This window comes from Aegilops tauschii, chromosome 5 (assembly GCF_002575655.3).
Source record: "Aegilops tauschii subsp. strangulata cultivar AL8/78 chromosome 5, Aet v6.0, whole genome shotgun sequence".
In the NCBI taxonomy this organism is placed as follows: domain Eukaryota; kingdom Viridiplantae; phylum Streptophyta; class Magnoliopsida; order Poales; family Poaceae; genus Aegilops; species Aegilops tauschii.
Genome location: NC_053039.3, coordinates 545,221,393 through 545,293,481, shown reverse-complemented (window position 1 = coordinate 545,293,481; position 72,089 = coordinate 545,221,393). Strand labels below are relative to the sequence as shown.

The following is a 72,089-nucleotide window of genomic DNA, read 5'->3' as shown; positions in this document are numbered from 1 at the left end:
GAGTCAACAGGAACTCAAATCCCAACTTTCAAGACTGTACATAGGTAAGGGTATAGTCAATCATTCAAACCTTATGCCTGATCATTATACTGTCCTCTTTATACTTCTTATTTTCAGGGGCCAGGCTAAACCCAGCAAGAAGGCAAAACTGAGTAAGCCGGTCGACGACTCCAACCCGTCTGAACCAGAAAAACAACAACCAGAACCTTCTAACACAATTGCTGAGGCCACCCTTGATGATCCGCCACCACAAGACCATGAAGTCTCCATAGACCATATGGATGTTGAGCCGGTGATTCCTAAGCCGCCAAGCCCAGCTAAGCCCGCTGAAGAGAAGGTTGACGATGTTGTCATTACTGGGCTCGGTTACACAACATCGGGTAATCCCACTGTTCTAGCCAAGCACAACGCTAAGTCAGAAATTTCCGTTGATGATAAAGGCAAGTGGAAGGTAGATTTAGAAAGCTACGCCCAGTTCAGTGCCCAAGACATCCACTCTAGCTACTTGAACCGTCTATACACCAGCCGTGATTTCGAAGCCGGTTTAATAAACTTGATGAAGGAGCGTTATGAGGTAAATACTACAACTCCTTTCCATATGAATATACTTCCATTAGCCGCCAAGTTTATTGGACATGATAGAATAGAATGTGTTGTAAACTTCAATAGTTGCATAGATCAAATCCAGTAGCCCCCAAGGGCCGGTTCATGCTTTCAACATGAACCAGGACTTATAATAATAGTACTTCAACTCTGCATGTGTAGCCCCCAAGGGCCGGCTTAATAGGTATGCTAAGCCGGGACTTTAAGTAGCAAGAATCAACGTTGCATCCGTAGCTCCCAAGGGCCGGCTTAATCAGTCATGAATAAGCCGGGACTAAGTATTCTGCTAAAAAGCAATATTCCAGCTTGTAGTCTTTTTAACCGGATCATGCCATTTGTCCGGGTCAGCAGATAAATCTGGCTTAAGGAAGAGCAATATGCATTAGCCCCCAAGTGCCAAGTATAATACTTGTATTGTGCTTGGGACTTTTACGAAGTTTTAAGAAGCAATAGACATTAGCCCCCAAGTGCCAAGGAAAATACTTGTATTGTGCTTGGGACTTCAACAATAATTATACTTATAATATCTGTCCATGCTTATACCACAGGCTGAACTTTCTGAGGACTCACAGCTGAATGATCTGAAGGTCAATATAAAAACTCAACAATCTGAAACATCCAAGGCCAAATCAGAATTGAATACTGCCTTAGAGAACATTGAGCAGCTCAAGCAAAACTTCAATACTGACAGAGATGGCTGGGAAACTGAAAAAGCAGCTCTATTGAAGAGAGCGGAAGATGCTGAAGTCGCACTTAAACCGGTGACTGGTGAGTTATCCGGCTTAAAACAGCAGGTCCATATCATGCCATCAGCTATCTTTGGTAAGAACGTGTCTCCCTTGCACCTCAATAATCATACTATAAACGGTTGCAGGCTTACCCATAACTTTACTGATATAGGTTCTCGGAGCGCTAAGTTGGGCTCAGATATGCATGTCCGGCTTAAAGCTGTCTATACTCTGGTAGAACAGTTATATACTGACGCCCAACGAACCATTGCTGTTGCGCTGCACAAGAAGTCTCCTTCACCACTCATCAAAGACACACTGGAGAAGCTATCTGTGCTACCCCAAAGGATTGATGATTTGAAGCGGGGAGCCGCCAGAGCCGAGCCAGTGCTTTGACTGCTTTAAGCCGGGCGAAGGCATGGCAGGCAGATCTTGACCCGGAAGATTTAGCCAATGGCTGTCCCAGCGTTAAAGAAGATGGTTCCACCTTCAGCGTTGATGATTTTTCAGAGATAGCAAGAGCAATGCGTCCCTTAGCAAGTAAGATGGCTGATGAAACCAATCTTTCCACATACCAGGCGGCTTATGATGCTGAAATAAGAAAATGAAGGCGCCGGTTCATCCGCCAACGGATCTCATCCCACCGATTCGTAAGCACACCTTCGCTCCTGACATTGACCCATCAAACCTCATTGATGATGAAGCTGTATTTAGAGCGTTGACCGGTATCAGCTGGGCTACGCCTGACTTCCAGCTGGTGGATAACCAAGGAGCTGAAGATGAAGAAGAAGCGTAGGACGACCCGGAGGCTTCAACCCGCCCACAGTCATGAGTCGGTTTATTGAGCGTAATACTTTACTGTACTGATATCGTCAAAACACTTATGCTTGTTGGGCCATCAGATGCCTTGTAATGGGCTAGTTAAACTTTGATTTGTCGTGCTATCAAGCATGTTTTGTTTTGCATAACACTGCTGATCCGCCAATTTAAGATCTGCCACTTATGCTTATAATAACATCAATTTGAGTCTGTTCCTGCATACAAACAGATCACAAGTGCCCTAGCGGTTTACCGAGGGACGGGCCATAATACCCCATATAAAACCACTGGTGACTAAAACAGTCCACAACTAGGGCCGGTTTAATCATAACCATATATAATCATAACAAAAATATCATACCTGTGATATTTGCTCACGTTGTCGGCTTATCACACCAGTGCAGTAAGGGGTACAACCCAAAAGATGGAGCGCACAATGCCATGTTAAATTGACATATACCGCCGGCTCACAACGCCATATGCAGCAAGGGGTAATATCCCAAAACTTAGAGCACAGCGCTTCCAAGTATATAAGATCATCATACATTGGTGACTTATAGTCCAAAGCCAGGTCGGGTTAATAAACACCGGGTAATTTCATATATGAACCATAAGGCATCATAGCCCTCATCGGTTTTCAACCAGGTATTAACATGTCACAAAAGATGAACCTCAAAAAATGTTCAAATCAAATATAAATCAAAAGATAAAAACAAGGCTTTCATAGGCTGCCAAACCTTCAAATCAAGTGCTTTCAAAGGGCCGCACAGCCGCTGAGTTAAACCTTCATGCAACCTTATAAGCCGGGCCTCACATGACCAATCGTCGTTTTAACTTTGACAAGTTCAGGGTCTGTATAAGATTGACTTGTCAAAAGTACGGCGAGTCATTTCAGTCAATCTGGGCGGAGTGGCAGACTTAAAAAGGCAGGATAACCCAGGTTTTTAGGTGAATACACCTAGCTTCCAAGCCTATTACAAGGGTCATAAAAACTCTTGTCCGTTGAACAAAGAGCCCCCAAGAAACATTTCATTCCAGGCATACAAGCCGGATCAACAAGGGTAATCATAGCTATGCTCAATGAGTAGGAAGCCCCCAAGTGTTTCGTAATCATGGCGTACAAGCCGGAACAAAAGGGTAGTCATAGCTATGCTCGATGAGCAGGAAGCCCCCAAGTGACCATATGTAGTGATAATAAAGACTCATTATTCTCAAAAATGCAACGACAGAGGCCCTGAATTATCAGGGATGCAGGCTTTATTATATTTATCATAATATATACATTGTCAAAATATGTACATCGCAAGAGCCGGTGGCTCAGGTATAGTAAGGCCGAAGATGAGCAATATTCCACGGTCGGCGGGTCTCCTCCTCCGACGTGCGTGAGTCCTTGTGGTCTCAAACATCGATAAGGTAGTATGACCCATTGTTCAGATTTTTGCTGACCACAAAGGGCCCTTCACAAGGTGGCGACAGCTTGTGCATATCAGATTGATCCTGGATAAGCCGGAGCACCAAATCACCTTCCTGAAAGGTTCTGGTTTTAACCCGGCGGCTGTGATAACGGCGCAAATCTTGCTGGTAAATCGTTGAACGAGCCGTCGCAAGGTCACGCTCTTCATCCAACAAGTCAAGTGCATCCTGACGTGCTTTTTCATTATCAGCTTCAACATAAGCCGCCACACGAGGCGAATCGTGATGGATGTCACTAGGGAGAACCGCCTCTGCTCCATAAACCATGAAGAAGGGCGTGTAACCCATAGATCTATTAGGAGTGGTATTGATGCTCCATAACACTGAGGGTAATTCCTCCACCCAACAACCCGACGTCCTCTACAAAGGGACCATAAGCCGGGGCTTGATGCCTCTCAAAATTTGTTGATTGGCTCTTTTGGCTTGACCATTAGACTGAGGGTGAGCCACTGATGACACATCAAGTCGAATATGCTCATGTTGACAAAATTCTTTCATAGCACCCTTAGACAGATTAGTGCCATTATCAGTTATAATGCTGTGGGGAAAGCCAAAATGGAAAATCACCTTTTTAATAAATTGAACCGCCGTCGCCGCATCACACTTACTGACCGGCTCTGCCTCCACCCACTTTGTAAATTTGTCAACTGCCATCAAAAGGTGGGTCTTTTTATCCTTGGACCTTTTGAAAGGTCCAACCATATCAAGCCCCCAGACTGCAAATGGCCAAGCAATTGGAATCATCCTCAACTCTTGAGCCGGCACATGAGCTCGCCGTGAGAATTTCTGACAACCATCACATTTACTGACCAAATCCTCTGCATCAGCATGAGCCGTTAGCCAATAAAATCCATGACGAAAGGCCTTGGCCACAAGAGATTTAGAGCCTGCATGATGACCACAATCTCCTTCATGAATTTCACGTAGAATCTCACGTCCCTCCTCTGGAGAAACACAACGTTGAAACGCCCCGGTAACACTGCAATGGTGTAACTCTCCGTTGACAATTTTCATCGACTTAGACCGCCGGGTTATCTGTCTGGCCAAAGTTTCATCTTCAGGTAACTCGCCCGGGTCATATAAGCCAAATATGGAACTGTCCAATCAGGAATCACATGAAGAGCCGCCACCAATTGTGCCTCCGAGTCAGGAATAGCAAGATCTTCCTCTGTAGGCAACTTAACTGAAGGGTTGTGCAGGATATCCAGAAAAACATTAGGTGGCACCGGCTTACACTGGGATCCTAACCAGCTCAAAGCATCAGCCGCCTCATTTTTTCTACGATCAACATGTTCCACTTGATAACCCTTGAAGTGCCCTGCAATAGCATCAACCTCTCGGCGATAATCCGCCATGAGTGGGTCCTTAGAATCCCAAGTGCCAGAAACTTGCTGAGCTACCAAATCTGAGTCGCCAAAACACCTCACCCGGCTTAAGTTCATCTCCTTAGCCATGTGAAGACCATGGAGCAAGGCTTTATACTCAGCTGCATTATTAGTACAAGGGAACATCAACCTTAAAACATAACAAAATTTATCACCTTGTGGGGAAGTCAAGACAACTCCAGCCCCTGAGCCCTCCAATTGCCTGGACCCATCAAAGTGAATAGTCCAATATGTGTTATCCGGCTTCTCCTCGGGCATCTGCAGCTCTGTCCAATCATTTATGAAGTCCACAAGTGCTTGAGACTTGATAGCTGTGTGAGGCATATACTTCAAACCATGGGGTCCAAGCTCAACGGCCCACTTGGCTACCCGACTTGTGGCTTCTCGGTTTTGAATAATATCTAAAGGGGCAGAACTGACCATAATGATGGGATGACCCAGAAAATACTGCTTGAGCTTTCGACTAGCCATGAACACCCCATATACAAGCTTCTGCCAATGCAGATATCGCTGCTTGGACTCAATGAGCACTTCACTGATGTAGTAAACTGGTCGCTGAACCGGATGCTCCTTGCATGATTCCTTCCTTTCCACCACAATCGCCACGCTGACTGCTCGGCTGTTGGTAGCCACATATAACAACAAGGGTTCTTTATCAATGGGAGCAGCGAGAACCGGCGGCTCAGCTAACTGTTTCTTCAAGGCCTCAAATGCCTGATCAACAGCATCACTCCAGACAAAGTGGTTTGTCTTCTTCATCATCTCATAAAGAGGGATAGCCTTTTCACCCAACCGGCTTATGAACCGGCTTAAGGCCGCAATTCGACCCGCCAGACGCTGAACATCATTAATACACGCTGGCTTAGCCAGGGAAGTAATAGCCTTAATTTTTTCTGGGTTAGCTTCAATACCCCGTTCAGAAACCAGAAAGCCCAAGAGCATGCCTGCTGGCACACCAAAAACACACTTGGCCGGGTTAAGCATAATCTTGTAGACCCAGAGATTGTCAAAGGTCTCCTTCAAATCATCTATCAGGGTCTCCTTCTCCTGGACTTCACCACAATATCATCCACGTAAGCATGAACATTGCGTCCAGTCTGATCATGAAGGCAATTTTGCACACATCGCTGGTAAGTCGCCTGGGCACTCTTGAGCCCAAAAGGCATTGACACATAACAAAAGGCTCCAAAGGGAGTGATGAAAGTTGTCTTCTCCTGGTCCTTAACCGCCATCTTGATCTGATGATAACCAGAATAAGCATCCAAAAAGCTCAAACGCTCACAACCCGCTGTAGCATCAATAATTTGATCAATACGGGGGAGAGCAAAAGGATCAGCCGGACAAGCCTTGTTTAAGTCTGTGTAATCCACACACATATGCCAAGTTCCATTCTTCTTAAGTACAAGCACCGGGTTAGCCAACCACTCAGGATGAAAGACTTCAACAATGAACCCAGCCGCCAAGAGCCGGGCCACTTCTTCACCAATGGCCTTACACCTCTCTTCATTAAAGCGATGAAGGAATTGCTTGACCGGCTTAAACTTCGGATCAATATTAAGAGTGTGCTCAGCGAGTTCCCTCGGTACACCTGGCATATCAGAAGGTTTCCATGCAAAGATGTCCCGGTTCTCATGGATGAACTCGATGAGTGCGCTTTCCTATTTTGGATCCAGATTAGCACTGATGCTGAACTGCTTGGATGAATCGCCAGGAACGAAGTCAACTAGCTTAGTGCCATCTGCCGACTTGAACTTCAACAAGGGGTCATGCTCTGTGGTTGGCTTCTTCAGAGACGTCATATCCGCCGAGTCAACAGTATCCTTGTAAAATTTCAATTCCTCTGTTACACAAACAGACTCAGTGTAAGCAGCATCGCCTTCTTCACACTCCAAGGCTATCTTGCGACTTCCATGCACTATGATAGTGCCCTTGTGACCCAGCATCTTAAGCTGCAAATAAACATAACATGGCCTCGCCATAAATTTAGCATAAGCCGGCCATCCAAACAGAGCATGATACGGGCTCTGGATCTTAACAACTTCAAATGTTAAAGTCTCCGCTCTGGAATCGTGTTCATCCCCAAAGGCTACTTCCAAAGCAATCTTGCCTACCGGGTACGCCGACTTACCAGGCACCACTCCATGGAAAACAGTATTGGACGGTTTAAGATTTTTGTCAGTTAATCCCATGCGACGGAAAGTATCATAGTAAAGGATATTGATGCAGCTGCCTCCATCCATGAGTACCTTAGTGAACTTGTACCCTCCGACCTGAGGCGCCACCACCAGCGCCAAGTGACCCGGATTATCAACCCGGGGCGGGTGATCCTCACGACTCCACACAATGGGCTGCTCAGACCATCGCAAGTAACGGGGAATCGCCGGCTCAACGGCGTTCAGTGCCCTTTTATGGAGCTTCTGATCCCGCTTGCATAAAATCGTGGTGAAGACGTGGTACTGCCCACTATTCAATTGCTTCGGGTTGCTCTGATAACCAGACTGCTGCTGCTGATTCCCCTGACCAGACTGTTGATTAAAACCACCTTGATTGCCTTGGCCCTGGAAACCGGAATTAGAACTGCCACCACCGTAACCCGGACCGTGAGAGCCGGAACCTGAGCCGCCATCCGGCCCACGGTTGTTCTGGAAAAAATGGGAATTTCTGTACTCCTTCATGATGAAGCAATCCTTCCAGAGGTGAGTGGTCGGCTTTTCCCATGTACCATGCTTCGGGCAGGGCTGATTCATCAGCTCTTCAAGATTGAAATTTGGCCCTCCAAACCGAGGAGGTGGCTTTCCCTTACGACGCTGACCATTATTCTGCGTATTGGTGTTAGCCACAAAATCCAAACTATTATCAGCCTTGCGCTTACCATTGCCCCCTGACTCGCCGGGTTATGCTGCTGCCCTTTGGTGTTGCTACTTTTCTTTCGCTTTCCCGGCTTTTCATCATCAGACTCGGGGTCCTTGGTACTATCAGAGTCAGCATACTTAACCAGAGCCACCATTAGCTCCCCCATGTCACTGCAGCGGCGCTTGAGCCGCCCTAGCTTCTGCTTAAGGGGCATAAAACAACAATTCTTCTCTAAAATCAAGACTGCTGAGCCGGCATTGATGTGATCCGATGAGTGCAGGATAGCTGAGACCCGGCACACCCAATGGGTTGTTGACTCGCCCTCTTCTTGGACACAAGAGTCTAAATCCACAATTGACATAGGCTGCTTGCATGTATCTTTCAAATTCTGGATAAATCGGGCTTTTAACTCGGCCCACGATCCAATGGAGTTGGCAGGCAGCCCTTTCAACCAAGTGCGGGTCGTCCCATCCAACATCATAGTGAAATACTTAGCACACACAGCATCGCTAACATCCAGCAGCTCCATGGCCATCTCATAACTCTCGACCCATGCTTCAGGGGGTAGATCAGCTGTATAGTTAGGCACCTTGCAAGGACCCTTGAAATCCTTGGGCAAACGCTCGTTACGTAGAGCAGGCACTAAACATGGCACACCCAAGGTTCTAGAGGTCACGCCTGCCTCTACCGAAGTCGTCGGATAAGCTGGAGAATGTTGATGAGCCGCGTACTAAGCCACCAGCTCAGCCTCTCGACGCGCTCTACCCTGATCCACCAGAGCCTGACCATTAGCACCACCGCGCGCCGGGTCGTGTCCATGAGGCGAGTTACGGCACTGTTCACTACTTGAGACCGCCGGGGAGTCAATGTGTCTGCTGTAACTCCGGCTTGGACGAGGGATTGAATGAACCCGCTCGCCACTGTAAGAATAAGTCGCTTGCTGCTCCAACGCTGTCTGAAGAAGTTCTCTGGCCCTCCGCGTCTCTATTGCCGTCGGGGACTCGCCTTCAACTGGTAGAGCCGCCAGTCGTGTTGTCGCAACAATCATATTATCCAACGGGTTAGAATAATGACCCGGAGGCGTCGGAACATACTGAGGCGGAGTATTATTCAAACATGGTAGGTCCATCGCCCGTGGCTGAACCGGCGATCTAGTCCCAGGCGCCTCGGCCGCCCGGCTCACCACCGGCGGGTTACTAGTCCCTGTTCCAGGCGTATTAAAGAGGTTTCTCGCCTCATAGACCAAAGGTAAACGAGTCTGATGTCTCCTCCTCATGATTTCATTTGAAGCGTTCTGATCCAATGTGAGCCGGAAGGAATCCGCTGTGCCTGGGCGTCTAAAGCAGCCCATTCTACAGCCATCCTAGCGTTCTCAGCAGCCAGCTCTTGCTTGGCTTGAGCGATTGCTACCTCTTGAGCACTGCGTTGGTTTTCCCTTGAAGAGGAAAGGGTGATGCAGCAAAGTAGCGTAAGTATTTCCCTCAGTTTTTGAGAACCAAGGTATCAATCCGGTAGGAGGCCACACACGAGTCCCTCGCACCTAGACAAATAAATAAATCCTCGCAACCAACGCGATAAGGGGTTGTCAATCCCTACACGGTCACTTACGAGAGTGAGATCTGATAGATATGATAAGATAATATTTTTGGTATTTTTATAATAAAGATGCAAAGTAAAGAAAACAAAATAAAAACGGCGCCAGAAATAGCTTGTTGTTGCGAGATTAATATGATGGAAAATAGACCCGGGGGCCATAGGTTTCACTAGTGGCTTCTCTCAAGAAGATAAGTATTTACGGTGGGTGAACAAATTACTGTTGAGCAATTGACAGAATTGAGCATAGTTATGAGAATATCTAGGTATGATCATGTATATAGGCATCACGTCTGAGACAAGTAGACCGACTCCTGCCTGCATCTACTACTATTACTCCACACATTGACCGCTATCCAGCATGCATCTAGAGTATTATGTTCATAAGAACAGAGTAACGCTTTAAGCAAGATGACATGATGTAGAGGGATAAACTCATGCAATATGATATAAACCCCATCTTGTTATCCTCGATGGCAACAATACAATACGTGCCTTGCTGCCCCTACTGTCACTGGGAAAGGACACCGCAAGATTGAACCCAAAGCTAAGCACTTCTCCCATTGCAAGAAAGATCAATCTAGTAGGCCAAACCAAACAGATAATTCGAAGAGACTTGCAAAGATAATCAATCATACATAAAAGAATTCAGAGAAGATTCAAATATTGTTCATAGATAAACTTGATCATAAACCCACAATTCATCGGTCTCAACAAACACACCGCAAAAGAAGATTACATCGAATAGATCTCCACAAGAGAGGGGGAGAACATTGTATTGAGATCCAAAAAGAGAGAAGAAGCCATCTAGCTAATAACTATGGACCCGAAGGTCTGAGGTAATCTACTCACACATCATCGGAGAGGCTATGGTGTTGATGTAGAAGCCCTCCGTGATCGATGCCCCCTCCGGCGGAGCTCCAGAACAGGCCCCAAGATGGGATCTCACGGGTACAGAAGGTTGCGGCGGTGGAATTAGGTTTTTGGCTCCGTATCTGGTAGTTTGGGGGTGCGTAGGTATATATAGGAGGAAGGAGTACGTCGGTGGAGCAACAGGGGGCCCACGAGGGTGGAGGGCGCGCCCTGGGGGTAGGCGCACCCCCCTACCTCGTGCCCTCCTGGTTGATGTCTTGACGTAGGGTCCAAGTCCTCTGGATCACGTTCGTTCCGAAAATCACGTTCCCGAAGGTTTCATTCCGTTTGGAGTCCGTTTGATATTCTTTTTCTGCGAAACTCTGAAATAGGGGAAAAACAGCAATTCTGGGCTGGGCCTCCGGTTAATAGGTTAGTCCCAAAAATAATATAAAAGTGTATAATAAAGCCCAATAATGTCCAAAACAGAATATAATATAGCATGGAACAATCAAAAATTATAGATGCGTTGGAGACGTATCAAGCATCCCCAAGCTTAATTCCTGCTCGTCCTCGAGTAGGTAAATGATAAAAACAGAATTTTTGATGTGGAATGCTACTTGGCATAATTTCAATTTAATTCTTCTTAATTGTGGTATGAATATTCAGATCCGAAAGATTCAAGACAAAAGTTTAATATTGACATAAAAATAATAATACTTCAAGCATACTAACTAAGCAATTATGTCTTCTCAAAATAACATGGCCAAAGAAAGTTATCCCTGCAAAATCATATAGTCTGGCTATGCTCTATCTTCACCACACAAAATATTTAAATCATGCACAACCCCGATGACAAGCCAAGCAATTGTTTCATACTTTTGACATTCTCAAACTTTTTCAATCTTCACGCAATACATGAGCGTGAGCCATGGACATAGCACTATATGTGGAATAGAATGGTGGTTGTGGAGAAGACAAAAAGGAGAAGATAGTCTCACATCAACTAGGCGTATCAACGGGCTATGGAGATGCCCATTAATAGATATTAATGTGAGTGAGTAGGGATTGCCATGCAACGGATGCACTAGAGCTATAAGTATATGAAAGCTCAACAAAAGAAACTAAGTGGGTGTGCATCCAACTCGCTTGCTCACGAAGACCTAGGGCATTTTGAGGAAGCCCATCATTGGAATATACAAGCCAAGTTCTATAATGAAAAATTCCCACTAGTATATGAAAGTGATATCATAGGAGACTATTTATCATGAAGATCATGGTGCTACTTTGAAGCACAAGTGTGGTAAAAGGATAGTAACATTGTCCCTTCTCTCTTTTTCTCTCATTTTTTTATTTGGGCCTTTTCTTCTTCTTTTTTATGGCCTCTTTTTTTATTTTTTTATTTTTCGTCCAGAGTCTCATCTCGACTTGTGGGGGAATCATAGTCTCCATCATCCTTTCCTCACTTGGGACAATGCTCTAAAAATGATGATCATCACACTTTTATTTTCTTACAACTCAACAATTACAACTCAATACTTAGAACAAAATATGACTCTATGTGAATGCCTCCGGTGGTATACCGGGATATGCAATGAATCAAGAGTGACATGTATGAAAGAATTATGAATGGTGGCTTTGCCACAAATACGATGTCAACTACATGATCATGCGAAGCAATATGACAATGATGGAGCATGTCATAGTAAACGGAACGGTGGTAAGTTGCATGGCAATATATCTCGGAATGGCTATGGAAATGCCATGATAGGTAGGTATGGTGGCTGTTTTGAGGAAGGTATATGGTGGGTGTATGATACCGGCGAAAAGTGTGCGGTATTAGAGAGGCTAGCAATGGTGGAAGGAAGAAAAGTGTGTATAATCCATGGACTCAACATTAGTCATAAAGAACTCATATACTTATTGCAAAAATCTACAAGTTATCAAAGCAAAGTATTACACGCATGCTCCTAGGGGATAGATTGGTAGGAAAAGACCATCTCTTGTCCCCGACCGCCACTCATAAGGAAGACAATCAATAAATAAATCATGCTCCGACTTCATCACATAACGGTTCACCATACGTGCATGCTACGGGAATCACAAACTTTAACACAAGTATTTCTCAAATTCAAAACTACTCAACTAGCATGACTCTAATATCACCATCTCCATATCTCACAACAATTATCAAGCATCAAACTTCTCATAGTATTAACACACTCATAAGAATTTTTCTTTTTCTCTTTACTAATCTTGAATGCCTATTATTGTTAAAGCAAACTACCATGCTGTTTTGTAGGACTCTCAAAATAATCTAAGTGAAGCATGAGAGAACAATAGTTTCTATAAAACAAAACCACCGCCGTGCTCTAAAAGATATAAGTGAAGCACTAGAGCAAAAACTATATAACTCAAAAGATATAAGTGAAGCACATAGAGTATTCTAATAATTTCCGAATCATGTGTGTCTCTCTCAAAAGGTGTGTACAGCAAAGATGATTGTGGTAAACTAAAAATCAAATACTCAAATCATACAGGACGCTCCAAGCAAAACACATATCATGTGGTGAATAAAAATATAGCTCCAAGTAAAGTTACCGATAGAAGTAGACGAAAGAGGGGATGCCTTCCGGGGCATCCCCAAGCTTTGGCTTTTAGGTGTCCTTAGATTATCTTGGGGTGCCATGGGCATCCCCAAGCTTAGGCTCTTGCCACTCCTTGTTCCATAATCCATCAAATCTTTCACCCAAAACTTGAAAACTTCACAACACAAAACTCAGCAGAAAATCTCGTAAGCTCCGTTAGCGAAAGAAAACAAAAGACCACTTCAAGGTACTATAATGAACTCATTCTTTATTTATATTGGTGTTAAACCTACTGTATTCCAACTTCTCTATGGTTTATAAACTACTTTACTAGCCATAGATTCATCAAAATAAGCAAACAACACACGAAAAACAGAATCTGTCAAAAACAGAACAGTCTGTAGTAATCTGTAACTAACGCAAACTTCTGGAACTCCAAAAATTCAGCCAAAATAGGACGACCTATACAATTTGTTTATTGATCAGAAGCAATTGTAATCAATATTTTATCACGTTCTGGTGATTTTTAACAATTATTTTCGTGAATAGAAAGTTTCTGAAATTTTCAGCAAGATCAAATAACTATCATCCAAGAAGATCCTATAGGTTTAACTTGGCACAAACACTAATTAAAACATAAAAACACATCTAACCAGAGTCTAGATCAAAGATTTATTCCTAAACAGAAGCAAAAAGCAAAAAACTAAAAATAAAATTGGGTTGCCTCCCAACAAGCGCTATCGTTTAACGCCCCTAGCTAGGCATAATAGCAAGGATAGATCTAGGTATTGCCATCTTTGGTAGGCAATCCATAAGTGGCTCTCATAATAGATTCATAAGGTAATTTTATTTTCTTTCTAGGGAAGTGTTCCATGCCTTTCCTTAACGGAAATTGGAATCTAATATTCCCTTCCTTCATACCAATAATTGCACCAATCGTTCTAAGGAAAGGTCTACTAAGAATAATAGGACATGAAGGATTGCAATCTATATCAAGAACAATAAAATCTACGGGCACATATTTCCTATTTGCAAAAATAAGAACATCATTAATTCTTCCCATAGGTTTCTTAATAGTGGAATCCGCAAGGTGCAAGTTTAGAGAGCAATCATCAAAATCACGGAAACCTAGCAAATCGCATAAAGTCTTTGGAATCGTGGAAACACTAGCACCCAAATCACACAAAGCATAGCATTCATGATCTTTAATTTTAATTTTAATAGTAGGTTCCCACTCATCATAAAGTTTTCTAGGGATAGAAACTTCCAACTCAAGTTTTTCTTCATAAGATTGCATCAAAGCATCAACGATATGTTTGGTAAAGGCTTTATTTTGACTATAAGCATGAGGAGAATTTAGCACGGATTGCAACAAGGAAATACAATCTATCAAAGAGCAATTATCATAATTAAATTCTTTGAAATCCAAAATAGTGGGTTCATTAATATCTAATGTTTAGATCTCTTCAATCCCACTTTTATTAATTTTAGCATCAAGATCTAAAAACTCCGAATTTTTGGAACGCCTTCTAGGTAAAGGTGGATCATATTCAATCCCATCATTATCAAGATTCATATTGCAAAACAAAGATTTAATAGGGGACACATCAATAACTTTTAGATCTTCATCTTTATTTTCAAAGTTTTCCGGCTTAGCGGCCATCTTATTAACTAAGGTGGCCTGCTTATCCGATATTTCAGCTATCAACTTCTCAAGATGAGCAATTTGGGATCTCAAACCATCAAATTCTTTAGACATATCATCGAGCTCTTTATTCATATAACTTATAAAGCTCTTTTGTTCCTTAAGCTCATTTCTAATCGATCTCTTCCAACCTTTTAAGGTGAAGGTCACCAAATTTAGGCAGAGCCATCGTGACAAGCAAGCAATCCAACACACGAGAAAACAAGAAGCAAGCAAAAAAGAAGTGAACGAAAAAGAGAGGGTAAATAAAACGGCAAGGGTGAAGTGGGGGAGAGGAAAACGAGAGGCAAATGGCAAATAATGTAATGTGGGAGATAAGGGCTTGTGATGGGTACTTGGTATGTTGACTTTTGCGTAGACTCCCCGGCAACGGCGCCAAAAATCCTTCTTGCTACCTCTTGAGCACTACATTGGTTTTCCCTTGAAGAGGAAAGGGTGATGCAGCAAAGTAGCATAAGTATTTCCCTCAGTTTTTTAGAACCAAGGTATCAATCCAGTAGGAGGCCACGCACGAGTCCCGCACCTACACAAATAAATAAATCCTCGCAACCAACGCGATAAGGGGTTGTCAATCCCTACACGGTCACTTACGAGAGTGAGATCTGATAGATATGATAAGATAATATTTTTGGTATTTTTATAATGAAGATGCAAAGTAAAGAAAACAAAATAAAAACAGCTCCAGAAATAGCTTGTTGTTGCGAGATTAATATGATGGAAAATAGACCCGGGGGCCATAGGTTTCACTAGTGGCTTCTCTCGAGAACATAAGTATTTACGGTGGATGAACAAATTACTGTTGAGCAATTGACAGAATTGAGCATAGTTATGAGAATATCTAGGTATGATCATGTATATAGGCATCACGTCCGAGACAAGTAGACCGACTCCTGCCTGCATCTACTACTATTACTCCACACATCGACCGCTATCCAGCATGCATCTAGAGTATTAAGTTCATAAGAACAGAGTAACGCTTTAAGCAAGATGACATGATGTAGAGGGATAAACTCATGCAATATGATATAAACCCCATCTTGTTATCCTCGATGGCAACAATACAATACGTGCCTTGCTGCCCCTACTGTCACTGGGAAAGGACACCGCAAGATTGAACCCAAAGCTAAGCACTTCTCCCATTGCAAGAAAGATCAATCTAGTAGGCCAAACCAAACTGATAATTCGAAGAGACTTGCAAAGATAACCAATCATACATAAAAGAATTCAGAGAAGATTCAAATATTGTTCATAGATATACTTGATCATAAACCCACAATTCATCGGTCTCAAGAAACACACCACAAAAGAAGATTACATCGAATAGATCTCCACAAGAGAGGGGGAGAACATTGTATTGAGATCCAAAAAGAGAGAAGAAGCCATCTAGCTAATAACTATGGACCCGAAGGTCTGAGGTAAACTACTCACACATCATCGGAGAGGCTATGGTGTTGATGTAGAAGCCCTCCGTGATCGATGCCCCCTCCAGCGGAGCTCCAGAACAGGCCCCAAGATGGGATCTCACGGGTACAGAAGGTTGCGGCGGTGGAATTAGGTTTTTGGCTCCGTATCTGGTAGTTTGGGGGTACGTAGGTATATATAGGAGGAAGGAGTACGTCGGTGGAGCAACAGGGGGCCCACGAGGGTGGAGAGCGCACCCCCCTACCTCGTGCCCTCCTGGTTGATGTCTTGACGTAGGGTCCAAGTCCTCTGGATCACGTTCGTTCCGAAATTCACGTTCCCGAAGGTTTCATTCCGTTTGGAGTCCGTTTGATATTCTTTTTCTGCGAAACTCTGAAATAGGGAAAAAACAGCAATTCTGGGCTGGGCCTCCGGTTAATAGGTTAGTCCCAAAAATAATATAAAAGTGTATAATAAAGCCCAATAATGTCCAAATCAGAATATAATATAGCATGGAACAATCAAAAATTATAGATACGTTGGAGACGTATCAGCGATCTCATCTCGCAGCTTCGCCACATCAACCTTATGATGTTCCTGGTTGTCCGGGGTCACCTCTACCCCCATCAAAGTCGCCAGATCCTCCAACAACTCTGTGAGAACTTGATCCGGCGGGCGCGCAGAGCCGCTAGCACCAGCCGCCGCCGCAGCCATTGAACTGGAGGTCATAGCCGCGGTGGTTGATGAACCAAGCACCGGCTGTGTACTGGCCATGAAGATCGCAACCCGGTTCAGCGGCTCATAGGGGTCCGGAATACTATCGCCATCGGAACAGCCCCCAAGCCGGCTGTCTTGCAATTGATACAATGAAGTAGTCTCGCCTGTGGACGACTCACCATCAGAATAGATGGCCGTCTCACCGCCAGACACAGATCCTTCCTCAAATTCCGCTCAATGGATAAATCCAACAAAGGCGCGCTTCACGGGGGGTTGAACACGGGCGGGTCATGCACGCTGAGCCGTCTCGATGATGTCGGTGCAGGTGTCCGGCTCAGGGCCCGGTTCGCCGATCTTGCCAATGAAGACATGGATTCCACTGAAGGGGACCCAGTACCCGTACTCAATTGAGCCGGCCTCGGGGCCCCAGCTTGCATCGTCGATGTAGAGCTTGCCGCAATGACTCTTGGTCATCCGGCCCATAGCATATCCCTTGATCCCTTCAAAGCTGCCCTTCAAGAACTCAAAACCACCGTGCGCTGGCCCCATGGTGGGCGCCAACTGTCGTGGAATTGTCACAGCAGATGTCCTAGCAGAAGGACTTAGTCGTGGAGCCATCGCAACTAGGTTAGCTTAAAGGGGTTAAACGGGACAAAGGACACAGGGAGTTTATACTGGTTCGGCCCCTTGCGGTGAAGGTAAAGGCCTAATCTAGTTTGAGGTGGTATTGCTTAGGTTTCGATTACCAGGGAGCGAATACGCTTGACCTAGATTTCGATCTCTTGTTTCTTGCCCTAAACTGCCGCCGGGTCATCCCTTTATATACACAAGTTGACGCCCGACGGCTCACGGAGTCCCGGCCGGCTCATACACACGTGTCTGGCTCGGTGACTATCTACGCTTGCCTTACAATACAAGTCATACATACATGGCGGTTCATACACCTGGGCCTTAAGTCGCCTCTGGGTCTTGGGCCATCCACTGGTTCGTATATCCCGCCATCTTCAGTGGTAAGCCGCCAGTGGTATAACCCGGCCCATCCTGGGCGGCTTATACCTAGCAGTTATATCCCCAACAATAAGGATAAGCATGGATTCACGAGCATATATAAAGCATTCAAAAAATTCTAACCGGCACACAATATTTAAATATTCAAGTTCAAAACCATGGCTACTGCAAATCCATCATGCAAATGGCTGTCGTGGCTTGCCTGGGAATGAAGAGGTCAACGGAAAGGAGTGTTGAAAGATCGCTGAAAGATTCACCAGAAACAGTTCTCTCCCGGAGGGGGCTGTTTACGGGCAAGGGCAAAGTGGTCACTTTCACTGTGTGAAAACATTATGAAAATGATACCAACATGACGGGCTCGACGAGACGAAGAAGGAACCACCTCATTTGGAGTTGGGGTTGAAAAGATATAAGCATTTGACTACCAGGGGCCTATCTGCAAATAAAATATTCATAACGGGGTCCCTGGTAGCTCGGCGGGTCGAGCACTTCAGCAGAATAGGCTTTCCCACGGGGAAAGCGTAAAGCGCAGAATGCGCTTCCACTTATCCAGCGTGGCAGTGGGGGCCCGGGCGCCTGGGTCGCTGACGTGTGGGCCCCACCTCTGACTCTCTCTCCTCCTTCTTCTTCCCTGATGCGGGCGCAGAGCAGAGAGAGGGGTGGCCGGCGCCGGCGTGATTCTGGCCGACTTCGGCCACCATTCGAGGTGCTGCAGCCACCGGAGAGTTCAGGAGGCTGCCGCGCATCCGCTCCGGGGACGCACGAACACCGGAGATGCCCGAAGCGATGGCGAGTGGAAGGGCTACGGACGAGGCCGTCGGCCGTGGTGGTGGATTGCGATGCAGTCGCTCCGGAGGGAAAATGTGGAGGTGAGGAGGATCAGTGGGTCGAGGGGGTGACTTTGGTGGTGGTGGAAGAAAGAATGGAGGCGTAGCTTGCCGGAATCAGGAAGAACAGAGGCGGCGGCCATGGCGGTAGTGAGAGGTGAGGAGGGGATCTCCGGCTCGGGGAAGAGGCTAGGCGGGACCGGAGGAGGGTAGTGGAGCTACTGGTGAGGTCGAGGGAGCTCGGGTGTGCTTATATAGCCGGGGCAACGTGGGTGGGCGAGCACGGCCGCGGGACACGTCGCCGGAGCCGCGGACGCATGGGCACGCAAGCTTGCTCGATGGTAGGCGACGAGAGGGTAAAGGGGGAGCTCACGGGGCAGAGGAGGCCAAGGGGCATGGGGAGGAAGATGCCAGAGGAGGAAGACGACGGTCGGCTATAGCTCGTCCGTGGGTGCGCGGCGACGAGCGCCAGCGAGCGAGCTTCCGGAGGGGGAGAGGGGTCCAGGGAGAAGAGGATGATGAGGCGGAGCTGCTAGACACGCCCGTGCACGCTGAGACGCCGAGCGGGGGAGGGCTCGAAGCAAAATGACGCTCTGGGCACGTCTACTGCACGCCAAAACGGTGGTCATGCGCAGACTGGCATGAAGAGGACTCGAGAGGCAGGCAAACGTTGTCTACGGTGGAGTCCCTCCAAGGTAGGTTACAACACAGGTGATAGCTTGATTAAAGACGTTGTGGTTAGATGGGAAGTGACATCTGAAGTTTGCTGTTGCAAAATGTTGCATGAAACTATGATCAACATGGAAGTGATAATGGACAGAGCTGATGTCTGGGAGTTTTAGGGTGAGAAGGACTACAGTCCTGTTAATTATGAGATCATTTGGACAAGTGTTTAGCATAATTGATTTGCAACTGCCAAATCTGGTCCAGAATCAAGATCATGAAGGGGCACTCACATAGTGTATCCACTTGAGCTGATATTTGGCAAGGCTAGATGATTGTACATATAATGATGCTGTAAAAAATCATACCAAATGGACTTGCCAAAATGGTACTTCCTTCACAGCTATCCTCTCTGCGAAGAAACTTGAGAAAATTCTAGAGAAATATTGGCTTGATGAATTTATCCCAAATTTGGTGGAGAGAGGTCTTATGTCCATGAGAATGCTCTGGTAAATTTTCAAAAATAATGAAGCAATATAAAATATACTTGCTTCACATCTTGAATAATATTGACAAAATTAAAGATTTGGTGTTGTGCTCACATAGATGATTGGATGGAGCAGAAAATTGGAGGAGTGTGATTATATGAGCACATGAAGGAGTGTGAAAAATTTCAACTCATTTTGATAACCCTAGCTAGTACTTCCTTCACAATGGCTTCTGTTTGACAGAAACTTTCACAATTGCTGAGGAAGATTAGCTAGGCCAATGAAGCTGAATTTTTGCATGGAGCAATGATTTGGATGATATAACATGTCCAAAAAGTTTGGGAGCAATCAAGAAAGGATAGGTGGCACTTCCTTCACAACAAGCCACACTGGACAGAATTGAAGAATGAATATTGGGGAATTATTTTTGGGCTAGGACAGGAGGGTTTGGGCATATTTGAGCAATATATGACCCAAAGAAATTATGAGAATTATTTGGGAATTTTGTGGAAGACAGAAATATAGGTTGCGTCACAACCTAGGGCAAATAGGGTTATTCCTTTAATAGAAAAGGTAATATTCCCAATAAAAATAATATTGGGATTGGGCTAAGATGAAAATGACAAGGTCTTGAGATGGTTTTGAGGATTACAAGCCACTTGGGAGAGGAATCAAAGGTGATCTCCTCAGGCTTCAAGACCACTAAGCCATAGAAAATCAAATGAAAACCAAAATCCAAATAAATCAAAAGAAAAAGAAATGGGCAAAATCCAGGGTGTTACAGTTACTGACTCCAAGTTGCAGCGGAAGAAGATGAGTCGATGTAGATCGTACTTGGAGTCCCTCGAACCGTAGATGAACAATCCTGCGAACCACCCATGAACAGTCCCTCGAACGAAACACCGAAAGCACGGCATCTCTATGAGTTGCAAGCGTACGGTATTCACGATCCGTCAGCGCTTCGCCGTCCAGAGCTAATCATCGCCGGAGAATTAGAGGGATGAGATTAGAACCACACCGGGCTTCTAATTATGAGGATTAGAGGATCTAGGTCAACCTCTAATTGATCAACTAGGACCACTAGAACGAATATTTGTAAGTATTAGCAGTTGAGTTGTCAATTCAACCACACCTGGAGATTAAATATCTGCAGCAAAGTGATCAGTAGCACAGTACTATGATAGTTTTGATAGAAGTGGTGACGGTAATGATAGTAACGTAACAGTAGTAATAGCAATAGTAACTTAGCAAGAATAATATGTGGAAAGCTCGTAGGCATTAGATCGGTGATAACATTGGATAATATTCATCATATAACTGAAGGAAATATGCCCTAGAGGCAATAATAAAGTTGTTATTTTATATTTCCTTATTCATGATAAAGGTTTATTATTCATGCTAGAATTGTATTGATCGGAAACCTTAATACATGTGTGAATACATAAAGAAACAACGTGTCCCTAGTGAGCCTCTACTAGACTATCTTGTTGATCAAAGATGGTTAAGGTTTCCTAACCATGGACATGAGTTGTCATTTGATAACGGGATCACATCATTAGGAGAATGATGTGATGGACAAGACCCATCCGTTAGCTTAGCATAATGATCGTTAAGTTTTATTGCTATTGCTTTCTTCATGTCAAATACACATTCCTTCGACTATGAGATTATGCAACTCCCGGATACTGGAGGAATGCCTTGTGTGTTATCAAACGTCACAAACATAACCGGGTGATTATAAAGATGCTCTACAGGTATCTCCGAAGGTGTTTGTTGAGTTGGCATAGATTGAGATTAGGATTTGTCACTCCGAGTATCGGAGAGGTATCTCTGGGCCCTCTCGGTAATACACATCATAAGCTTGCAAGCAAACGACTAAGGAGTTAGTCACGAGGTGATGTATTACGGAACGAGTAAAGAGACTTGCCGATAACGAGATTGAACTAGGTATGAAGATACCGACGATCGAATCTCGGGCAAGTAACATACCGATGGACAAAGGGAATTACGTATGTTGTCATAGCAGTTCGACCGATAAAGATATTCATAGAGTATGTAGGAGCCAATATGGGCATCCAGGTTCTGTTATTGGTTATTGAACGGAGAGGTGTCTCGGTCATGTCTACATAGTTCTCGAACCTGCAGGGTCCGCATGCTTAACGTTCAATGACGATATAGTATTATATGAGTTATGTGATTTGGTGACCGAATGTTCTTTGGAGTCCCGGATGAGATCACGGACATGACGAGGAGTCTCGAAATGGTCGATAGGTAAAGATTGATATATAGGACGATGGTATTCGGACACCGGAAGTGTTCCGGAGGGTACCGGGTACGTATCGGGTCACCGGAAGGGGTTCCGGGCAGCCCGAGCAAAAGATATGGGCCAAGAGGGGAAACGCACCAGCCACAAGGGGCTGGTGCGCCCCCCATATGGGCCGAACCAGGAGAAGAAGGAAAGAGGGGAAGGGAAAGGAAAGGGGGGATTCGGCCTCCCCCTTCCTTCCCTCCTCCCTCTCTTTCCTTCCCCCTCCAGCAAAATATGGCAGGGGGCGCGGCCAAGGGAAGACCCCAAGTAGGATTCGACCTACTTGGGCGCCTCCTGGCAGCCTCCCCTCTCCCTACCACCTATATATATGTCGGGGGCACCCTAGCACACACCAGATCAATTGTTAGCCGTGTGCGGCGCCCCCCTCCACCGTTTACACCCCCGGTCATATTTTCGTAGTGCTTAGGCGAAGCCCTGCGAGGATCACTTCACCATCACCGTCAGCACGCCGTCGTGCTGATGGAAATCATCTACTACCTCGACGACTTGCTGGATCAAGAAGGCGAGGGGCGTCACCGAGCTGAACGTGTGCAGAACACGGAGGTGCCGTGCGTTCGCTACTTGATCGGTTGACGTCAGAAAAAGTTTGACTACATCAACCGCGTTGTGAAACGCTTCCGCTTACGGTCTACGAGGGTACGTAGACACACTCTCCCCCTCGTTGCTATGCATCTCCATGGATAGATCATTGCATGTGCGTAGAAAATATTTTGTTTTCCATGTAACAATTCCCAATAATAATAGTCATAACCTAGGGCGACACAGAACTAGCTCCAGTTCATAAATATAATGTAGGCATGTATTACGTAAATATTCATACGTGCTTACACTACTAGGGAAAACCCTAGCAGTAGCACGGGTATTTTGTCTGTCAGTAGCGCGGGATGCCGCGCTACTGATAAGGCGCTACAGCTAACATGTAGCAGTAGCGCGTGTCATCCAACGCTACTGCTATACATGGCTAGCAGTAGCGAGCTTTAGTGCAACGCGCTGCTGCTAATATCTGCAGCGCTTTTCAGCAGGAAGCGCTACTGGTAAGGGAGCGCTACTCCTAACTTTATTCCCCTCGCTACTGCTAGTTTTATTAGTTTCTGTTTTTTCTGCATATTTGTTTTGTATTTGAACAGGCTTTATACAATAATCTTTAGCATATCATACACATACAAATGTAATCATAGCATATACATACAAATAGTCTCATCAACTCATGTCATCATCATAATCATCATCCAACACAAAGTGGTCTCTCGTCATCATCTCGAAAATAGCGATACAAGTCTCGATTACTTCCAACTACATCATCATCAATCTAAACAATGATATACGCGAGAAGAGCTATCACTATGACTGAGAGCGGAACTATGCAGTACATGAGTTCATATCCCTCTCTCGCATTAGCGTGAACCTAAACTAACTACTGGCTGTCGCTCGGAAACCGGAAACCGGTACACCTGGGCCTGACACTCTGGCCACTCGTCGTATACTCCTGGCGTAGCACTTCTTCGCCATCGATGATCTATGCACCTGCATCGTCACATGAGTTGATGATATGCAACATATATAGTTGAGCAACAGAAAGAGACAAACTTGGCAAAAATAGAAGCAACATATCATAAGCATAAATAACAAAGTTCATCGTACCCAAAATGCCGTAACTAGAGTGATCTTCGCTAGTCGAGGAGGACGGTTTAGTTACATCACAAATAAAGTTTCGTCGTGCATAACTCAAAGTTTCGTCATACAGAAAGTATGGACTAAACGGACACATTGTCATATATCGACAATCACTCCAACATGTCGTGCCATCCATCCAAGTCAGGGAGATAGTCCCCGAGCTTAGTGAAAGGCTTCAGGTCGAGACGTTGAGCGGCTGCGCGTGTTCGGACGTCTTCCCGCGACATTTGTCCTTCTTCGTAGAACATCCCTGTTTTTTCGATGACCTCCTTCATGATGATTTGGGCAAGTTCGCGCTGGATGTGATAGAACTCAGCTCGAAGTCGATGATCCTCGATATCTCCTAAGTTCTTTGCCCATTGTAGAATATGGGCATCGCCGGATCTAGGTGACATGCGAAGGTTCTGGTGATCCCGTCTGTACTCCAGCATGTGGTGTAGGACATAGAATCCATCATTAAGAGAATCACTCGGTTGCTGGATGTAGCAGAAGTCGGTCTTATGGCCGAAGGCGGGCCTGCCGTCCCTTTTCTTCTTGTCCTTGACCTCTCCACCCCGTGCTATGTAGTAAAACATAGCACTGTCGAGAACAGACTTGATGTGGGTGTAATCCTTTTTGTTAATGTTCTTTGACGAGTCGAAGTAAACAGCGTGGGAGTATCGAGGGTAGAGGATGATGAGGACGGTGCGCCCGCCACTGCGCAAAATAAGTACACCTCAAATTAATTAGCCTCCACCGTGCAAATGAATGATTGAAATTGAAGGAAGGATATCCGCGCGGATGACTTACAGGGGATGATAAGGCACGAGAATCGCCTCCTTGTCCTTATTGGTGAGCATGAAACTGGCGATGTAGTCCCTCGCATATTCATGGTGCTCTGCGCAGACTCCCAAGAAGCCCTCGTGCATGAAGTACGGGTCAGCGACACAGATATAAGGTAGTTCATGTGCAAGGCATAAAGGCGGACAAACATAAAATCCAGCTTCTTCACGTGAAACATGTCGAAGATGTAATCGAATCAAAGGAAGAACTTGTCCGCGGCGCATGTGTGGACGTACGAACTTTGCCGCGGCACGTTAACCACGTAGAGTGGGTATCCTGGATTTTTCGAGGCGATGAGGCCTTTCTCTATCTGCAGCACATTGTCATGAAGTCTCCTTAGATCGCCGAATCTGGCCCCTAGCGCTGCTTTAGGTAGGATTGGTTCACCGAGGATATGCCATTTTGCTGCACCGGGGATATCTATACGGTCTTGAACCCGAGGCTGCTGAGGTGGCTGGATCATAGAAGCAGCTTTGTTGCCTTTCCTCGGTCTCTTCCTAGGCTTCTTTGCTACCGGAAGGTCATCTATAATACGTTCAGCCTCCGGAGGCGGCAATTCAGGCACCGACTCATGACGCTCAAACCCTGAGTAGGCGCCAGTATTGAAATACTGTTGAGTGTCATCGTCATCCTCATCCTCATCTATGGCGACGTCACCAGCGACTAACTGGGTAGGTGGGGTGTTGATTTCCATACCTAACTGCGTGCTCGTAGGTGTGCTCCCGGCCGCCTCCAGACGAAGTAGACTCTTTGGCCACAACAGGACCCACCCACTGCAATCACCAAGCCGTCGCAGGGTCTCTTCGTCATCCCCCCCCCTAGTACCGTAGGAGCCCAATTCTCATGGCCCGGTTTGACACTGGCCACGGAAACCTTGAAGACGTCCGGGAGGATCGGCCGGCCGTGGAACAATGGTTCCTTCGGCTTCATTATCATCGCCTTTCCCACGTCCACCTTCTGGTCGCCGATGGTGTACAATATGGTGCACAGGGTTACGTCGGCCTGCAAAGACATGTTTGCGACGTGAGACATCCGAAAGGCAATGGAAACGGAAGATTATACATTTATTGAAGAGGGCCGATGTGACAGATACCGTGAGGGTGTCAAGCTCAGCCAAAGACGAAGCACCGCCGAGCAAGTCCGGAGCCGGAGCCGGTGCGGGAGCCGGTGCAGGAGCAGGTGCAGGTGCTGGTGCAATGCTAGTCGAGCTGCTCCCGAAGAAGTCGGCAAGGGGAAAGTCCGTTGCATTTTTTTCTGAATTTTGCCTGCTCCAATTGAAAACGGTCGGAACCAAGACAGTAGACATATCTGCAACCACCTGTTTTGCGGAAGCTACCGCTGTTGCGACTGTCTCAGATGATTTCTTCTCAACCGCAATCTCAACCTTGTTGTCGATGTTTTCTTCAGTTAACCTCCGTCTTTCCTTTCTCTCCTCCGTGGTCTCACGGTACTACTTCTTCCACGTGGCGCCGTCTCCGACACCGTGCACGCGTCCATACGACGTTCGAGTCTCCACCGGGAGTCCTTTCAATATGTTCAACGCCCGGTTGAATGGAGTGTCCCACTTGGGCCTCGCCAACGCCTCAGACGGTGAGTCGCTTTCGGCCGCAATCCTGTGCTGCTCTCTCTGCAAAAGGAACAAGGATCGTTTACAAATATGACTAACGTGCAGTCGAATTGATCAGAAACTGAAATTACCAGCAGTCTCATGAACTCCGTCGTGACCGGGTCCGTCTCGAAAACCTTCTTGACTGAGTCACAATGGTGTCGTGCCCTGAGGACGTCACGCTCCTGCGGGACGGTGAGGTCCGCCAAGGGGTCTGGGATGCCCAGACTCTCGCGTTTCGCATCATCCTTGGCCCATATGGACCTCTTCCCGCCGTAACCACGGCTTCCAAGGTGGTGGCACCCCATGTTCCTCTGTTGAAGTCCCTTCATGTACTTCGACTTTTTTTGGCAGCTTCGGCCTCGCAAGCCGCCTTGAATATTTCAAAGTGCTCTTCCGTGATTGTCGGATTATCCTTTACAATCTCGGAGTAGGGTTCCTTTTTGTTGATGATTCGATGTTTCACCCTTGCTTTCCAGGCGGCCAACGCATCCCTAAACTTTGTCATGGCATGTTTGTTTATCTTCTTCATTGTCGGGTCCTTATCTGGATCTTTATAATCCTTTTCATTCCGGCCCGAGAACAAGAATATCTGGTGCAGCTTCTTTAGGAGGGAGGGCGTCATATTATCTATCTTTTGTAGTTTCTCATCGTTGATGGTGGCGGTTGTCCGTACGATGCAGTCTATTTGATTGCCGTAGCACGATTGCGCTTCCTCGGGCGCTATTGGCTCAAAAATGTCGTCGTCCATCTCCGTGACCACCAGTCTAGTAGTCATGAGCTGGTTTGGGCGCCGTGGCCTCTTTGCTTTCGGTTCTAAACTGGCTCCGCTAGTCTCAGCGCCGGTCTCGGCACCGGTGTCAGTCTCATCGCCGGTCTGCATGTAGGTAGCAGTCCCCGATGCGGCAGGTGGGCCCAGCAACAACATCCGTTGATCGTCGGCTTCCCTCAAAAATTCGTCTGCCGCCAGGTAGACGTCGTCGCAATCAACAGAACCCTGTCCTTCATCGTTGCTAGCCATGTTTCCTATGATTAAATCTAGTCAATTAATTCTAGACCTAATAAAATGAATAATGACATAAAAAGGCCTATGTTTTGCAGGAACGTTGACTCCTTCCTGGTGCGGCAAATCCCGGGCACTCGATATGTCCTAGTTTGTAGCACAAGTCATGCCGAAATTCACGGAAAATTTCGGCATGACCTTTGCTAAAAAGTGGACAAATCGAGCACCTGAAATTTGCCGGAACGGAAATGAATCAACATTCCGGCAAAACATAGGCCACTCGGCTTCATTCCCTGGAAACATTGTTTAAATATCCATCTTCGACACCGCAACACATGTCCAAATATACACGAGCAACCACATGTCCAAATATACATGTACAAATTTCACAAGCTAATTCAAAACTAAGTGTAGAAGAAAATTCATTTAACTACTAATAGAACAAAATTCAGTTAACTTTAGTGCTCTATAATGATGAAAGGAAAAAATTCAGTTAACTACTAATTTCATTCATTTAGGTTATTCATTTAACTTCACCTAATTAACCTACTGTACCACTACTACTAGCAGCACTACTAACCTAATTAACCTAGCAAAACCCTACTGCCCTAACTAAAAAGCATCTAATTAACATCTACTAGTACCACTACTGCCCTAACCTAATTAACATCTACTAGCATCACTATATACTACTAGCAGCACTGCTACAACATTTTCTTCATTTTTTCTTTTAAAAAACATCTATGAAAATCAAAACCCTAATTAAACCCTATTGCCCTAACTAACTTTTGTTGTAAACCAAATTTTTTGCTCTAAACTAATTCTTGCTCTAACATCGACTACTTAACATCTTATGCTCTAAACTAATTTTTTTGCTATAAACTAACTTTTGCTCTAAACTAATTTTTGCTCTAAAATGCAGAGAGAGGAGGGGTGGGGGGCTTACAGAGAGGGGAGAGACAGTGGCGGGGAGGTGCTCGGCGACGGAGGCAGGGGCGGGGAGGGCGAGCTCGGGCTCGGGCAGCGGCGGTCCTGGGCGGGCTCGGGCGGCGGTGAGGTCGAGGGCGGCGACGGTGAGGTCGAGGGCGGCCTCGGGCGGCGGCGGTGAAGCTGAGGGCGGCCTCGGGCGGCGGCGGTGAGGATGAGCGCGGCCTCGGGGGGGGACGGTGAGGTTGCGGGCGTCGACGCCGGCAGGAGACGGCGGCGAAGTGGGGCGACAGCGAATTGGGGAGACGGCGGGAAAGTGGGGCGAGGGATTTGGGGGAGAAGTGGTGCCGGGGAAAGGGAAACCGCTGGTTAAGTGAAACATAACGGTAGCGCGTTACTGAAAACACACTATAGCTAAGTTAGCTATAGCGTGTTTTAGTAAACGCGCTACTGCTATGCCTTCCTCCTTTTTTCCCTTTTTCATTTATTTTTCTATACATTTTATTTTTTTTCCTTTCTCCTTTTTCTATTTCTTTCATTTTCATTTACTTTTCTATTTGTTTTTCATTTTATTTTATTTTCGTTTGCAGTAGCGCCTTACACCTAAACACGCTGCTACAACAATATTAGCGGTAGCGCGGTTTCCGAAAGACCGCTACTACTATGTGTAGCCTATCGGCTTAGTGGTGGGAATTTTAGTAGTAGCGCTTTTACAGCGGGACGCGCTACTGCTATGTATGTATCTGCAGCGCGCTTATTCTGCACGCGCTACTGCTGTGTAGCAGTAGCGCATTTTTTTAACAAGCGCTACTGCTAAAGTTCTGTGTATAAGGTTTTCCCTAGTAGTGTTATGGAAAAGAATTTGCATGACATCTTTTGTCCTACCCTCCCGTGGCAGCGATGTCCATAACGAAACTAAGGAATATAAAGGCCTATTTTTAATAGAGAACAGGAACAAAGCATTAACACATAGTGAATACATGAACTCCTCAAACTACGGTAATCACCGGAAAGAATTTCAATTATTGTCACCTTGGGGTATGTGGATCATAACATGTAGCAGGTGCATATAACTTGCAAGATCGGATCACGAACATAGATATAATGGTGAAAATATAAACAGTTCAGATATGAAATCATGGCACTCGGACCCTAGTGACAAGCATTAAGCATAGCAATGTCATAGCAACATCAAATCAGAACATAGTGGATACTAGGGATCAAGCCCTAACAAAACTAACTTGATTACATGATGAATCTCATCCAACCCACCACCGTCTAGCAAGCCTACGAAGGAATTACTCACTCCCGGCGGTGAGCATCATGAAATTTGTGATGAAGGATGGTTGATGATGACGAAGACCGAAGATCCCCCTCTCCGGAGCCCCGAACAGGCTCCACATCTGGCCTCCCGATGAAGAACAGGAGGTGGCGGCGGCTCCATATCGTAAAATGCGATGAAACTTCCTCTCCTATTTTTTCTGGAAAAATAGGATTTTATAGCGTCGAAATTAGGGTCAGCGAAACCTCGTGGGCCCCACTACCCACTAGGGCACACTAGAGGGGGTGGCGCACCCTGGTGACTTGTGGGCAGCTGGGTCTTGGTTCTAGTATTTTTTATTTATTCCAAAATAATTCTCCAAAAAAGTTTTGTCCAATTCCGAGAACTTTTAATCCTGCACAAAAAACAACATCATGGTAGTTCTTCTGAAAACAGTGTCAGTCCGAGTTAGTTTCATTCAAATCATGTAAATTAGAGTCCAAGCGAGCTCAAGTGCTCCCTCATGAACAGTAAAATCTATACCTACTAATAAAGGGATTAGTGCTTCTGCCCATTCTTCATCAAATTACTCTCGAAATTGGCAAGAATTAGAGCATCTCTAGCAGATCCTGTAAAACGGGCGATCTAGAATAATAAGCGTCGATTTAGCGGACGCGGGCGGTTTTCCCGCCCCAAACAGATCCCACAAGATCGCTTGTCCCGTAAAAAAAAATTGCGGGATCCTGCATAGTCCGGGCCGTTTCCACCATATCTACGGGAGCCAGCCCTTTTTTGCCGTTTCATGGCACTCACTAGGGTGCACATAGAGAGGACCTTTAGCCATGTGTCTTTCCTTGGGACTATGTGTCCGGCCTGGAATCTTGCACAGGAGGTGGAATTTCACGTTGTTGAGGATAGTTTGTGATAATTTGTTCTCTGTTCAGGTACAACGCCTTGTGGATTTGGAGCTTATAATGAACGACATATCATGGATTGTTCATGATGAAATTAATGTAATTCGACTTAGCCAAACAAAAGAGAAAGAAGGAAGAGGCAAACAAGTAGAGGGCTCTAACATTGGATGACCGGATGCTGACCTCCTAGTTTGGGTTCCCCCTGAGATGCCCTAACTATGCAAGTGGCATGGCTCCCCCCGAGATGTTCTATATAACCGGCATGGCTAAGCTAATCTCAACAATCAAATAAGAGCAGAGAGTAGCTATTTATATGGACATGGAGTTTCTACATGCAAGCTCAAGTGCTCCCTCGTAAACAGTAAAATAGTAATAAAAAGCTAAAAACATGGGTAATAAACATTAACGAATTGTATACATACGTATGAAATTTCATGAATATTTTTTTCTTTCTAAATGCTCTGGAAGAAAACCAAAATTGATGATTAAAACACTATTTTTAAAGCATATATTGGCGCATTGATTTTATTTTATTCTCCGCAAAACATTAATAATATTTTTTTCTTGACAAAAAATTGCACCAATGTAGACAAATCACTAATGTCTATTGCCAAAAAAACAGATATTGTCATCTCTATCTTTTGTGATTTCACTATCTATCATGGGTGCATTTGAGCTTGAAACACTTTCATATCTAAAATTCTACACTATTTGTTTTGAGGAATCCCGACGCTTTTTTTATTACACAAAGTTCACAATGTTTGGGATACAAATATGTTCATGGGGTTGGCCTAGCCATATGTGACGCCCCTGACCTAATGAGTAAGAAAACTTAGCAAGTGAATGGGCTTCACTATTCAATGTCCGACCTTCAAAAAGAACATTACAATTAAAATTTGAAGCTCGCAATTTGATTTTAGCAATAATTTGAGCATGCAACCCGCGGCTTCCTGTGTGGATGTCCCTTGCAACTTGCTTTGAATCCGTGGTGAACACAACGTCATGAAGAAGAAGATCCTCAGCCAAAGATAGTGATTTCCTGCAAGCAATTGTTTCGAGAATAACCACATCTCGAACACCATGGCTCACCAAATGCAGACGAGCCTAAATAAGGGAGATATCATTCGAAAACCAACATTCAAAGAAAACTTCGTGGAAACCATGTTTGAAAGTTTCAAACTATTTCGAAAAGAAACTTGGGATGCTAAGAGGATGATGTTCTATTGTCATGTGAAATTTCAAGTTAAAAAATATTATGGGACGCGAGCTATAAAAAGATGAATTCAGCAACGAATAGTGACATTACTGTTCGGCACTATTCAATGTTGATTTTGTCTTTTTCATAATTCAGTAATGACTAGTGACATTACTGTTCGGCACTATTCAATGCTGAATTTCTCTTTTTCATAGTTCATATCTCGTAATGAATTGGAACTTGAAATTTTGCAAGGCAATAGAACATCATTCTCTTAACATCCTGTATTTTCTTTATATATTTTTTTTGAACTTCAAAACATCTTTTTCGCGTGATTTTCATCGGTTTTCACCGAATGTTGGTTGTCATATGATATTTTTTCCCCTAAATAATGGAATTTCCTAAACTGCGCCCGTTTCTTCCATTTCCCCAAACACACCCCCGCGTCGTGCTGGGCCGGCCCGTTCTTTTTCGTGTTGAAACTACAGGAAAAAATAACGTCCGTAAGCGAGGGATCCTACCCGGGAACGATCGATTGATAGAGTAGCGAACTCGCCACCACGATAACGACGCACTTGTGCTTACAGACTTCTTTCTTTTCTTTTACTCTTTCTCTAGTTTGTTCGCTGGTCAGTTTCTGGGCGTTTTTTTCTTGTTTCTCATTTCCCTTTTTTTTCTTTCCTTAAATGCGGGAACTTTTTATCAAATTCGATGAACTTTTTCAAATTCAATGAACTTTTTTCAAAATCGATGAACTTTTTTCAAATTTAATGAACTTTTTTTAAAATTGATAAACTTTTCCAAATTCGATGAACTTTTTTAAAATCCAGTGAATTTTTTTCAAAATTGATTAATTGTTTTTCAAAATCGATGAAAATTTTCAAATCCAGTGAATTTTTTCAAATCTGATGAATTTTTTTTCTAAATCAATGAACTTTTTTCAAAACCGATGAACTTTTTTTCAAAATCGATGAAACTTTTTTCAATTTTTGTGAACTTTTTAAAAAATTGATGAACTAGATTTTAAAATCGATGAACTTGTTTTTTCAAATTCAATGAACTTTTCAACTAATTTTCAGATTTTTACGTTAAATGTTTCACTAAAAGAATGGTTAAGTAGTACTTGCGTTAGTGGACAAAAGACGTGCGATCCTGAGTTCGAAACCTGGCTTTCGCTGTTTTTCTTCACCTTTATTTTTTTGTGACGTGGTTACTGTGATCGACCGAAACCCACCTGGGCCGGCCCAGTAGCCTGACGCTTCGAGCGCCAGAACTCGAAACCGGTGCTGAAGGCGCCCGTTAGGAGCTTCCTATTCAGTGCCTTAAGCGCCCGTTACAGGCATTCCTGCTAACGGGCGCACACCCTCTCCCTTTCCATCGGTACTAACGGGCCGGCCCATCTCCCCTTTGGTTATATGGTTTCTATACTGCAAAAAAGGTACCCGAGATAGAATCGAACACTAGACCTCCTACATCGATGGATGTTGCACTAAGAGCATCTCCAGCCGTTGGCCCAGCCAGGACGCATAAAAATCGCCCCCTGGGGGCGAGCCGACGATACAATCAGCGCTGGGGCAGTTTTGCGTCCAGCCGTCGCCCCCAAGCGCCGATATTGGCCCACTTTTCGGCCCACTTTCGGCGAATAAAGGGCCCATATGAGCGAGAATAGGCCCATATTCGGCGTGGTTCGCCGTGGCTCAGCGTTGAATTATCAACATAAATATTTTTTTATCACATAGTTCATCACAGAAAATCAAATAGTTCAACAAAATAGTACAACAACAAATAGTTCAATATAAATTATATAGTTCAACAAATAAAAACTCATATTTCATCACACGTCGAACTCCCGGATGGAATTCACAATCCTGAGAAAGAGCTTTCGGCTCATCCGATAACGGCGCTGAAATGTTTTGTCGCCGTGAAGTGGAGCATCGGCGAAGTAGTCGGAGTAGAGCGTGCAGTAGCCTTCGAGACGATGCCGGTTCTTTGCTTTCACCCGCCCCGGCGCCGAGCCACCTCGCCGCGGCTTTTCATTGCTCACCAGCAGCTGGGCAAGGGCGGCGAGCACCATGAGATGCTCTTCTTCTTGGACGTCGGTCTCGGCTTCCTCCTCCAGCAGCGCGGCGAGCGCTTCCTCGTCATCCGAGTCCATCGCCGAGGCAGGCAAATCGCCGAACACCTTGCTCCCGGTGGGCGTGTACCCACCGCTAAACTGCCCCTCCACGGCCGGAAACGCCCAGCTGCTGTTGGAGGGGCTGCCTCGGCGAACCTCTGCTATTTTTTCCGGCGGGGATTGGCTATCTAGCGGTGAAGGGCGGCGGGCGGCGCCGGGATACAGCTAGTGGCGGCCGAGGGCGCAGGGGGTGGGAGGCGAGTCGGGGTAGAAAAACTTGACTTTTCACCTAACGGTGTGGACCAGCCGCGCTTTTCCCTTGCGCCGGAGCCCCCGATCGCCCCTCCAGTGCGGCGGGTTCGGCCTGCGACCGTCGGGCCCAAAAACGAGCTGAACCGGCGCTTCTCGGCGTCCTGGGGGCGCGACTGGGGCGTTTTTTTGGCGCCGGCGCCGAAAAAGTGGCCTGGGAGGGCCTGTTAGGGGCGTGGCTGGAGATGCTCTAACCACAGCGCCACCCAGCCCGCTCGGACAAGTTACATCTTTTGTTTATTCTTTCATATTATATTTCTCCATTTTTCCTTTTTCTATTTTCTGTTTTTTCTTTTTTCTATTCTTCCTTTTTCAAATAGATTAACGTTTTACATTTTTCTATGAACTTTTTCAAAAAGCAATAAACCATTTTTCAAATTTGATAAAAAAAATTCAAAATCAGTGAACTTTTCATTTTTTGATGAACTTTTTTTGGAAATTGATGAACTTTTTTCAAATCTGATGAATTTTTCCAAAACCAATGAGCTTTTTCCAAATTTGACGAACTTTTTACAAATTCAATGATCTTTTTTCAAGTTTGATGATCTTTTTTGAAAATTGATGAATTGTTTTTCAAATTCGATGAACTTTTTTCCATTTTTTGATGAACTTTTTTTGGAAATTTATGAACATTTTTCAAATCTGATCAACATTTTCTAAAATTCGGTGAACTATTTTCATATTCAGTGAGTTTTCTTTCAAACTTGATGAACTTTTTTTGAAAACCGATTAACTTTTTTTGAAATTCGATGAACTTTTTAAAAATTTGATGATTTTTTTCAATTTTCTTGAAGTATTTTGTATTTTGTGAACCTTTTCCAAATTTTCATGAACTTTCCAAATCTGTGATTTTTTTTCAAATTCGTGAACTTTTCCTAAATTAGTGACCTTTTTTAAATTTCATGAACTTTCAAAACCGTGAACTTTTTTCTCAAATTAGTGAACTTTTTTGAATACGTGAACCTTTATTTTTTGAAACAAATTCGTGAAGTTCTTTTTATATTTTTTTAACAACGCGGATTCATTGGTTTCTTAACTGTTTAGCGGTAATATTGGGTAGTACAACCTGGTAGCTCTGGTGGTTAGCAGGGATTCAAATGGCAATTATTTAGGATGCATCCCTGGCACTGCTTCGCCCCGAGTTCGAATCCTTGCTGCAGCAAGTTTATCTAATGTTTTTTTGCTGGAGCCGCGTGGTGGGCTCACCAGGGCGCTACAGTGGGCGCCAATTGGGTTTAGCGGTGCTGAAGGCGCCCTATAGGAGCTCTCCTAGATAATTTCAGCACCCTATAGGAGCTCTCCTAAATAATTGCCATTTGAATCCCTGCAAACCGCTACACTACTATTTGCAAAGGAGATTTTTTTTCGATGAGAGGGGCCACATGGCCCCCATTTTCATTAAGAAAATGGGGTCTTCAAGAAAAGAGCAATACACTTTTACATCCCTGGCACTAAACCGCATCAGGATGCTACGAAACACTAGCAACCAAACCAGCACTAGCATACTTGTCTAGATAACATCGAGCCAGATCGGCGGAACAAAAGCTAATGCAAAAAAGAGGCAAATGATAATAGAACAAAAGCTAAATATAACCAGCATTAGAATTATCCATTTTTTGGGTGATAACGAGGAGCGATCCAAGTCTTGAAACCAGCACCTCCAGCAACTGATTTCATTAGATTCTCCTCACATACGGCGCCCACCCATATCCTCTCCTGGAGACATCTCGAGCCATCTGGGCAATCCTTCTAGTGACTAGCTGCAGCATGTTTTGTAGTCCTTTTTTCTGCCAAATTTTCCACGAATATAGAAGGGAGCAAACAGACATAATAATATCAGTAGGATCATTGGGCATCACACCTTGAAAGCATGATTTATTTCTCGTTTTTCAAATAGACCATAGCAAAGCAGCAACACCAAGCATAACAACTACTCTATCTTTGCCAGTATAGTTAGGCAACCAATTCTAGCATAAATCAAGGAAAGAGACAGGGGATTTTGGTTACCCAAGGAGCACCCCACAATACTCCATAAGAACCTAGATAGGGAACAAGAAAAAAAAATAAGTGATCCACAATCTCTATACTGTCATAAAACTCACAATGCTTAGCACCTTTCCAACCTTTTTTAGTTAAGTTATCTTTGGTTAGGATCCTATTCTTGATCACTAATCAGGAGAAGGCTTTAATTTTCAATGGCATCTTCATTCTCCACAGCAACTTATAAGGGAATACAACTTGTCGAGCAACAAGATAATGGTACAGAGATTTAATCGAGAAGCTCCCAGAGGAGGTAAGAAGCCATTTAACTTTGTCTGGTTCCTCCGACAAAGTCACCTGACTACACATATCAAGTAATATGTTCCACATATCAAGGGTCTCCCCATGCAAATATCTTCTAAATCTGATGCAATCAAAATCCTGGCTAAACACCTTCGCAACAGTGACATGCCTACCAAAGGTCAAGTTGTAAAGACGTGGAAAAATCAAACATAGGGGTTTGTCTCTTAACCAAGCATCCTTTCAAAATCTATTTTTGCGACCATCACCCACAACTCTCTGACAATATCTATAAAAAATATCTTTAACCTCCATCAAACCATTCCAGAAATGGGAGTTGCCAGGAGATGATTCACCCTGAGCCAAAGTTTTCTTTTTCAAATACTTTGCTCTAATCATCTCCTGCCAATCTCCATCCTCGTTCTCTAGCCTCCAAAGCCATTTGCACAAAAGACTTATATTCTTTATATCTAAATTAGTAACTCCCAGGCTACCCTGATCCCTAGGTTGGCACATCAATCCAGTTTACCAGATGATATTTACGCACATCCTCCTTTTCTTGACAGACCAACCGAGCTCGGAAAAATTCAAATCTTTTATCCATGCCTTTCGGTAATCTAAAAAAAAGAGCATGTGACTGGGAATGCTACTCATGCAGGTTTCTGCAAAGGAGATTTTTTATTATGACAAAAGTCAAAACCCGGCCCGTAACTTTCCTCTGCACCCGACCCGACCCGTCTCCTCCTCCAGCCCGGCCCAACGGAATCTCCTCCCTCGCAGCACTACCAGTCCACCGCCGCCGAGCCCTAGAGCTCCGTCCCCCCGCGTCGCCGCTTAGCGTACGCTCCACCGCACCGGCAGCAGGCGAGGGGCGGCCGGCGACCTACTTTGGAGCGCAGACGGAAGGTGAGCCCCATCTCCCCTCTCCCCTTCTCCCCGTATACCCCAGGGCAGCAACGGCCATCTCTCTCAGCTCCGGGCGAGGCTCCTCCATGCCCGGCCGCCGCCCACGGTGTGCCCCCTTCCGATTCGTCCGCGCCAAACGACCTTCTCGCTCTCGCGATCGATTCCCCCTAACCAATTTCGGCTCCACTACAGTGGGAGGCAATTCTCGCCGCCACCTCGTCGAGGAACCCTGTCTTTGCTCGCTCGAGAGCTCGCCATGTACAGCGAGATATGGCTAGAGATATATGTTCAGCGATACTGATTTGAGATCTCCGTGCTGGGTTTTAATTAGGAGTGTTTTTTTATTGACTATTTGTAGCCAAACCAAACGACTAACTTCGAATATTTTCTCAGAGGCTGACCAGCTATGTGACCAACTTCCTTATATAAATCATCAATTTCTTCGTATTTCATATGCTGTATCAACCTCGATAAATGGCATGTATAGTGGCCCTTTTGGCACAGACAACAATATCCCTGCACAGAGTGATTTAGCGTTAAACATTTGCAAAGGGGAATTTTCTCGACTTTTAGCTTGTATTTGAAGATGGAACCATGCCCTGATGCTTTTGTTCTATCCATCTCCTAAGGTTTCTACATTTTCCATGGCGCTTGTGGTGATGTGCGGGCAGCCGTGCAGCGGCAAGTCAGAGGCTGCAGCTTGTCTCGCTGCCGCTCTTCGCTCCTCCGTGCCTGACGTTACTGTCCGCGTCATTGACGAGTCATCGCTCCATCTTGGACGCGATGAAAGCTACAAAGGTATTGTTGGTTTTTAGTCTTCATGTTTTCTCTATGCCACTATTCAATTCATTTTTATTTTTCATTTACCATCCGCTTATTTCTGCCAACCGATTTTGTGCTTTTATTTCTTAGATATGGTTGTGGAGAAAAACTTAAGAGGAGTTTTGAGATCAGAAGTTGATAGGTCCGTGTCACGGGATGGCATAATCATCGTGGATTCTCTGAACAATATTAAGGTGATGGCAGTACTGTGTCCTTAATTCTATTGCTGCAACTTGCAATCACTACTCCATTCTCAATTAGTAATAGAAGATAGAAGCAGTACTGTATGGTTATCTTCTTTATATATGTTATATTGTTGTACCTGGCACAGTGTGATCAGGGGAAAAACTTAACAAAATCGGGGCCCCTCCCTGTGCTATGGTTTTCCAAACCACTCAAGTTTGGGAATTACAAGCTCAAGTCCATCGTTTTACATAGTAAAAAAAATGTCAATATAGCTCAGTTTTTGTTGTTGTTTCTTGAGCAGTTACTACGTAAACTGTAGTATGAAGTAGATTATGCAACTTATGCTGTACTCTGTTAGAGGCGTGATTATTTTTACCTATAATATGCAGGGGTACCGATACGAGCTGTGGTGTCTTGCGCGTGCTTCGGGAATAAGATATTGTGTGGTAGGCACTTGATGTCCTGTTTATTGACTGTACATTGATTTTACACATAACAGGTTTACACTAATATGAGCATAGCACAATGAAATCATGATGAGATGGCATCATGTGTTCTCTAAGTATTGTTGTTGGTTAGATAGCAATAGAAGTAAGGTAGTAAAGAGACAACCAGATAATCATAAATGCCACATAAGTAGAGCTAACACGAGCTAATTGATGTGATTCATGACTGGTGATTGGTGAAGACCCACTGACATTAAAATGTCAGTTCAGAAATTAAGTTCTCCCTCCGACCCATATTGTCGCTCAAACGGATGTATCTAGCATTGAAATACGTCTAGATACATCCATTTGAGCGACAAGTAATATGGATCAGAGGGAGTACAACATGGGAAATTGGAGGGACAAACCTTAATAAATAAGATGCGTTACCAAAGTGATCTTACTAAAGTATTTTTTTACCTGATTTGCAAACCATGATTATGTCCTACACAAAGTATCCTTTTGAAGATAGTGCATGTAGAAACTATTGGCCAGTTTACTGCGCTTTTGCACCATTTAATATTGTAAATGATATAATAGTAAGTGATTTCCATCATACTTCATCTTTTATGTTTCAGTTCTTTTGTGATACAGAAGTGGACCATTGTAGGGATTGGAACGTCAAGCGTCAGGAGAAAGGAGAACCCTCATATGATAGCAATATGTAAGATATTTCTCTCGTGGGTCTTGTCGACCTGTTTGCAAAATGTAATACTCCTACCTCTTATGAATGAGATATATGCTGCACAGTTACTTTGTTTGATCTGATTTCAAATTCATGTATGCTATATATAGTTGGCATTTTTGTTTCAAATCACTGAAATATTTGATAGGTTATGGAAGGATTTGCTGTTGTATCGGGTTTATGGGGAAAGTAATGGACTCTTTGTCTCCTTCAGTTTACCGAGCAGGTGCCTTTGCTCTCATGATTTCTTCTGTTTTCACAGATTTGAAGATCTGGCAAGGAGATTTGAGAGGCCTGATAGTCGTAGCCGCTGGGATTCTCCTCTTTTTGAATTGTTTCCATCTAGAGGTAGTCAAATACAGTAGTTCTTATTTTGTCTAATTATTTTATTTTGACAGCATGCGTGATCTGAATCAGTACTAATATGTTCATGGTATATCTAATCTTTGTAATTAGTACTCCCTCCGCCCCAAAATAAGTGTCTCAAGCTTAGTACAACTTTGTACTAATGTTTTGGGCAAAGTTGAGACACTTATTTTGGGCCGGAGGGAGTATCACATATGTCTAGTACCTTATGCATTACTCGCCATAGTAGATGTTCTGTCCTTCTATTGTTCTATAGTCCCTATTGGTTGAACCCTCAATATTTATTGCTTGTTATTGTCGAACACTCGTAGAAACTCATGCTCATGTGATTGATTGAATTGGTAATTATTTTAGTTAATTAGTTTATTGTCAGACAGAAAATTCCAGGCTTCTTTTCACAATCCTTTCTATCCAGTTTTATATTGGTTACACAAGAATTAGTACCACCCAAGAAATGGTCACTATACTTGCCTAGTGCTCGCTCTCTACTTCCTTAATTGACTCATTATCCCATTTGATCGATCTGTTTTGTCTACTGTTTTCAATAGAGGAAATTGTGGAATCTTCCCCTGTTATTGCTGAGGCTGTATCATATTTGACTAAGAAAGTGGATTCGAAAACAAGAGATGTGAAAGTTCTCCAGCCTACAATAGCTACTCAGTCTGTAAGTATAAATGTTTCTCTAACAAAGAAATTTTTGTATACATCATTCACTGACTACAACTGCATGATCTTCCAATACATAAACAATTCCAAAATTATTTGGTACTCTGTTAATGCCTGCATGAATTTGGTGTGGTACTATATATTGCAGCCAAATACAAGAACATATTAAGGAAATGTGTTTAGTTCCTATGCTTTTTTTCCCGTGTTACACTACCGGTGAATTTGGTTCTTGCTAAGCTGGCCTATCCAGTCTTTTATGTGCTAGTGTTGGCTTAGCTGTTGCCTCTAATCTGAATAATCTTTTGAAGGTTAGTTATGTTTTCCTAGACAAGCACTAAGCTATGTAGTAACGAAAGTGCTGTTCGTGTGATTCTTGCCCACGAAAGCGAGCTGGTTCGTCTCCCCATGCAGCTATTTTTCTATCCATCCCAGGCTACGGTGCCTAAAAGAAATTTTGCTTGCTCCAAATGCAGAACGGTGTCGGGCTAGGTTAGTGTTTTTTTTTTTGCTTGGAATCCAGATGAACCATATCTCAAACAAATTCTGTCAAAATCTGAATACCCCATGATGCAAATGCAGAAACAATTAAAGTCTTCCTAATATTGTGCAAATACTGTGTGTTTCCAACCTGCAGTACTGTTCCATTCACACTGGATTTCCTGTAGATTTAAACAAATCCTGACTTGATAATATTTTAGGTACGGACTACTGAGGGTAATTCGCTCTACGAGATGGACAAAGCAACACAGGTAACTGCAGTTTTCCTGGCTGATGATATCTAGTCCCAGGAAATGTAGCAACTTTTTTAGAAGGAGCTGCAAACCTGTGATATGAACTGTACTTTGCAGGAGGTGGTCAGTGCAATTGTGGAGGCACAGTCTGGTGGTCTTGGGCTTGCCATGAACAAGATTTCTCTTGGGCCCGACTTGCCAACTATATCCTTTACTGTTTGCAATATTCTCTTAGCAAATTATATTATTGCAGGAGTTGTAAATAAAATATATCCGTCTTTGTGCATCTGTAGGCTATGTTCTGTATGCACAACTTCCTAGTAAAGAATAACCTTCTGATATCGTACATGCCATGCGTTCTTTTTCAGACTTGCAAATGACTTTTCAAACATCAATCAAGCAGACTAAAAATTCTGAGGTAGAGTAGTTTTCTGTCTGCATGGTCTCAATCTAGAATTGGATTCACCTTTCTATATTATTACTTTGCCATAAGATAATCAAGTGAAGAAAACCACCATTTGTTGGATATTATCATTGTGCGGTGAGATCCTTAACTGACTTTTACATTAATCTTCGAAGACCGGTTGGCCTGCCCGAGCTACGGAGCCTCCGACGCACGTTCATCAAGCTGGCAGGGCAGTACAGTTTGAGCGGGCGACCCCCACCAACAGACGCCGACAGCGCGAAGAGGATGTTTGTTGACTACTTGAACCGAGAAATTGGTGGGTGATTCTCTGATGAGTAGTCCTGCCTATGATGTACTACTTCCCAGGGGACAAAATGCTGGAGCTGGTAGCGTTTTCCCCTGCCATGTTCCTCATCTGGCTTCTTTCGGGGCGTCCAAGGAGATTATTTTGCCTCGCATGAGCTTTGCCACAAGTATTCATAAATGGCATGCCGCTGTGTAATTCTGTAGCTCCTGTACCACCCAAATAGTTTTCGCTCGTGTTTGCAACTTGTAAACTACACAATTTGGAAATATTTACTGAATCATTTATGTAACGGCTGCAACTTGCTACAACATATTTGAAAACTGGCACCAGATTAGTGTTCTTTATTCTGCTATAATATCCTCAGCTACTAGTCGAACTTCCTTCTTCTGTTGATAATGGGAGGCCCTTCAGATAAAAAAAACTGATTGTTGATTATGTCATGCAGAAAAGATGAAACAAAACGAAAACAAAGCTGCTGCATACTTGGAGCATATTAGGAGAAGCTCTGGTTTTAGAATATCCATGACCGGACAAAGACAGAAAAAAAACATCCAGTCTCTAAATACCTCAATCACAAAGACATGAGAAATACATGAAACTATCTCAAGCACTGAAAGATGCATTAAAGTCTAAACCACAGAACAAGATGCACCTATATCCCTTGTATGCTACTTGCATAAAACTTCCTTTTTTTCCATCGAATATATCACAAGCATCGAAAGATGCATTAAATTTTAGATCACACAAGAAAGACCTATATCCTTTTTGCTACTCGAAAAAGTTTCTTTTTTCTTCCAGATAACTGCTACATGGAAATATACCGCAAGCAATTCCCTTCTACTTCCATTAGTTTACAGGTTTATCCAAGTTAGAGCCAACTCGTTCACCCACAGGCGGGGTTTTCTCTTCATCATTGGAATCTTCTTTGTCGGCATCATCGGCCTGGATTCCTCGGGAAGCGCCTTGGATCATCTCATCATCGACTCCTGCAAACAAATTTTCATGTGTAACCCTCAACATTACCCACGGACAAACGGGAAGCAAGGAGGATATGTACCTTCAACAAAGGACTCGAATTCATCACCCGGTCCTGCTGATGGGGTCCAGTTGAACGGTTGACTAATCTCCATCCAGTTTGGCTGCTCCGCCGGTCCAGAGAACAGTGCAGATCTATCCACCACCCAGTCATCAACTATGTCTATGTAGTCTACCGAGATTGGATCAAATTCCTTCGCCTTGTATTGTTGTTGCCTATGAATAGTTGTATAAATCAAATCACTTGTTGCATCCATGCTTTGCTAGCTTTTTTTTATTTTATTTCAGAATAACATGTCATCGATTAAAACATTCTATGTAACGGGGATTTGGTTACCTGTTTTGTAGCCGCAGGTTGCATTGAACAAAGGTGAGATGATGCATTCGTTGACGTTCAAAAATATTCATTCTTTGGTCATGGAGTGGTTCGAAAGGAATGTGTGTCCGATCACACCCTTTAGCGCTGCAGGTTTGACTGAGGATACGTACTGCCAAACGTGTTAAATTCGGGCATGCTCCGCCATACATATACCACCACTCAGCTGCAAGATAATACAACATGTTAAGATCAAAGTATCATCAAACAAACTTGATGCTTTAACAAATGGAGCGTGGAAGGTTGGTTCAGAAACCTCATGCTTACAACAATGCTAGTATACTTTAGTCAATCAAGTAAAAGTGAGTTCAATACAATCTGTAATTATGTATAGTACTAACCAGGAGGTAAAGTACGCCGGGCTCGGATAGCCATTTGCCTACGAAAATCCCCAGCTGCCTCGCTCCGATACATGTTAAGCTCCTTCTGAATTTTATCTTGGATTTTGACATCGGACACCAGCCTTTCTATACAGTCTAGCATTCCTGAGAAAATCTCATTCGATATGTTATCTCCAATTCCATCAAAAAACAGTGGATTTAGGAAGAAACCAGCTGAATGAAGCGGTCGTTGCATGTGCTTGTCCCATCTCTGGTCAATAATGTTCCAGTAAGGAATATAGTCGCTCTTCTTCACCAGCTCTTTCTTGATTGCTGCTTTCGCTTTGTATAATCCAGCATAAACATACCCCATAGCAGGCCTCTTGTTGCTACCTACCAGCTTGAGAAGATGCACAAGTGGTTCGGTGGCACGAACAACTAAGGCACATGAAGACCAAAATTGCAAATTGCTAACAATATTGCTCACTTCTATCCCTCCAGGTATCTTTGGCAACAGGCAGTGTACCCATTCATCTGAACTGACCATGGCTTGCAAATCCTCCTTCAGACTGTACATGTTTTTCAGTGTCACGAAGTTCATAGCAGCACGGGTCTCTGCAGGAACTAGCAGATCCTTCCCCTGCAGATGCTTCTTCATCAAACTCAATGCAAGAGCACTGCTGTACAAGAATCCAGTGATGGTCTTTGCGTTGCTTATGATCTCACTAACTGCCGTCGCCTTGCTGAAATCTTCAAGCATACCATCGATGCACCGGAAAGTGCATGGAGACCAGAACAGCGTAGGAAATGTTTCACCTAGCCTTTTCCCTGCGGCTGCATGAATCTCAGAGTTCTTTGTGATCACTTGGATGACATTTTTCTCTCCAACTTCCTCAACAACACTCTTCAGCAGCTCAAACAATGCATCTGATGATGTGACGATATCTGTTGCATCGACCGATTTCAGAAACATGGTACCTTCAGGGCAATACACCGAAAAGGTCATCAAGGTCCTGCCCTTGTCAGTCGACCACTCATCGGACAACACAGAGCACCCCGTGCGGGTCCATGACCCCTTGTAGTACTCCAACTGAGCCGTCACTTCACCCAGCGACTTCTTCAGAACACAGCCACGGAAGTCATGGTACGAGAACACCTCGGGCCTCCCTCCCATGGACGCAATGGCGTCGACCATCGGCTGGAAATGCACGGAATTCACCGCCTCCAGTGGCACACCGGCGTCGTACAGGAACCTCCCAACCGCCATGCAAACCTGCTCCTTGTCCGAGCCAGCAGCCGGATCGACATGCCTTGACGGCGGCGGTGCTGTTGCTGTCGCATCGAGCGCCATGATAGTCTGGTGAGGAGGCTGCGTCTGGGGAGCAGGAGTAGCAGGCTGGAGAGGCTGCTGCTGCTGGGCCTGCGGAGCAGAAGCAGGAGCGCGCCTCACCGCCAGCGTCTTCTTCCTTCTCTTGGTGGCGCCCCCGCCGGTCCATCCCGACCCCGTCCCCATGGGAGGCGTCGTCTCCTCAGCGCGGGGAGCCTGGTTGAGCGGGGGGACGTGGATGGGGCTGGCCAGGTCGCCGTTGGAGGCGGAGGGGGAGGGGGAGGGCGAGGAGGCCGCGGGCAAGGCGGCGGGGGAGGGGTCGGCGGAGGCGACGGCGGCCATGGCGGCGGCGAGGGCGCGCTTGCGCAGCTTCTTGGCGGCGACCTCGTCGAGGCTGCGGTGCATGAGGGCCTCGACGTCGGCGGGGACGTCGGGGCAGCAGCAGGCGTTCCCCGGGCGGCGCGCGAGGTGCTCCTTGAAGCGGTGGATGCCGCCGCCGAGGAAGTGCTTGCCGCAGTAGACGCACTTGAGGCGGTCCCGGCCGGCCAGGCGCACCATGAGGCAGTGCTTCCACGCCGGGTCGTGCTTCTGCGCCCCGATCGGCACCACCACCTCCAGACCCCCATCCCCCGCCGCCGCCGCCTCGTCGTCCTCCTCCGCCGCCTCGTCCCTGGCCACCGCCAGCGCCACCGCGTCCGCCGCCGCCGACGACGCCTCCGGGGTCGCCATCCGCCGCCTCTCGCCCTGCACCAGCCATCGTGAGTCACTGAGGAATTAATCACCCAAGAACTAGGTTCCGGAGGAGCTAATAATCCCCGACCAGGCGGTGAGGAATTAAACCAGGCGAACCAACCAAGGGAGAGGACGAGCCTGGCCCTGGGGAGGGGAGAAGAAGAGGGGAGAAAACTCACCGGGTTTATTTTTTCCTGTGGTCTGTCGGGGAATCGGCCGGGCGGCCGGCCGCCACGGAATCGGCGGAAGAAATCCGGGGCGGGGTGGGGCGAGATGCGGGGCGGGGGGAGAAGAAAACCAGCCAGGGGCGGAAGAGATTGAACGGAGCGGTTCGGTTCCGATGGGGCTAGGGTTAATCTCTCTCTTCTCGCGTTCGCGTTGGGTTGGCTGGCTCGGCCGACCGGGCTGAGTGGGCCGATGCCACCACAGGCCCCCCGTGCAGTTGGGCCGGTTCGTTCGCGAACAAAAAATCCCAAGGTTTTCAGCGACGCGCGCACCATTCCCAGAGCCAAGTTTCAGAGTGCAGGCTGTCCGAAGGAAAGAAAGTTTCAGACTGCTTGCTGGCCGGGCGTCTGGCCGATGGATGGATTTCCAGAACAGTGATCCTCCCCCAAATCAACCTACTTCCTCTATCCATGTATACAGGGCCTAATGTGTTTTTCGAGGCTACTTTCACCACACGTTAGAGCAATAATATATGACATGCAAGATTTTCACACTCATATACTATTAATCTTATCAATAGTAAAAGGCAGTCTCAAAAAACACATTAGACCCTCTCCTATATATATATATATGGATGGATCATGGATGGAGTACTCCTTCCATCCCATACCATGATATAACACGTTTTTTCAAGCTTGCTATGTAGACGTTCATGATTTCCGAGTGTCCCTCCATCATCCCGTCGAATCGAGCTGTGTACTTGGGACACAAAATACCATGAAAGGAAGAAGGAAAGCAGGAACAACAAATATGACCGGGATATCAGCTACTTTCACCCCCAAAATTCCAATCCAAAAGCAAACCGCAAATCCTAGAAACCAGCAACAGTACACACATTTTGCAAAACGCTCATGAGTTCTGTCAACTAAATTACAGTGTCTAGTAGTTGTAACTATTACTGCCATCGGGGAAAAAGTCGCTGCAGGAAATACCTTCATATGAAAAACATCCTGTCAGTAGCAACTGCAATACGCAAAACGGTTTAGCTAAGCCCCAGCTCCTTCTTCAGCTGCTCGAGAACGGACTCTATGTCAGACACGCCGTCATCGGAGCTGTTTGTTCCTTTCTTGTCACCCCGAGCCTTTCTGCCACCCCCTCCAAACTGCGTGTACGGATCATTGCCATCGTCATCCTCGGTACTCGAGCCATCGACATTGAGTTCGTTCTCCAGGAACTCCACAAATTCCTCGCCAATCGCCTAGATAAGCAAATATAATTTGCATGAGCTACGCCATTGGCCATAGTTACCAGTTGCAGCATTATAATTGTTGTTGTTCTGCCAGGTGAACATTTGCCTTCCTTTTTCCAAAAGTAAAATTCACAATGAGCAACGGTGCTGTAAAGATAACTTACTGACAGTTCTTCCCACAGGCTTTTAGGTTTCTGCTCTGAGTTCAGGCCAGCCTCCCAGTTCTGAAATTCTGTTTGCAGGTCTTTAAGGAAATCCCCTGCAAAACCAGGAACCAAGTGGCGTCAACAAAATGCGCATTTTTTTTACCGATCGATCAAACTTGTTATGTCGGCAGATTCAAAACTGCAATAGGAATTGAATCTACAAGCAGTTCCTTAGCAGAAAACTGCAATGAAATGGCACTAACACTAGCAGAGTGTAACACCGCATCAATGATCAACCACTGGCAGACATCCATTTCAGTTCACTGACCAGCATAAATTTCCTAGCCCCAGAATAATATACTGCTAATTTGTTAGAGCAGAAGAGGAAGAGAGGAGATTTCAGTACCAAACCCATAGAAATCCTCTTCTGCATCAGCTGGCTTGCTGCTCCCGGGAGACCACGAAGAATCAGGGCCGCTGCTGCTGCTGCTGCTCGCGTACTTGGATCGGCTCTCCGAGTTCATCAGCGTGTTGTAGGCGTGCTTGATCCTCAGAAACTTCTCCTGAGCATTCCCCTAAAATGAAGCAGAGCAAACCCGCCGTTAGGGTAACAGTACTGAAGCTACTTCTATCGCTGAATCCTCCCGCCTGGATGCGAAGAGGAGGGGAGCACCGCACCTCCTTGTTGACGTCCGGGTGGTACTTGAGCGCGAGGCGCCGGTACGCGCGCTTGATGTCTGCGGGCGCGGCCGACGGCGCCACGCCGAGCACCTCGTACGGGGACTCCCTCCTCCGCCCACCTCCGCCGCCGGCGCCCGCGCGGACGCGCACGCTCGCCCGCCGCGTCCACCGGGAGGAGCTGGGGCCGGAGCGGAGGGAGGCGAAGGCGCGGACAAGGGGGAGGAGAGGAGGCGCCGTGCCCGGAGCAGAGCGGTGGAGCGAGGGAGGGGGGAGGAGACGCGGGGCGGCGACGGCGGCGGCGTGCACCCACAGCGCCATGGCGGACGGATTGGGTTGCGGGGCTCGCGGCCAGGCCGCTTCGAATGGCGAGCGGAGAGAGGCGTCCTCCGCCGTCCAGATCGACGGGTGCGGAGGATCCAACGGCTGTGCTACAAGCTGATGATGAGTAGCATCCTCTCGCGGTGCAAACAGCCGGAAAAAAAACACATATTTGACCTGTGGACGAAACCGAATCACGATCTGAACTGCTCTTGAAAAAAATTCACATACTGACCGTTTTGTGTGGCGCCTGACAGCCGGGCGCCGCACCCCACTATGCAGCGCCCTAGGCTTAGGCGCCGCAAGCCCGGCCAGCGTGACAGCCCGGGGCCAGGCGCGGCCCCACAGCCAGCCGTGCAGCGCCTAAGCCCTAGGCGCCACAGAGTATAATGTGCAGCGCCTAGCGTTTAGGCGTTGCACAATGACTTAAGGCGCATCGGGCCAGCCTTCCCAGGCAGTTCTTCCCCCTCTCCTAGGAAGTTAAGCAGCGGCGGCGCCCCCTTCGGACCCCCCTCCCCCCTCCCCCACACACACCCCTCTCAGATCTGAAGATTTTAGCCGTGGATTCGATCTTCAATCCCTTCTACTAGGTAAACTCCTCCGTTCCTTTTATTTTCCTCCGTAAATTCGTTGCCATTTTAGAGATTTTTCCAAGATTGGGTGGAACCCTTGATTTGCTTGGTTTGGATCTTAATTTGTCCAAGATTTTGGTGTTGTGATGGAGGATATGTAGTCATAGTGTTACTATCGTAGTATTGTTCATTAGTTCACAATATATGATTCTTGTTAGTGAAACCTAGATTGTTTATTTTTTTAGATATATATGAGATGCCTAGTTTTGTAGATAATTATGAGATGTTGAGTTTTGTAGCTATATATGAGATGTTTAGTTTTTTAGATATATATTAGATGTTGAATTTATTTGAAATATGAGATGTTGAGATTATTTGAAAACATATGACATATGAGATATATATGAGAATTTACAATCATTTATTCATTGTGTGAGAAGGAGATGTTGAGATTCTTGTAGATTAATACATATGAGATGTTTAGATGAACACATATGAGATGTTTAGTGTATACCGATATTTGAGATGAACTCATATATGTTTATTGTTTGAACTTTGTAAGGATGGTTTGGCTTCTCGATGATGCGTATGGCACACAACACCGGGCGTACATGATGCGCGAGAAGGAGATGGTAATAATGAGTAATCTAAATATTTAGCAAATTTTCCTTTAGTTGAAATTGACATGCCCTAAGATTTGTCATTACTTATTCTTTGCAGAAGCTTGAACCTCTGAAGATTTGGTATCACCGGGGTCTCTAGTCCTGCCATGCCGTACGATGAGCGGTACACACCGTACATCAAGCAGGCAGGACTCCTCCCGTGGATTCAGTTGGTCAGTCGGTCCACGCCGAACCTCAACGCTCCACTGGTGTCCGCTCTTGCTGATCGGTGGAGGCCGGAGACGCACAGTTTCCATCTTCGGACTGGGTAGATGGCCGTGGCGCTAGACGATGTCTCCTTGATCACCGGTCTTGCTATCGACGGGAGGCCTCTCTGTATGAGCACCGATTCTGATGGGCGGCGCCAACAAATGACTGCTCTTATCGGTATGGCTCCTACCGAGGCTGAGGCTGATGTAGAGGAGGGAGAAGAGAAGAAGAAGAAGAAGGAAAGGAAAGCGGCCGAAGCTCCTTTCACGTGCATTCAAAGGAACTTTGCGAATTGCCCTACGGATGCCACGGATGATGTGATCCAGACACATGCTCGTGTCTATATGTGGTAAGTTGTCTCGAGGACTTTGTTTCCTGACTCCACGGGCAAGAACACTCCATGGATGTGGCTGAAGGCGTTGACCGTCTTCGATAGCGGATGGAGCTGGGGTTCAGCGACTCTTGCCTACTTGTACCGATAGGTAGTTGGTTTGTTTTGTTATCAACTCATTTCTTCATTAGCAATGCAACCTTGCTGTCAAGTTAACATTGTTTTCTTTCATATGCAGCTGGACGATGCGTGTTGCAGGATCACAAGTAGTGCAGGCATTGGTGGTAATCTGCTTCTACTTTCTGTATGGAGCTAGGAGCGTCTGCCTGTTGGACGCCCGAAGAGCGTCAAGTTTAATCCTTGGGATGAAGATGACGAATTACGGCGCCCCACTTGGGCTTATAAGTGGGATGTGGTATCCGAGATGACGAACGATGTCAATCTCATGTACAAAAGTACGTTGCCGAGTTGGACACGATTACGCCTGAGCAGGTAACAAGGACATTACTTCAGTCATTTCTCATGCTTGCCTTAAAAATTGTCATCAATGTTGCTTTGTTGCCCTATTTCCTAGGTGGTATGGCAGCCATATGGCGCCAATGACACAGTAGGGTACACCGAGGAGTTTTTCATCAACCCGATGTGCTTGCGGGATAGGGATCTTTGGCTTATGCGGTGCCCACTGCTATGCAACTGGGCGGTTGAGTTTCATTTGCCACATCGTGTGTATCGTCAATTTGGTCTATTCCAGCCTCACCGCCGGAATGGGTGGACACGGACAAAGCACTTCATAGGTAAGAGAGCATGAACCGTATTGACTAAGCATCGCCACTCCTTCTTGATTGTGCTAATGTTTGGTTTTGTACCATGCAGGTTGGACAGGAGAAAGTAGCGGAAGATAAAGGACTGGGACAAGCATCATGCATCGTATGCTACCCGTTTCCATCTTAGTGTGGAGCAAGCTCGTAACAGTGCACGCGCCCAGCTTCATGAGCATAGCTCACTTGCTTTCGATAACTACCACTACTATGGAAAAGCTTATAGGCAAACGCTTACTAGTAGCGCGGGTTTATACTCCTCGCTACTGCTACTTACTAGTAGCGCGTGTTTTTACCCCTCGCTACTACTAAGTTGTTAGTAGTAGCGCGGGTTTTTTCCCCTCGCTACTACTGAGCGGTCTCTACCATGCCCCCCCCGGACATGCCATAGTAGTAGCGAGGGGTATAAACCTGCCCTACTACTAAGTAGATAGTCCGCGCTACTACTAAGTAGATAGTAGTAGCGAGGGCTATAAACCCACACTGCTACTAACTACATGGTTTTTGAAGAGTCCTGAAATCCCCATCTCCTCCCCCAAATCCTTCCTCTCCCCCGTCACTCTCCCCCTCTCTCCGTAGGCTCTCACATGGACCTCCTGCGCATGCGCACCTCCTCCTCCTCCATGGCGCCAAAAGAGGCCGCCGCCTCGCGCCGCCGGCGTCACGGAGCTCGCCGGTCTTCCCCGCATCTCCATGCCACCACGCCGGAGCACCTCACCACAGGCGACCAACCCCGCCACTACCTCCATCCCCATGAATTTTTTTTGTTTTTGAAATTAATAGTAGTAGCGCGGGTGGCACCCACGCTACTACTAACAGACGTAGTAGTACCGCGGGCGCACCCGCGCTACTACTACAAGTTAGCTGTAGCGTCGTAGTAGTAGCACGTGCACCCGCGCTACTACTAGCTATTTAACCCGCGCTACTACTAGGCTTTTCCCTAGTAGTGTACCTACGATGGTTTCTTGAAAATACTCGAGTTGAGATATGCCCATCGGCATACAATGAGGATATTCTTGAAGATCCCGTAAACTTTGAGGATCTATCAAAGGGGAAGTACAACAAAGATGTCAGGGAAGGGCTAGGAGTCCCTGCTGTTCCGGTGATTAACTATGTGGTAAAATGTTCCCTTCTTTACTTTCCCGTTGGCCGTATTACACATGTTTGAATGGCTAACGTGTTACTTTGTTCTCATCTGCAGCGCAACCAGATCAAGAAATCAGCTGATGAAAGCCAGTCTATTCAGGAGAAGACACCGGTTGGAGAAGGCAATGATGAAGGTCCACTACGAAAATTTCACAAGGTACATATCGCACTCAGGTGTCCATGTTACATATCTTGCGGAGTTTGGTATCTTATACACTTGTTCATGTTACAGCATCAGGCCCAGAAGTTAAGGCGGTTATCGAACCTTCTCGGTTGCCGTGACCCAGAATATGATGAACCATCTGCCTCTAGGTCTGGTACACCATCAGACCCCTTATCTCAAGATCAGGGGGACGATGTGAGTTCCTCACATGCTTATCTGGATGATGAGGGTGCGGTCACCCAAGAGGTATGACTAATCTTTTAGATGTAATTCTCACTTGATTACGACGTCGGTCTTTACCATATTGTTTGATTGTGTGATAGGTTGATGAGCTTGATGACGACATTACTTTGGCGGACGCTCAAGTTTGGTCCGCATACATGTTGAAGCGTAGGCAGCCCATACGCCGGTATACGCCCATCGACTTTGACAACAAAGGCAACCCAAAGGTGGTCGCAGGGAGCTCGCGGATGGCGAGCTTGGATGATGAGGCGGAGGAGGAAGTGGAGGCAGAGGAGGCTCGTCCTGGCAGGAGGAAGAAGATCGCCAGCAGGCGTGGCACCAGGAACACGCGCGGAAAGCATTAGTGCTTGTCGTTTTTATTATGAAACTGAACTTGTCGCCGTTTCATTAGGTTGATGAACTTGTGAGGTTATGTGATATGTTGGGAAACTCTTAGTAGTGTGGTACTTGTGTTTGCGAACTTGTAGGCGCTTGAGTCCTAGGCGCTGCATTGCTGTTAACTACAAAACTACAGAAACATGAGCTCTTTTGACAGCAATTTCAATTCAACTGAACATCACAACACTTACAATAACTTGAACTTCAGAGCAATTTGAACAAACACAAGTAATATGCCGATGAGTTCATCACTTAATCCAATTCAAACATTACTACAACTTCGCAAACACAAGTAGCACACTACTAAGAGTTCACCAACATATCACATAACCTCACAAGCTCACGACAAATTCATGAAAAATACGGCATGGATACATCTGGTTCCATGACGAGTGCACCGAAGCGAAGTCCCTACTGAGTCGAGCGAGGCCATTTCCCCTTCTTGTCACGTGCCGAATCCTCCTCTTGCGCCTCGCGAGCCTTTGCAAGCTTTCTTGCCCTCTCCTCCTCACGAGCAAGTTTCGCTTGGCATGCCCTCTCCTCCTCTCATTTCTTCCGCTCCATCCTCTCCTTTTGACGACGCTCTTCCTCCAAGCCTCTTCGAAACGATTCTTCGAACCGCCGCTGGCACCTAAGACAAACTTGATATTGGTCCTTTTGGACATCTTTTGGCACTTCATGATCTATCCACGTGAAGTACTTGCATAGAGGAGGCGGTGACTGCATACAGAAGTTTTGTTAGTGTTGACACACATTTGAGAGTAACATTTTACTTCTCTAGCTTACCGGTGGTTGGTCATAGGCGTTAGTTGGAAGCGCACGATCATAAGCATAGTTCGGGCATACAAAATATCTCCTCCCTTCCGTCCATGACTTCTTTCGGTCGGTGGACACCTTCACCTTCCAAAAATCTCCACACCAACATGGCGGGATGTTGACATCTTTCTCCTTCACCTTGTCCAAAGATGCGTCCTCCCACTTGTTCGGCATGTCTTCTTGGTTAGCACACGGTGGCCTCGTCATGGAACCGGATGAAGCCATGCCTACAAAACTAGGGTTTCCCCACAAATTTCAACACATTGACATGTACATAGGTAAATGCATGAACACATTCAAATGCCTAACCCTAGCCAAAACTAGGGTTTCCCAACAAATTTCCACACAAATTTCCAAATCCAATCAACAACTAGGGTTTCCCCAAACTAGCAGGATTTGAGGTAATGTGAGAATTCATTTGGATGAAAACGAGGGGATCGGAGGAGATTACCTTAAGGGAGGGGTTCGCTTTGAGACCCACAGACAAAATCTCCGGATTTGAGAAGGATTTGAGAGGGGGAGAGAGGAGGGCAGAGGGGAGGCACTGAGCTTTGTGTTTGCGTGTGGGGTGGGTGTGTGTGGGCTGGGGTGGGTGGAAGGGGGTGGGTGCAGCCTAAGTGACACACAGCTGTGCAGCGCCTAAGGGCTAGGCGCTGCACATTAAAATGTGCAGCGCCTAGCCCTTAGGCGCTGCATAGCTCGAATGGCTTATGTTGTTCTCTGGACTGGCATGTCCACATGTGGAGCGCCTAAGGGAGAGGCGCTGCACTAGCGCCCGTCCTTTAGGCACTGCACATCTGGACATGCCAGTCCAGAGAGCAACAGAAGCATTCCAGTAGGTTTCCCAGTGTGCAGCGTCTATGCGCTGGGTGCTGCACTACACAGTGCAACGCCTCAGCCCTGGGCGCTGCACTGTCTGCTGATTTGACATACCAAATGCTTTTTAGGTTTTGTGGTTGGCATACTATGTCACATAACCATAAGTAATAGCACATACAGTAGTCCAAAACACATAAAGGAGACATAGCACATAGAGTAGTCCAAATCACATAGTCATACACACATAAAGGAGACATAGCACATAGAGTTGTCCAAAACACATAGCACATAGTCATTTAGGACTCATAGCACATAGTAGCACACATTTTGGTTCACAAGGTCATGGTGCTCTATTGCATCCAGCAAGGTCCTTTTCCTTCTTCTACTTCTTCCTCCTGCAACCACCCCGACATCTCACCTCCCCCCTCCGTGTCCTCCACCCCCTTCATTGTTGCTCTGTTGGGTTGGAATGACGCCATACCTACGAAAATGGCACCATAATAGTTAGTCACACAATGCAAATGACAATAACAACATAAATGACAATGACAAAATAACAAGACAATAGCAAGTAACATACGATAATGGTCCATTGAGCCAAGAAAACATTCCTCCACTACGACCGCCGCCAAGGCCAAGATCACCACCACGGCCGTAGCCATCACCAAGGCCTAGGCCATCACCATGGCCTCTACCACCACCGCGGCCTCTACCACCACCACGGCCTAGACCACCACCACGGCCTCTATCACCACCACGGCCAAGACCATCACCACGGCCTCTACCACCACCAAGGCTAAGACCGTCACCACGGCCTCTACCACCACCACGACCTCTTCTAAGACCTAGTTGACTCCCTCTTTGTTGCCTAGTTCCTCATTGGCTTGGTTGATTTGATTGGTTTGGCACTTGGGCACTTGTTTGACTTGGTAGGCTACTCCTTGGTTGGCTACCATTTGCTTGGCTTGTGCTTGCATCATTTTTCTTCGATCTCTTTCTTGATTTGGTACAAGTTCTTGTGTTGTGTCCCCCACCATTGCACTCCCCACAATGGGATTGCTCACAAGGCTCTTGGAATTGGCCGGTGCCGGTTTCTCTACCGCCACCACGGCCCCATCCGTCCATGTCACCTCTAAGACGCTTTGTCTTACGTCTTCCCCGTCTAATGACCTTCAATTCCGGGTCCGGCCATAGTTGAACTCCATGATACTCCGGCCATTGTGATTGGTCCAAGTATGGCTGAAACCGGGGAGCCCATGTATTCTTTACCGTCATGATTGAGAACTCGGACTCCCGCACGGTAAGAGGGTGATTGACGTCCACATTCCTAACACGGGATGCGTTTAACAAGTGTGAGCATGGGAGATGAAGCAAGGATGGCCTCATGCAAGTGCAATCACACCGTGTTAGGGAGACCTTGAAAGCCCAGCCTCCGTGTTCGCGGCCATCGTTTGAGGTTCCTCCAGGCTCTTTCACCGAATCGTTGCCGTCATATAGTACAACTTCTTGGGAGTCTGCCTTCCGTGATTGAAATTCCAACCATTCTTCAACCTTTGGTGGGAAATTGTACTTGTGCTTTTCCTTGTTCTCACCAGCAATCTTCTTATCCGTCTCCATTGAGTACTTTAAAAAGTACGCATTCATCTTGTCAGATGTGTATTGAACTATTGTTGTCACGGGTAATGCACGTACACCCTTGAGCACCTTATTGAAGCATTCTGCCATGTTGCTTGTCATTTGATCGTACCTTCGGCCATCTTCATCGAAAGCACGTGCCCACTTATTCCTTTCTACAATGTTCCTATTGAGAAAGTCAAGACCACCGGGATCAAGTTTCCTGTGTGTGAGCAATGCATTGTACAAGTTGGCAAACCGCTTGTCAGATAAAGCGAGACAACAATCTTGTAAATCATCGCCCAACTCCTTGATACCACATGCCCTATAGAAGTTTGCACAAAACTGCCTCATGCACCATCGATGGTGCAACTTTGCATGTCCGGGAATGTCAACCACCACCGCCTTTAGAATTCCTGGATGGCGATCCGATATGACACAAATTTCCCTTTCAGTTGGTAATACCCTTGTTCTCAATTGACGCAAGAACCACTCCCAGTTATCATTGTTCTCCACCTCAACCAAAGCGAAAGCCAAAGGCAACACCCGATTATTGGCATCACTTGCTATTGCAACCAATATAGTGCCCTTGTATTGTCCGGTCAAGAACGCGCCATCAATGGCGATGATAGGACGATAATGCTCAAAAGCCCTCACGCATTGCTCAAAGGCCCAAAATGCACGGCCAAATACTCGGACGGTCCTCCCGTTGTGAATCAATGTTTGGTGCCCATGAGGCTCGACCACGTGAACCATGGGGTTTGTGGAGGCCATAGCTAACAACAACCTAGGGAGTCGGTTGTATGCTTCCTCCCAATTGCCATACAACATCTTGAATGCGGCTTGCTTCGCCTTCCATGCCTTCTCGTACTTCATCTTGTAATGAAAGATGGCTTTCACAAGGTCAATGACACTCTTAATGCTCATTGTTGGAAGTGTGGATATTTGGTTGGAAAACCTATAAGCGATGAACTCAGGTGTGAGTTGTCTGTGTTCTTGGGACACAAGCTCGCCATCCGCATTCTTGTGTCGGCACATGTGACTTGGTACACAACTCACTATGCGCCAAGTGGGACCTCCTTTCCATGGCCTTGCACGAACAATCCATGGACATCTTGGCACTTCACATTTAACCGTGTAACGGACATTGACGTCCGAGTTGGCCACTCTATGTGGACGACAATGCGTAACCGAGTAGTTGTCGAGCCACATCTTCAATTCCAAGAAGGATTCAAACTCACAACCGGGATATATCCCGTTCTTGCCATCTTCCAAATCACGGTGAGAACTTGGCCTAGCTCCAAGAGATATACATTTGCCACCATCCACAACGGCTTCATCCGCGAGACTAAGATCCTTGAACAATGGTGTCTTGTGATCCCTCCGGGATACCTTCTTAAATGCTTCGGCCTCCTTCGGCGTGAACCCCTCCTCATCAACTTCTTCATCGGGACCATTGTCATCCGAGTCCGATGCATATGAACGGGAAAAAGGGATGGATTAGTCCATTGTCTCTTGCACATGGTATTGGTCGAGATCACCCACATTGTTGTCATGGAGATCAACTTCATTGTCATCCTCCTCGTACTCATCATTCTCCTCTTCAAAAGCTTCATTTTGGTTGTTTGAAATCGGGCTCAATGTTGGCCAAACTTGTTGCATCAAAAGAGGTTCACTCATTTGATCTTGGTTCATGGGTGGGGGAGTACTAGTAACCAACGGGGAGGGGTTCCGGTTCAATTCCAAATGCAAACTAGACTCAACCTTCTTGGAGGCAAATAACTCAAGAGCCTTGTCTAGAGATTCGGAAACCGTCTCCTTGTATGCAACCCAACGTTGCTCGGAGTTCACACGCATTGTCTTCCAACGGATGTGCATTCCGAAACCAACATTATGCCTTCCCTCGAACTCAACAACGTCACTTGGGTCCATCCAATTCAAATCCTTCCTCACTTGTTCCAAGACATCCGCATAGCTAGGACTACTCTCAAACACCATGTCAAGCTCATCCGGTCCGGCTCAACATTGCCTTTAAAAAAGGCCTATTTATCCACATGATGAACATAAACGCATGTTCTTCCCATCCCTACAATAATAAAAAACACACATATATCAAGTAAGTACTTAACCGAATATTTGCACAAAATACATAAGCCCTAACATAGATATGAAACGATAACCCTAACCCCCACTTAACAATACCCACAACCCTAACCATAGCATAACCCTATCCCCAACATAAAAACACACATAACCCTAACCCTAGCATAGTATGAAGCCTAACCCTACCAAATTAGCAAAGAAACATAACATGTTTCAACACATATTTCCAAATCCAAGCCAAAACTAGGGTTTTCCCAAACTAGCAAGATTTGAGCAAATGTGACAATTCCTATGGATGAAAAAGAGGGGATCGGAGGAGATTACCTTAAGGGACGGATTGGCTTCGAAATCCATGGTCAAATACTCCGGGTTTGCAAGATTTGAGGAGGATTTGAGAGGGGGGGAGTGTTGAGGAACGTAGTAATTCAAAAAAATTCCTACGATCACGCAAGATCTATCTAGGTGATGCATAGCAACGAGATGGGAAGAGTATGTCCATGTACCCTCGTAGACCGAAAGCGGAAGCGTTTAGTAACGCGGTTGATGTAGTCGAACATCTTCACGATCCAACCGATCCAAGTACCGAACATACGGCACCTCTGATATGTCCATTTTGCATCATGCTTTTATATCGATATTTATCGCATTAAGGGTTGTTATTACACATTATGTCACAATACTTATGCCTTTTCTCTCTTATTTTACAAGGTTTACATGAAGAGGGAGAATGCCGGCAGCTGGAATTCTGGGCTGGAAAAGGAGCAAATATTAGAGACCTATTCTGCACAACTCCAAAAGTCCTGCTTCACGGAAGTCAGTTTTGGAATAAATAAAAAATATTGGGCGAAGAAAGCACCAGAGGGGGGCCACCCACCGTCCATGAGGGTGGGGGACGCGCCCTACCTCCTTGGGCGCGCCCCCTGCCTCGTGGGCCCCCTGGCAGGTCTCCGGTGCCCATATTTGTGTTGGAAATATGCCCTAGAGGCAATAATAAAATGGTTATTATTATATTTCCTTATTCATGATAATTGTCTATTGTTCATGCTATAATTGTGTTATCCGGAAATCGTAATACATGTGTCAATACATAGACCACAACATGTCCCTAGTGAGCCTCTAGTTGACTAGCTCGTTGATCAACAGATAGTCATGGTTTCCTGACTATGGACATTGGATGTCATTGATAACGGGATCACATCATTAGGAGAATGATGTGATGGACAAGACCCAATCCTAAGCATAGCACAAAGATCATGTAGTTCGTTTGCTAGAGCTTTTCCAAATGTCAAGTATCATTTCCTTAGACCATGAGATTGTGCAACTCCCGGATACCATAGGAGTGCTTTGGGTGTGCCAAACATCACAACATAACTGGGTGGCTATAAAGGTGCACTACGGGTATCTCCGAAAGTGTCTGTTGAGTTGGCACGAATCGAGACTGGGATTTGTCACTCCGTATGACGGAGAGGTATCTCTGGGCCCACTCGGTAATGCATCATCATAATGAGCTCAATGTGACCAAGTGTTTGGTCACGGGATCATGCATTACAGTACGAGTAAAGTGACTTGCCGGTAACGAGATTGAACAAGGTATTGGGATACCGACGATCGAATCTCGGGCAAGTAACGTACCGATTGACAAAGGGAATTGTATACGGGATTGATTGAATCCTTGACATCGTGGTTCATCCGATGAGATCATCGTGGAACATGTGGGAGCCAACATGGGTATCCAGATCCCGCTGTTGGTTATTGACCGGAGAGTCGTCTCGGTCATGTCTGCATATCTCCCGAACCCGTAGGGTCTACACACTTAAGGTTCGGTGACGCTAGGGTTGTAGAGATATTAGTATGCGGAAATCCGAAAGTTGTTCGGAGTCCCGGATGAGATCCCGGACATCACGAGGAGTTCCGGAATGTTCCGGAGGTGAAGAATTATATATAGGAAGTCCAGTTTCGGCCACCGGGAAAGTTTCGGGGGTCACCGGTATTGTACCGGGACCACCGAAAGGGTCCCGGGGGGTCCACCGGGTGGGGCCACCTATCCCGAAGGGCCCCATGGGCTGAAGTGGGAGGGGAACCAGCCCCTGGTGGGCTGGTGCGCCCCCCTTGGGCCTCCCCCTGCGCCTAGGGTTGGAAACCCTAGGGGTGGGGGGCGCCCCACTTGGCTTGGGGGGCAAGCCACCCCGTTGGCCGCCGCCCCCCCTTGGAGATTGCATCTCCTAGGGCCGGAGCCCCCCAGGGGCCCTATATATAGAGGGGGGAGGGAGGGCAGCAGCACCCAAGCCCTGGCGCCTCCCTCCCTCCCGTGACACCTCTTCCTCCCCGCTTGCGCTTGGCGAAGCCCTGCCGGGATCCCGCTACTTCCACCACCACGCCGTCGTGCTGCTGGATCTCCATCAACTTCTCCTCCCCCTTGCTGGATCAAGAAGGAGGAGACGTCCCCGCTCCGTACGTGTGTTTAATGCGGAGGTGCCGTCCGTTCGGCGCTAGGATCATTGGTGATTTGGATCACGACGAGTACGACTCCATCAACCCCGTTCTCTTGAACGCTTCCGCGCGCGATCTACAAGGGTATGTAGATGCACTCCCCTCTCTCTTGTTGCTAGATGACTCCATAGATTGATCTTGGTGATACGTAGAAAATTTTAAATTTCTGCTACGATCCCCAACAGTGGCATCATGAGCTAGGTATATGCGTAGTTTCTATGCACGAGTAGAACACAAACTTGTTGTGGGCGTAGATGTTGTCAATTTTCTTGCCACTACTAGTCTTATCTTGTTTCGGCGGCATCGTGGGATGAAGCGGCCCGGACCGACCTTACACGTACGCTTACGTGAGACAGGTTCCACCGACTGACATGCACTAGTTGCATAAGGTGGCTAGCGGGTGTCTGTCTCTCCCACTTTAGTCGGAACGGATTCAATGAAAAGGGTCCTTATGAAGGATAAATAGAAATTGGCATATCACGTTGTGGTTTTGGCGTAGGTAAGAAACGTTCTTGCTAAGAAACCTATAGCAGCCACGTAAAAACTTGCAACAGCAATTAGAGGACGTCTAACTTGTTTTTGCAGCATATGCCTTGTGATGTGATATGGCCAAAAGGATGTGATGAATGAAATATATGTGATGTATGAGATTGATCATGTTCTTGTAATAGGAATCACGACTTGCATGTCGATGAGTATGACAACCGGCAGGAGCCATAGGAGTTGTCTTTATTTTTGTATGACCTGCGTGTCATTGAACAACGCCATGTAAATTACTTTACTTTATTGCTAAACACGTTAGCCATAGAAGTAGAAGTAATCGTTGGCGTGACAACTTCATGAAGACACGATGATGGAGATCATGATGATGGAGATCATGGTGTCATGCCGGTGATGAAGATGATCATGGCGCCCCGAAGATGGAGATCAAAAGGAGCAAAATGATATTGGCCATATCATGTCACTATTTGATTGCATGTGATGTTTATCATGTTTTACATCTTATTTGCTTAGAACAAAGATAGCTTAAATAAGATGATCCCTCGGAATAATTTCAAGAAAGTGTTCCCCCTAACTGTGCACCGTTGCGAAGGTTCGTTGTTTCGAAGCACCACGTGATGATCGGGTGTGATAGATTCTAACGTTCGAATACAACGGGTGTAAGCCAGATTTACACACGCAATACACTTAGGTTGACTTGACGAGCCTAGCATGTACAGACATGGCCTCGGAACACGGAAGACCGAAAGGTCGAGCATGAGTCGTATAGAAGATACGATCAACATGAAGATGTTCACCGATGTTGACTAGTCCGTCTCACGTGATGATCGGACACGGCCTAGTTGACTCGGATCATGTTTCACTTAGATGACTAGAGGGATGTCTATCTGAGTGGGAGTTCATTGAATAATTTGATTAGATGAACTTAATTATCATGAACTTAGTCTAAAATCTTTACAATATGTCTTGTAGATCAAATGGCCCACGCTAATGTTGCCCTCAACTTCAACGCGTTCCTAGAGAAAACCAAGCTGAAAGATGATGGCAGCAACTCTACGGACTGGGTCCGGAACCTGAGGATCATCCTCATAGCTGCCAAGAAAGATTATGTCCTAGGAGCACCGCTAGGTGAAGCACCCATCCCAGAGAACCAATACGTTATGAACGCTTGGCAGCAGCGTGCTGATGATTACTCCCTCGTTCAGTGCGGCATGCTTTATAGCTTAGAACCGGGGCTCCAAAAGCGTTTTGAGCAACACGGAGCATATGAGATGTTCGAAGAGCTGAAAATGGTTTTCCAAGCTCACGCCCGGGTCGAGAGATATGAAGTCTCCGACAAGTTCTTCAGTTGTAAGATGGAGGAAAATAGTTCTGTCAGTGAGCACATACTCAAAATGTCTGGGTTACACAACCGCTTGTCTCAGCTGGGAGTTAATCTCCCGGATGACGCGGTCATTGACAGAATCCTTCAGTCGCTTCCACCTAGCTACAAGAGCTTTGTGATGAACTTCAATATGCAGGGGATGGAAAAGACCATTCCTGAGGTATATTCAATGCTGAAATCATCGGAGGTGGAGATCAAAAAGGAACATCAAGTGTTGATGGTGAATAAAACCACTAAGTTCAAGAAAGGCAAGGGTAAGAAGAACTTCAAGAAGGACGGCAAGGGAGTTGCCGCGCCCGGTAAGCCAGTTGCCGGGAAGAAGCCAAAGAATGGACCCAAGCCTGAGACTGAGTGCTTTTATTGCAAGGGAAGTGGTCACTGGAAGCGGAACTGCCCCAAGTACTTAGCGGACAAGAAGGCCGGCAACACCAAAGGTATATGTGATATACATGTTATTGATGTGTACCTTACCAGCACTCGTAGTAGCTCCTGGGTATTTGATACCGGTGCGGTTGCTCATATTTGTAACTCAAAGCAGGAGCTGCGGAATATGGCAAAGGACGAGGTGACGATGCGCGTCGGGAATGGTTCCAAGGTCGATGTGATCGCCGTCGGCACGCTACCTCTACATTTACCTACGGGATTAGTTTTAAACCTCAATAATTGTTATTTAGTGCCAGCTTTGAGCATGAACATTGTATCTGGATTTCGTTTAATGCGAGATGGCTACTCATTTAAATCCGAGAATAATGGTTGTTCTATTTATATGAGAGATATGTTTTATGGTCATGCCCCGCTGGTCAATGGTTTATTCTTAATGAATCTCGAACGTGATGTTACACATATTCATAGTGTGAATACCAAAAGATGTAAAGTTGATAACGATAGTCCCACATACTTGTGGCACTGCCGCCTTGGTCACATTGGTGTCAAGCGCATGAAGAAGCTCCATGCTGATGGACTTTAGAAGTCTCTTGATTATGAATCATTTGACACATGCGAACCATGCCTCATGGGCAAAATGACCAAGACTCCGTTCTCCGGAACAATGGAGCGAGCAACCAACTTATTAGAAATCATACATACTGATGTGTGCGGTCCAATGAGTGTTGAGGCTTGCGGAGGCTATCGTTATGTTCTCACTCTCACTGATGACTTGAGTAAATATGGGTATGTCTACCTAATGAAACACAAGTCTGAGACCTTTGAAAAGTTCAAGGAATTTCAGAGTGAGGTTGAGAATCAACGTGACAGGAAAATAAAATTCTTACGATCAGATCATGGAGGGGAATATTTGAGTCACGAATTTGGCACACACTTAAGGAAATGTGGAATAGTTTCACAACTCACGCCGCCTGGAACACCTCAGCGAAATGGTGTGTCCGAACGTCGTAATCGCACTCTATTGGATATGGTGCGATCTATGATGTCTCTTACTGATCTACCGCTCTCATTTTGGGGCTATGCTTTAGAGACTGCCGCATTCACTTTAAATAGGGCTCCATCGAAATCCGTTGAGACGACACCGTATGAATTATGGTTTGGGAAGAAACCTAAGCTGTCGTTTCTAAAAGTTTGGGGATGCGATGCTTATGTCAAGAAACTTCAACCTGAAAAGCTCGAACCCAAGTCGGAAAAATGCGTCTTCATAGGATACCCTAAGGAAACCATTGGGTATACCTTCTACCTCAGATCCGAAGGCAAGATCTTTGTTGCCAAGAACGGGTCCTTTCTGGAGAAAGAGTTTCTCTCGAAAGAAGTAAGTGGGAGGAAAGTGGAAGTTGATGAAGTACTACCTCTTGAACCGGAAAGTAGCGCAGCTCAGGAAGATGTTCCTGTGGCGCCTGCACCGACTAGAGAGGAAGATCAAGCTCCTACTGAACTTCGTAGGTCCACAAGGACACGTCCCACGCCAGAGTGGTACGGCAACCCTGTCTTGGAAATCATGTTGTTAGACAACGGTGAACCTTCGAACTATGAAGAAGCAATGGCAGGCCCAGATTCCGACAAATGGCTTGAAGCCATGCAATCCGAGATAGGATCCATGTATGAAAACAAAGTGTGGACTTTGATAGACTTGCCCGATGATCGGCGAGCGATAGAAAACAAATGGATCTTTAAGAAGAAGACATACGCGGATGGTAATGTTACCATCTATAAAGCTCGACTTGTCGCTAAGGGTTATCGACAAGTTTAAGGGGTTGACTACGATGAGACTTTCTCACCCGTAGCGAAGCTGAAGTCCGTCCGAATCATGTTAGCAATTGCCGCATACTATGATTATGAGATATGGAAAATGGACGTCAAAACGGCATTCCTTAACGGCTTTCTTAAGGAAGAATTGTATATGATGCAGCTGGAAGGTTTTGTCGATCCTAAGAATGCTAACAAGGTATGCAAGCTCCAGCGCTCCATCTATGGGCTGGTGCAAGCATCTCGGAGTTGGAACATTCGATTTGATGAGATGATCAAAGCGTTTGGGTTTACACAGACTTATGGAGAAGCCTGTGTTTACAAGAAAGTGAGTGGGAGCTCTGTAGCATTTCTCATATTATATGTGGATGACATACTGTTGATGGGAAATGATATAGAATTCTTGGGAAGCATAAAGGCCTACTTGAACAAGTGTTTTTCAATGAAGGACCTTGGAGAAGCTGCTTATATATTAGGCATCAAGATCTATAGAGATAGATCAAGACGCCTCATTGGTCTTTCACAAAGTACGTACCTTGACAAGATATTGAAGAAGTTCAATATGGATCAGTCCAAGAAGGGGTTCTTGCCTGTATTGCAAGGTGTGCAATTGAGCACGGCTCAATGCCCGACCACGGCAGAAGATAGAGAAAATATGAGTGTCGTCCCCTGTGCCTCGGCCATAGGGTCTATTATGTATGCCATGCTGTGTACCAGACCTGATGTAAACCTTGCCGTAAGTTTGGTAGGAAGGTACCAAAGTAATCCCGGCATGGAACACTGCACAGCGGTCAAGAATATCCTGAAGTACCTGAAGAGGACTAAGGATATGTTTCTCATTTATGGAGGTGACGAAGAGCTCGTCATAAAGGGTTACGTCGATGCTAGTTTCGACACAGATCTGGATGACTCTAAGTCACAAACCGGATACGTGTATATTTTGAATGGTAGGGCAGTAAGCTGGTGCAGTTGCAAGCGAAGCATTGTGGCGGGATCTACATGTGAAGCGGAATACATGGCGGCCTCAGAGGCAGCACAAGAAACAATCTGGGTGAAGGAGTTCATTACCGACCTAGGAGTTATTCCCAATGCGTCGGGCCCGATGACTCTCTTCTGTGACAACATTGGAGCTATTGCCCTTGCCAAGGAGCCCAGGTTTCACAGGAAGACCAGGCATATCAAGCGTCGCTTCAACTCCATTCGTGAAAATGTTCAAAATGGAGACATAGATATTTGTAAAGTACATACGGACCTGAATGTAGCAGATCCGTTGACTAAACCTCTCCCTAGAGCAAAACATGATCAACACCAGAACTCTATGGGTGTTCGATTCATCACAGTGTAACTAGATTATTGACTCTAGTGCAAGTGGGAGACTGTTGGAAATATGCCCTAGAGGCAATAATAAAATGGTTATTATTATATTTCCTTGTTCATGATAATTGTCTATTGTTCATGCTATAATTGTGTTATCCGGAAATCGTAATACATGTGTGAATACATAGACCACAACATGTCCCTAGTGAGCCTCTAGTTGACTAGCTCGTTGATCAACAGATAGTCATGGTTTCCTGACTATGGACATTGGATGTCATTGATAACGGGATCACATCATTAGGAGAATGATGTGATGGACAAGACCCAATCCTAAGCATAGCACAAAGATCGTGTAGTTCGTTTGCTAGAGCTTTTCCAAATGTCAAGTATCATTTCCTTAGACCATGAGATTGTGCAACTCCCGGATACCATAGGAGTGCTTTGGGTGTGCCAAACGTCACAACGTAACTGGGTGGCTATAAAGGTGCACTACGGGTATCTCCAAAAGTGTCTGTTGGGTTGGCACGAATCGAGACTGGGATTTGTCACTCCGTATGACGGAGAGTTATCTCTGGGCCCACTCGGTAATGCATCATCATAATGAGCTCAATGTGACCAAGTGTTTGGTCATGGGATCATGCATTACGGTATGAGTAAAGTGACTTGCCGGTAACGAGATTGAACAAGGTATTGGGATACCGACGATCGAATCTCGGGCAAGTAACATACCGATTGACAAAGGGAATTGTATACGGGGTTGATTGAATCCTCGACATCGTGGTTCATCCGATGAGATCATCATGGAACATGTGGGAGCCAACATGGGTATCCAGATCCCGCTGTTGGTTATTGACCGGAGAGTCGTCTCGGTCATGTCTGCATGTCTCCCGAACCCGTAGGGTCTACACACTTAAGGTTCGGTGACGCTAGGGTTGTATAGATATTAGTATGCGGAAATCCGAAAGTTGTTCGGAGTCCCGGATGAGATCCCGGACGTCACGAGGAGTTCCGGAATGTTCCGGAGGTGAAGAATTATATATAGGAAGTCCAGTTTCGGCCACCGGGAAAGTTTCAGGGGTCACCGGTATTGTACCGGGACCACCGGAAGGGTCCCGGGGGTCCACCGGGTGGGGCCACCTATCCCGGAGGGCCCCATGGGCTGAAGTGGGAGGGGAACCAGCCCCTGGTGGGCTGGTGCGCCCCCCTTGGGCCTCCCCCTGCGCCTAGGGTTGGAAACCCTAGGGGTGGGGGGCGCCCCACTTGGCTTGGGGGGCAAGCCACCCCCTTGGCCGCCGCCCCCCTTGGAGATTGCATCTCCTAGGGCCGCCCCCCAGGGGCCCTATATATGGAGGGGGGAGGAAGGGCAGCAGCACCCAAGCCCTGGCGCCTCCCTCCCTCCCGTGACACCTCTTCCTCCCCGCTTGCGCTTGGCGAAGCCCTGCCGGGATCCCGCTACTTCCACCACCACGCCGTCGTGCTGCTGGATCTCCATCAACTTCTCCTCCCCCCCTTGCTGGATCAAGAAGGAGGAGACGTCCCCGCTCCGTACGTGTGTTGAACGCGGAGGTGCCGTCCGTTCGGTGCTAGGATCATCGGTGATTTGGATCACGACGAGTACGACTCCATCAACCCCGTTCTCTTGAACGCTTCCGCGCGCGATCTACAAGGGTATGTAGATGCACTCCCCTCTCTCTCGGTGCTAGATGACTCCATAGATTGATCTTGGTGATACGTAGAAAATTTTAAATTTCTGCTACGATCCCCAACAATTTGGATATAAGAAGTCTTTCATCCTGGGAAAAATCAGAAGGAAGCTTTCGGGACGAAGCGCCGCCGTCTCAAGGTGGAACCTGGCGAAACCAATCTAGGGCTCTGGCGGAGCTGTTCTGCCGGGGAAACATCCCTCCGGGAGGGGGAAATCATCACCATCGTCATCACCATCGATCCTCTCATCGGGAGGGGGTCAATCTCCATCAAAATCTTCACCAGCACCATCTCATCTCAAACCCTAGTTCATCTCTTGTATCCAATCTTTGTCTCAAAACCTCAGATTGGTACCTGTGGGTTGCTAGTAGTGTTGATTACTCCTTGTAGTTGATGCTAGTTGGTTTATTCGGTGGAAGATCATATGTTCAGATCCTTTATGCATATTAATACCCCTCTGATTATGAACATGAATATGATTTGTGAGTAGTTACGTTTGTTCCTGAGGACATGGGAGAAGTCTTGCTATAAGTAGTCATGTGAATTTGGTATTCGTTCGATATTTTGATGAGATGTATGTTGTCTTTCCTCTAGTGGTGTTATGTGAACGCAGACTACATGACACTTCACCATTGTTTGGGCCTAGAGGAAGGCATTGGGAAGTAATAAGTAGATGATGGGTTGGTAGAGTGACAGAAGCTTAAACCCTAGTTTATGCGTTGCTTCGTAAGGGGCTGATTTGGATCCATATGTTTCATGCTATGGTTAGGTTTACCTTAATACTTCTTTTGTAGTTGCGGATGCTTGCAATAGGGGTTAATCATAAGTGGGATGCTTGTCCAAGGAAGGGCAGTACCTAAGCACCGGTCCACCCACATATCAAATTATCAAAGTAACGAACGCGAATCATATGAGCGTGATGAAAACTAGCTTGACGATAATTCCCATGTGTCCTCGGGAGCGCTTTCCTTTATATAAGAGTTTGTCCAGGCTTGTCCTTTGCTACAAAAAGGATTGGGCCATCTTGCTGCACCTTGTTTACTTTTGTTACTTGTTACCCGTTACAAATTACCTTATCACAAAACTATCTGTTACCGATAATTTCAGTGCTTGCAGAGAATACCTTACTGAAAACCGCTTGTCATTTCCTTCCACTCCTCGTTGGGTTCGACACTCTTACTTATCGAAAGGACTACGCTAGATCCCCTATACTTGTGGGTCATCAAGACTCTTTTCTGGCGTCGTTGCCGAGGAGTGAAGCGCCTTTGGTAGGTGGAATTTGGTAAGGAAAATTTTATGTAGTGTGCTGAAATTTACTGTCACTTGTTACTATGGAACATAATCCTTTGAGGGGCTTGTTCGGGGTATCTTCACCCCGACCAGTAGAGCAAAGAGTTGCTCCTCAACCTACTGAAAATGTTTACTTTGAAATTCCTTCGGGTATGATAGAGACACTGCTAGCTAATCCTTTTACAGGAGATGGAACATTGCATCCCGATTTGCACCTAATCTATGTTGATGAAGTTTGTGGATTATTTAAGCTTGCAGGTATGCCCGAGGATGTTATCAAGAAGAAGGTATTCCCTTTATCTTTGAAGGGAAAGGCATTGACATGGTTTAGGCTATGTGATGATATTGGATCATGGAACTACAACCGATTGAAATTGGAATTTCATCAGAAGTTTTATCCTATGCATCTGGTTCATCGTGATCGTAATTATATATATAATTTTTGGCCTCGCGAAGGAGAAAGCATCGCTCAAGCTTGGGGGAGGCTTAAGTCAATGTTATATTCATGCCCCAATCATGAGTTCTGAAGAGAAATTATTATTCAAAAAAATTATGCTCGGCTTTCTCTCAATAATCGCTCCAGGCTCGATACTTCTTGTACCGCTTCTTTTATGATGAAGACTATTGAATTCAGATGGGATTTATTGGAAAGAATTAAACACAACTCTGAAGATTGAGAACTCGACGAAGGTAAGGAGTCAGGTATAACACCTAAGTTTGATTGTGTTAAATCTTTTATGGATACCGATGTTTTCCGTGAATTTAGCACTAAATATGGACTTGACTCTGAGATAGTAGCTTCTTTCTGTGAATCATTTGCTACTCATGTTGATCTCCCTAAGGAGAAGTGGCTTAAATATCATCCTCCCATTGAAGTAAAAGTAGTTGAACCTATTAAAGTTGAAGAAAAGACTATCACTTATAATGTTGATCCTATTGTTCCTACCGCTTATATTGAGAGACCACCTTTCCCTGCTAGAATAAAGGATCATGCTGTTACGTAAGGCTCGATGGCCCCTCCAATCGCCGGCAATGGCGTTGTTCAGGGAGAAATCTTTTCCCCGGACAAATCTTTGTGTTCGGCGGCTTCGTACCGCGAGCCAACTCGCTTGGCCGCCTGGAGCAGGTCGATAGCTACGCCCCTGGCCATCAGGTCAGATTCGGAAGCTTGAATTACGTCGCGGATATCCGTGGAGACTTGATCTTCGATGGATTTGAGACCGCGGCGATCACTCCCCCTCTCTCCGATGAACTTGACTTAAATCTGTCATCGGATCACATCCAGGAGATGGATCCTGTTGCTACAACGGCCTTAGAGCCAAAGCAGATCGCGCCCTACGAGGCCATAAAGTCCGCGGCGTTGGAGCCACACACGGACTCAACATCCTGAATGCTCGCGCCAATGAAACCCCGGACTCGTCTCCGGCTACAGGTTCCGGACCGGATACACCTGCGGACACCGAGCTGGATCGATTGTCGATTTTCGAATTTAGCGCCGCATACATCTTCCAGCATTCGCCTTTGGGTGGCGCACTAAATTCTTTGAAGAACTTGACCCTAGAGGAAGACTCACAGTCGAACTATATTCGGTTTGAGCTAGAGGTGGACGAGGAGGAATTTTTCTTCCCACCCGCCACCCACTTCATAGCCACCGTCGACGACTTAACCGACGTGCTAGACTACGGCTCCGAAGACATCACAGGTATGGACGACGATGCCGACAATGAGCAAGGCCAAGACCCGCCATTCACTGGACGTTGGACGACCACCTCCTCGTACGACGTGTACATGGTTGATACACCCAAAGGATCTGGCGACGACAAAGAAGAGCCGGATATGAACAAACCCTCTGAGACGCAGTCCAAGCGTTGGCGCCCCAAACGCCGTTCTAAGCCTCGTCGCTCAAAGGATGACAACACTGGTACCGGAGAAAATAGCACTCCGGGTGACGCCGAAAACAATGAAGACCCCGTCGGTGTGGCATCCGAACAGGAGGAACATGACAACAGACAAGACAACCCTGATGAACAGGCCACAGAAGATAACTCGGAGGACGATAGTTACCATCCACCCTCCGAGGAAGAGACAAGCCTCAGCAACGAAGACTTCATCGTGCCGGAGGCTACCTATTCGGACATGACAAACCTAACCACGCCCGGGCCGAATGCCGCAGACGGACTCCATCAGAGCTACGCTGCGATGCGGCCCGATACAGAGGTGTCGCACACCCTCTCTGCTTCACGGACGAGGTACTAGATCACGAATTCCCCGAGGGATTCAAGCCCGTCAATATCGAATCATATGATGGCACAACCGATCCCGCGGTATGGATCGAGGATTTCATCCTCCACATCCACATGGCTCGAGGAGATGACCTCCACGCCATTGAATACCTCCCACTCAAGCTCAAAGGGCCAGGTCGGCACTGGATTAACAGCCTGCCTGAAAATTCTATCGGCAACTGGGAGGACTTGTAAGAAGCTTTCCTAGACAACTTCCAAGGAACATATGTCCGACCACCAGACGCCGATGATCTAAGCCACATAGTTCAACAACCTGGAGAATCAGCCAGAAAATTCTGGACTAGGTTCCTAACCAAAAAGAACCAGATCGTTGACTGTCCGGATGCCGAGGCCTTGGCAGCCTTCAAACACAGCATCCGTGACGAATGGCTAGCACGCCACCTCGGCCAAGAAAAGCCAAAGTCCATGGCAGCCCTCACGACACTCATGACCCACTTTTGTGCGGGAGAGGACAGTTGGCTGCCCCTTGTAACAACACAGCCAGCGAGACAGGCCCCTCGGAGGCCAAAAATAGCACCGGCAAGCTCCAGTGCAACAGAAACAAACGCCGAAGCAATGGCGATAACACCGATGACACAATAGTTCATGCCGGATTCAGTGGCTCCAAGTCCGGCCAGCGAAAGAAGCCCTATAAAAGGAGCAGTGGAAAACCATCCAGCTTGGACCGCATACTCGACCGTCCTTGCCAAATACATGGCACCCCAGACAAACCGGCCAACCATACTAACAGAGATTGTCGGGTCTTTAAACAAGCCAGCAAGGTAAAATAGCAGAAACAAAGAAGGGGAATCACAGAGCGAGGACGATGATGAAGAGCCCCGGCAGCCGGACACCGGGGGGCAAAAGAAATTCCCCCCTCAAGTAAAAACGGTAAACATGATATACGCTACACATATTCCCAAAAGGGAGCGCAAGCACGCACTCAGGGACGTCTATGCGGTAGATCCCGTCGCCCCGAAATTTAATCCATGGTCATCATTCCCG

At 46.1% G+C, this 72,089-nt stretch overlaps 3 protein-coding genes across 3 annotated transcripts; 1 reads left to right on the top strand and 2 right to left on the bottom strand.

The window, feature by feature from the left end:
- Positions 1-36,848: 36,848 nt before the first annotated feature.
- On the top strand, positions 36,849-42,054 carry LOC109759432 (protein KTI12 homolog). The gene is made up of 10 exons (XM_020318251.3): positions 36,849-37,045; positions 37,675-37,843; positions 37,958-38,061; positions 38,443-38,499; positions 39,117-39,202; positions 39,486-39,571; positions 40,138-40,253; positions 40,954-41,004; positions 41,104-41,190; positions 41,552-42,054. Exons 2-10 carry the CDS (start codon positions 37,690-37,692, stop codon positions 41,714-41,716), a joined length of 906 nt encoding a protein of 301 aa, XP_020173840.1. The 5' UTR covers positions 36,849-37,045; positions 37,675-37,689; the 3' UTR covers positions 41,717-42,054.
- Positions 42,055-42,288: 234 nt separating this feature from the next.
- On the bottom strand, positions 42,289-46,159 carry LOC109759423 (uncharacterized). Its single transcript, XM_020318245.4, has 5 exons — positions 45,669-46,159; positions 43,452-45,501; positions 43,072-43,276; positions 42,757-42,950; positions 42,289-42,685 (listed from the first exon to the last, which is right to left on the bottom strand). Exons 1-5 carry the CDS (start codon positions 45,987-45,989, stop codon positions 42,546-42,548), a joined length of 2,910 nt encoding a protein of 969 aa, XP_020173834.1. The 5' UTR covers positions 45,990-46,159; the 3' UTR covers positions 42,289-42,545.
- Positions 46,160-46,465: 306 nt separating this feature from the next.
- Positions 46,466-48,186, bottom strand: LOC109759424 (uncharacterized). Its single transcript, XM_020318247.4, has 4 exons — positions 47,728-48,186; positions 47,456-47,624; positions 47,068-47,162; positions 46,466-46,912 (listed from the first exon to the last, which is right to left on the bottom strand). Exons 1-4 carry the CDS (start codon positions 48,046-48,048, stop codon positions 46,697-46,699), a joined length of 801 nt encoding a protein of 266 aa, XP_020173836.1. The 5' UTR covers positions 48,049-48,186; the 3' UTR covers positions 46,466-46,696.
- Between the last annotated feature and the right edge of the window lie 23,903 nt (positions 48,187-72,089).

Excerpts from the sequence above, each read along its gene's own strand:
- LOC109759432 (XM_020318251.3), top strand. The coding sequence starts at position 37,690 with ATGGCGCTTGTGGTGATGTGCGGGCAGCCGTGCAGCGGCAAGTCAGAG. Across the intron at positions 40,254-40,953 it reads CTACAATAGCTACTCAGTCT|GTACGGACTACTGAGGGTAA; the intron begins GTAAGTATAAAT and ends ATAATATTTTAG. Across the intron at positions 41,005-41,103 it reads AGATGGACAAAGCAACACAG|GAGGTGGTCAGTGCAATTGT; the intron begins GTAACTGCAGTT and ends TGTACTTTGCAG.
- LOC109759423 (XM_020318245.4), bottom strand. The coding sequence starts at position 45,989 with ATGGTGCGCGCGTCGCTGAAAACCTTGGGATTTTTTGTTCGCGAACGA. Across the intron at positions 45,502-45,668 it reads CACAGGAAAAAATAAACCCG|GGCGAGAGGCGGCGGATGGC; the intron begins GTGAGTTTTCTC and ends TGGCTGGTGCAG. Across the intron at positions 42,951-43,071 it reads AACCTGCGGCTACAAAACAG|GCAACAACAATACAAGGCGA; the intron begins GTAACCAAATCC and ends AACTATTCATAG.
- LOC109759424 (XM_020318247.4), bottom strand. The coding sequence starts at position 48,048 with ATGGCGCTGTGGGTGCACGCCGCCGCCGTCGCCGCCCCGCGTCTCCTC. Across the intron at positions 47,625-47,727 it reads ACCCGGACGTCAACAAGGAG|GGGAATGCTCAGGAGAAGTT; the intron begins GTGCGGTGCTCC and ends GCTTCATTTTAG. Across the intron at positions 46,913-47,067 it reads GCCTGTGGGAAGAACTGTCA|GCGATTGGCGAGGAATTTGT; the intron begins GTAAGTTATCTT and ends TTGCTTATCTAG.